General features: G+C 46.2%; 3 protein-coding genes and 1 non-coding gene across 10 annotated transcripts in view; 1 reads left to right on the top strand and 3 right to left on the bottom strand.

The window, feature by feature from the left end:
• Window positions 1-2,912: 2,912 nt before the first annotated feature.
• Window positions 2,913-28,438, bottom strand: SPOCK2 (SPARC (osteonectin), cwcv and kazal like domains proteoglycan 2). The gene is made up of 11 exons (XM_043476651.1): window positions 27,783-28,438; window positions 14,826-14,834; window positions 14,413-14,458; window positions 14,041-14,155; window positions 12,852-12,966; window positions 11,113-11,227; window positions 10,570-10,689; window positions 9,846-10,064; window positions 8,361-8,423; window positions 6,743-6,880; window positions 2,913-6,646 (listed from the first exon to the last, which is right to left on the bottom strand). Exons 1-11 carry the CDS (start codon window positions 27,969-27,971, stop codon window positions 6,501-6,503), a joined length of 1,275 nt encoding a protein of 424 aa, XP_043332586.1. The 5' UTR covers window positions 27,972-28,438; the 3' UTR covers window positions 2,913-6,500.
• Window positions 28,439-35,253: 6,815 nt separating this feature from the next.
• The window catches only part of ASCC1 (activating signal cointegrator 1 complex subunit 1), a 102,487-nt gene continuing 76,792 nt past the window's right edge, over window positions 35,254-60,948 (bottom strand). For 2 of the 7 annotated variants that reach the window (XM_043476643.1, XM_043476644.1), the window contains exons 10-11: window positions 37,062-37,220; window positions 35,254-36,026 (exon numbers count right to left, since the gene is read on the bottom strand). In XM_043476643.1, coding sequence (XP_043332578.1) covers window positions 37,104-37,220 — 117 coding nt within the window. In that variant the 3' untranslated portion in view covers window positions 35,254-36,026; window positions 37,062-37,103. Of the gene's footprint in view, window positions 37,221-56,251; window positions 56,317-60,948 lie in introns of all 7 variants that reach the window. The other 5 variants (XR_006270869.1, XR_006270870.1, XM_043476647.1 and 2 more) reach the window with 5 other exon arrangements.
• Window positions 52,369-52,441, bottom strand: TRNAG-UCC. Its single transcript has one exon. It is a non-coding gene; the product is annotated as a tRNA-Gly (tRNA).
• Window positions 53,874-55,234, top strand: LOC122446427 (protein FAM89A-like). Its single transcript, XM_043476649.1, has one exon. The coding sequence runs from the start codon at window positions 53,911-53,913 to the stop codon at window positions 54,445-54,447; it is 537 nt and encodes a 178-aa protein (XP_043332584.1). The 5' UTR covers window positions 53,874-53,910; the 3' UTR covers window positions 54,448-55,234.

Raw genomic sequence — 60,948 nt, 5'->3', positions numbered from 1 at the left:
TCACTTCCATGCTCTTCCCCGGCACTCACGCTCCTGTCCGCGTTTGCCGTGACTTGTTTATGACGACGTGGGTTCTCTGCGGTAAATACTGCGGCATCACCCGGCAGTGGAGTCGGCCAGGCCAGGTTTACATCATGGATACAGGAGTGAACCAAGGTCACCCCCTGGAGGCCAAGTTGTTTCCTGCATGAACAGGAGTGGGTGGGTAATAATACCTCTCTCAGGGTTATTGGGAAGATTAAGCAATATAATGCAATAAGCACGTGGGATGCTGATGGGACGAGAGAAACACTTGTGTTTTCCTCCTTTCCCTCACCTGTGCTGCTCAAAACTAAATTTTTAAAAAATTATTTTTTAAGTTAGGGGGTGTTTTGTTGCTGTTGTTTTCTGTTTGGTGTCTTATCTGTGCTTGCTCAAATCTACCCCCTCTCCAAGCTCACTCTACCCAAAAAGTATGAGACCAGCCAAAGGCATGGGGCCCCCAGGGCAGGTGGGGGGACGCTGGTTCTCTATGGGTTTACATGTGACTTTTTTTTCTTTTAGATTTGTTCTTAGGTCTGGCTACTCACCTGAAAGCAGTAAATACACAGTCCTTGTCTCCAGGAGGCTAAACCTGTGGAAAAGCAAGGTACCAGACCAGGGTGGCACCCACAGTGCAGGGAGCGGGTGGGACGACCAGGGCTGAGGGACCATGTCCAGGAGGAGCAGTGGCAGCGGGCATCCCAGTCACTTGCTTACTGCCGTCAGCTCTTGGGCCTGCCCTGGGCGATGCTCTCTGTCCACTGCCCTGGGAACCCAGGATGCCAGGCTATGATGACAAGGGATGAATTCTTCCAGAAGCCTGGGCCCTGCCTAGCCTCTGCCTCCCCATTGCCTGAGCAAATGCTGATCATGAAGTGCAAACACCAACATTTCCCTGCAGCCTGAGGATACTCACGCTTCCTAAGGGGTGGACACAGGCACATATGGCAGACTACAGGCTCCCCGATGATCCAGTACCCAGGCCCGGCTTGGTGACTGACATTAGATGAAACAATAAAATGGAAGACCTACTGCCAGGGGACCGCTGGACCTCCTGGCTCCTGCCCGTGAACTGGCCTGCAGACCTCACACTGCCCCCACCCAGAGACAGGGGCCCAGTCCTGGCTCCTCACTGGCTTCTTCCTGCCCTGGCCTCTTGCACTTCCTGCCCTCACCTAAGGGACATGCCCTGCTCCCACCTGCTTAGTCTGGATGCCACATCTGGCTGCACATCAGCATTATCTAGTGATGGCCCCAACGCAGAACAATGAAATCAGAACCTCTGTGGGTGGGGCTTGGGGCCTGGGCTCCCTCAGGTGATTCTGATACGAGACCAAGGTTGAGCCACTAGGTAGCTCCTCCCCATGTAGGGGGCCTAGCTGAAGTCCCATTCCTCCAGGAAGCCTTCCTGGCTTACCCCTGTGCAGGTGACCATCCTCCTCTGGGAGCCTGGGGGCCATACAAAGAGCAGTTACTGGACACTGATGACAGCCTGCTTTGTGTGAGGTAGTAATTAGGAAGCAGAATCAAGGGTTTGCCTCACACTAGGTGCATATCCTTGGTCAGGTTACCAAACTTCTCTGAGACTGTTTCCTCACTGGCAAAATGGGCATTAATAATAGTACCTACTTCATGAGCTGGTATAAGATGTTTCCACTGACCAATTCAACCTCAAGGACCCCACACCTCCCCATGGCACCCCTACTTCCAAAACTATAGGTCCCCACAAACCCAGAGAATGAACCAGTTTCCAAGGATCTCCATCTCCATCTCCAGCCTACTTTCTCCTGCATCCTGCATGCTGGGAGCAGCTTCTAGGCAAGTCACATCTATCTTTACACTTCCTTCAAGGAAGACTTCTGAGCCTCCAAGTCTGACCTTGCCGGTGACTGAGAAGTATCAGAGAACAGAAAACCAGCACACACAGCCTCCCCCACAGGAGATAGCTCCTCTTCCTTAGGATCTATTCCAGCCAGATGGGCAAAGTCTGCTCTAAGGGCTGGCACAGGGGGCATAGCTAGACATTTATGCAGGGTCTTCACTGCTGAGAAAGCACTTCTTTTTTTTTTTCTTTTTAGTATATGTGCTGCCAAAGCAGGCACGAGAAAGCACTTCTATGTGATTTTTGTGAGATGACTTCTCCACCTCTGCAGATGACTTGACCAAGGTCATGGTTAGCAAGTTCTAGGGCTAGAGTTAAGAGTATTAAGAAATTAGGAACAATAGAAATATTAAAAAATAGAGAAATGATTAAATTCATTAGAGCACATCCATAGTGTGGAATACTATGCAAGTACTAAAGTCATGTTGGGGTGGGGGAGAGGGATAAATTAGGAGTTTGAGATTAAAATATATATACTACCATAAATAAAATAGATAATTAACAAGGATCCATGTATAGCACAGGGAACTACATTCAATATCTTATAATAACCTATAATGGAAAAGAATCTAAAAAAGAATATATGTATTCTTTACTGAATCACTTTGCTGTATATCTGAAAATAACCAACATTGTAAATCAACTATATTTCAATAAAATTTTTTAAAAAATCATGTCTTCAAATAATTTTTTAGGAAAAGGTTCATAATGGGTTGAATTTTAAAAAGCAGAATATAGAGTTTGATCTCTGCTTTGTGATATAGATATACTTATCGGCCTATCTACAAATATATATAGCACATATATTTATAATAATACCAAAAATGTTTCTAAGTTGCTTCTGGTCCTCCCTCAGTAAATCGGGCCCCTCCTCACAGCCCCATCCTCATGGAGGTCTAACATATGAAATTGAATAAGAGAAGCCTGCTGACCACAAGCCTGAACTCTGGGACCTTGTTTTATGAAAAATGACACCGAGGGAGAGAATAATCAGAGTACTGCCAGTAGGTGGTGTTTATAAAGTTTTTATTTTCAGTTTTCTTAAAAATAACATTTGATTTCCTTTATGCATGTGTGAAGTGTACTTGCTTTCTTAGGCTGAGTTAATAGGCAGATAAAGACAACACGAGGCAGGGTCCCCAAGTTGAGGTGGGGGGGAGGGGGTGTGTGAAAGGGAGGGGGGGCACTGGGGAGAGGGAGAGGGTGGGTGACCTACGGGACGCTTGAGTGCCCATCAATGCACAGACACGGTCTAACACTTTGTTTTTCGATTTTTTTTTTAAGACATCTAAAATTACTGAGAGATACAGTTTCAGCACTTAAATATACAGACGGAAATCCAAGCACTTGAACACAATTCTTAACTCTAAGCTCAGTTATTGCACATAACACAGTTTAAGTAGGCTTCAGGCTATAAAGCAATTTGCTCTGCTTGGGACTTCCTTGGATGTCTCCAGTCTCCTTTTGCACCCCCAGTGTCTCTTCCCTTTGACCCCTGCCAGTCCACAGCCTCATGATGACGCCGGGGGACAGTGGATTAGCCATTCATTCTCCCCAAGGGCTGAGGGTGAGGCTTTGGTGAAATGGAGGGTCCCCAGGTTGATCCCCATGGACCCCCACCCACTCTGGTGAAGCTGAAAGCACATGGAGCTCATGAGAGGTGAGTGGTGGCCTGCCCAGGTGGGGTGGCATGAGGATGGAAGTGTGACCACTGGCCACATGTGGTCACAGCCCCAGGGGGATAATGGGGTGCAGTCACGCCCCCTCACCCTCTCATTGGCTGTGCTTCCCTCCTCCTCCTTCCTGAGCTCCCACACCTCCTTCCCCATCGCCCTGAACCCTCTCTGAGTGGTCTCTCAAGGCACATTTGTTTGTTCTGACTCCAACCTGTCCCATTTAGACGTGACTGTCTCTCCCAGTGCCCAGGGGAAAGGAGACTGGGGTGGCCAAGGGCAGCTCCAGAGTCAGGCCAGAAATTTCTTTGAAAATCTGGTCGAGCTCTTTTCAACACAGCTCAAATTCCACTGCCTGCCTAAGCCAGGGGAGGGGGGACAGGACAGAGAGAGGACACGGAGAGAGGGATGCAGAAGAGGCTGGGTGGCAGACAGCTTGGTCAAGGGCACACATCCAAGGAGTGAGGAAGGACACCCCTGCAACCTTGCTCACAAGGAAACCTGCACCTCGTCCGACAGGAAGTTACTTGAGGCCTTCAGCCCACTGGGCTCAAGCTGCTTGGTCTAACTTTGGGGGGGGCCTCGGTCCCAGAAAGTGGGGTAAAGCAGCGTAGGGGCTTCAGACAGGGCAAGGCTGGACCTCTGAGTCCCACCAGGGTCTAGTTCAGCGTCTTTTGCTTTCTTTCTACAACATATTTACAAGGTCATAAAAACGTGCACAGCCGGACGACCCAGAGACACAGAGAGGATGCGTGCCCCCAGGAGGGGAGGGCCACTGTGAGAGGAGAGGGGCGCCCCTCACCCACCCCAGGCTGCCCCAGCATCCTCAACAGCTGCGCCCAGGAGATGGTTCCAGAAGTCTGAGCCAGGGCAGAGGGAGGAAAGAGACAGACTCCAATCCTAGTGAGAGCACGAAGTTTCAAGTAGCTCTGAGAGGGGCTGCGCTGACGTATTTCCCTGAACCGAGCAGGGGACCAGAGGGTGGGCTGGGAGGCTGGGAAGAGGGGAGCGGGAGATGGGCAAGGGGGATCTGGAGCAGCGCGGGACACCTTAACAACCAGAACTGTGCTGGAGAATGAGAAGCGGTTCATGGGGCTAACTGGAGTTTCGTTATTTCCCCTCAAGGGAGGACCTGGAAGATGTGAATCCCAGGGTGGAACTAAAGAAGCCAGGGAGCCAGGCTGGGAGGCTTGCCCAGGGAACCTCACCACATGGACCCCACACCTGCCACCACCCAGCACACAGGGTGCTCCTCCTCACACGCCAGGCCCCCAGGGATGGTCCCTTGGCTCACGCACACACTCACACACACTCCATACACACACACACACTCACACACACACACTCACACACACACAGCACTCGCCATACACCAAAGGGCATCAGAGGCCCAAACCCAGGAAAGAAATTCTTTACCAAAGTGTTAGGAAATTTGCATCAACAGGGAGAACTGGACAGAGTAGGAAAAAAAAAAAACAAACCATGGGGTACCTGCTCATCCACCCTGGCTCCCACCTGGTAAGAAGATTTGGGGAAGCACTGAGACAGGGCCTCAGATCTGGCTACCCCAGACCCGTCCCCTCTGACTTTTCACAACCCTAAACACCTCAGAGCTTGAGAGGCCCTCCACTACAGCAGCCCTAGGATCCCTCAGAGGGGATGGGGGAAAAGCGGAGGAGCTGAGAGGACTGGGGCTGGAAATGGCCCAGGGGTGCCTCTCTCGGAGGAGAGACGGGGAAATGTTGTGGTCTCTGAGGGCAGAAGGCTGCAGCTGTCCCCTCCGTCACAGGATGTCAGGGACAATGCCTTTTGTCGGTCTGGATGGGAGGGAAGCATTTATGGGTCAGGGAGGAGGTGGCACACCCATTGGCAAGACCCAGGCCCTTTATCTGCTGCCTGATCTTCAGGCTCCTGGAGTGGGGACCCCAACCAGGGAGATGGGGAGGGTTTGCCCCCCCTACAGGGACAGGGGGAGCCCAGCTGCATAACTACCACCCACTGCCTCCACAGAACAGCACAGACCAGGCCCCCATGTGAGAGCTGCAGGAAAGGGCATTCCAGGCGGCCCTGTCTCTACTCCTAAGGGCTCTGCCTGGATCTGCAAAGGCAGCTAGCTCCCCCTGGCCCCTCCCCTCCCGCACATGGGCCCCCCTCACCATCCCAGCAGTCTGGCAAGGCCTTCTCCTCCCCCACCTCTCAGCTTCTGCCCCCAGGTTCTTCTCAGCCTGTCCTGGGTTAGGAGGAGAGTCCAGCAGAGGGAAAGGGCTCCCTAAGGTGGGTGCCCGACTCACCTCATCTGAGTCTGAGGAGGGGGAATGTCAGAGCCAAACTGGCCAGCAGACAGCTCCCTGCCTTCCCTCCCCTCTGCAGCGAGGACTCATCCCACCAGGCCAGGGCCTGACTCCAGAAGGGAGGGGGGACGGGCACGGGCAGCAGATGCAGGGCTGATTGAGGCAAGGACAGAAAGCCAGGACCAGAAACCCCAGGGTGACAGGGCAGCTTGGATGGGGCTGGGGGGCTGGCAAAGGGCACAGAATCCATTTTGAATCAATTTTCACCTTGCAGGGTGTGTGTATGTGTGAATGTGCATATTTCAAAACTAACAAATGGAAGAAAACAACTACAGGGGCCTTAGGGGCCTTTGGGTGACCCTCTGCCAGTAGCAGTGTGGACCAAGGACACATTTGTCAGTGCATCACACACACACACACACACACACACATGCATACACAGTCATACATCCTGGCCATACACCCACACAAGTGCCATGCACATTCACACGTCCGGTCCTCCCCATTGGAGTCAGGGTCCTTTAGACTGTATTTCTGGATCCATTTGTAATCTGCCTGCTTCTGTCCAGGTCTCTGCTGCCGTGTCCCGCCGGCCGTCAGCACCCTGGCCTGCCCCGGCTCCCCGTGGGCCGTCTACCAGATGTAGCCGCCATCGTCCGCCTCGCCCGCCTCGCCCTCCTCCTCCTCTGTCTCCTCTCCTGCTTCCTCTGTCTCCTTCTCCTCCTCATCCTCCCAGCCGACACCGCTCCCGAAGTCCCCTGAGAAGCCCACGATGTCGTCTGTGAGGGGAACCAGCCAAGGGGCAGGTTAGGACCCTGCCGGCAGGGAAGCCCACCCCAAAAAGCGGGGCCCCTGGCTGCCAACCCCCGGCTCACCGCAGTCGGGGCTCCCGTGTGTGCGGGTGCCAGTCAGCTCCAGGCCCAGCTGGTCCACACACCAGCAGTCTCCGCCGCTCTGGTCACACTGCATCTTCCGGTAGTAACCATCCTCGTCACAGCTTGGGATGAAGATCCCTGCGTGGGGCAGGCCCCGTAGGGTCAGAGCAGGGGCCTCAGGGTGTGGGCTCCGGAACCTCAGACTCACAGATGCCCGGGCCCCACCAGAGCCCAGCCAGACCAGGTACCAACCACTTAACAAGCTCGGACATCCAGGGCTGGATGCCAGGTTTTCTTCCAGTTCAACTGACCAGAAATAAACCAACCAAAAGAGCCTCCCTTTCTAAGCCACCTGCTCAGCCCCTGCTATGGGTCCCATCTGCCTCCACGGTTTCCCAGTCCTGTAGGATGGCCAATCTGACCTCACTGTGCCGGACGTTCTGGATCCCAGGCTGCACCTAGGCCTGCGAAAGTCCAGCTTTTTCCTCCCAGCCCTCTGATTCTGACCTGCCCTCAGTGCTACCCACTTTCCTTCAGATTGCTCCTCAGTTCACTCAATGGACTGCTGAGATCCCCACTCTGGGGCCCCAGGGCTAGACAGACTGCCCACGTTGTGGGGGTGACGTAGGTAAAAGGACAGGCGCCCAGTGCACATGTTCCAGGAACACAGGCCAGAGAGGAAGGCTCTCAGGAGGCAGAGCCTGGCTTCCTGACAGAAGAGGCACCAGCACCCACGCCCAAAGGCCACTGGGCTCTCGGTCAGTATGGCCTCGTGGGGAGGTTCTGGTGTGTGGTTTCATGGACACTGGTGTCACTGCTCAGGTAAATGCCAAGCTGCACTCAGGAGCTGTGAGCCCCCATGGGCCCTGCCTCTTGGACATTTGTCCGCTCAACCACCATGCTCAGCCAAGAGCATGAGCTTCCTGTTTCCCAAGAACGTTTCCCTGCCCTCGGCCTGGCTGGCTCACTCTCATCCCCTCAGGTCTCCTCTTGAACACCAGCACCCCAGGGAGGCCTTTGCTGACCCCCGGCTGACTTCCGTCCACTGTGCTCTCCCTCAGCACCATATGAACAGGAGCTGTAAATGGGCGCTCTTTCTGATGTGTCAATTTGCGGGGTGTGTTTCCCCAAGTAGCCTGTGTGCTTTATGAGTCCAGGGACCACGTCCGTCTTGCCCAGCAGTTCTGATCTGTGCTGGGTTCGCTGCTGTCTCTCCAGAGTTGGCACTCAAGTATTTGCTGAGAACATGAGCATCTGCTGTGGGGGAGGGTCCTCCCTCGAGCTTTGCACACACCCTGCAGTCCACGGGGTTGCAAAGAGTTGGACATGACTGAGCGACTGAACTGAACTGACTGACTGAACTGAATTGAAAGGAGGGTTCGAGGAACTTTCTGTATTTCTACCTACAGCCCCGGCAGGAATGGGCACAAAATTAGTGCTTAAAACACCCTGAGGGGCTGGTTGGGAGACCTTGCCTCACCATGAGGATAAACAGGAGGGGAATTTCCCTCTCCCGTCTTCCTAAGCCAGGACCTCCTCCGAACTCAGCACCTTCCATGACACCCACAGGCTAGAGCTTCTGGGCCTCAGAGGTACCCTGGGGCACCTGCCTCCTCACCTGGCTTCTTCTTGGCAGCCTCCTGGATCTGGATGCGCTCCAGCTCTGCCAGGCAGGGAGGCTCTGTGGAGAGAGAAGCCGCCTCTGATGGGGGCCGTCCTGTGGTGCCGACGGCACTCACTGAGCCCCTACCCAAGGCTTAGAGACCAGGCAGGGGGCTCTGCAAGATGAAAATACAGCGCTGCCGCTGTGGGATGCACTGATCCCTCTAGGGTCCCCTGAAATGACAGAGAGGCTCTGCCAGGGGAGAACACCCAGGTTCCAGCTGAGAGAGGCTATTCTATGGCTGTGGGGTGGGTTGAGGCTCCCCAGGTCCCCCCGAGGGTATTGGGGACTCATGGGATAAATAAACAGGATTCAGAAGAGGAGGTGGGGTGAATGCACAGATTCCCCAGGGTGAGAGGCCTCCAGGGCAACATAAGGCTGGAGGGAACATTCAATGGAGGCCTGAAAATAACTAGCAGCCAAATCTAACTTGTCTGTGACCTTGAGAAGTCCCCTAGCCCTTCCCAGCATGAGGCCTGACTGGCTTAAAATGAGATCAGCTCCCAGCTAGACGGCTGCTAGAACAGAGCATGAGCTCCAAAGGCCTGGGAAGTAATGAGTGCTGCTGGAGCCATGTGGAGAGAGTGGAAGGCTGGACAGTTAGGGGCAATGAGACTGATCAAAACAGGAGACACTGGCAGGGGGATCTGTGATTTACATGGTGCTCTGCACCCAGATTTTTCTCACTTCATCTTCACAGCAGTCTCTGAGGTATTGTTATCTCCCCATTCAGTTGCCCAGGGTCCCAAACCAGCTAACGGTGGAGCCATAGCGGAAGCCCCAGCCTCAGGCCACAGATGCAGTAACACTCCCACCACAAAACCACAGAGGGGACCAGGCCAAACACCAGAGGTAGAGCAGGGGCTGCCCCACCTCCAGCTGGTCAGCTGACCCCTTGGAACCTCAATTTCCCCATTGATGATGGTTACCCCTTGGCCTAGGTGGTCCCTTGGTGCATGTCCCACTTTGGTTCAGGATATAAAAAGCTGGCAAATGACACCACATCTCTAAGGCTAATGATCACATGCACACCCATATTTGGGGCGTATACTATGAGATGGGTTCAAAAGTGGAATCATTAAGAAGCCAATGAAGCTTCAGCTTTAGGACCCCTTAGCCTCTCCCAAGCCCTCTGAGGGGCCCTAGAAATTTTGCACTTGTAGTTTTTAATACTCTTCCTCAAAGTAGGCCTCCGAAAGTGCATAAGCTTCAGGACCCATAAGATCCACCTGGGGCCTGCTGAGGAAGGGGGTCCACGTGCTGGTTTCCCTGGGCTCCAAGAGATGAGCTGCTGAAGAGTGCAGGAAGCTGGGGAGCTGGCAAGGTTCTAGGTGGTGGGAGGTGGCCAAGAGGGAGCCACCCTGACTCCCAGAGAGGGCCTGGAGTGAGGGGCAGAGTCCGCATGGTAGGCAGGGGGTCTGGGGAGGGGGCCCCACTCACTCTCCCTCCAGAAGCAGAAGCACCACTCCGCGGTGGAAACCCGGCCATCCTTGTAGGTGTCGCAGGAGTTGAAGAAAGGGCGGATGCAGACTTCGTACTTGTCCAGATTGATGGCAGCCAGCTCGGTCTGGTCCAGGAAGAGGTCGGCACTGGTGTCCAGCTTGGAGAACATCCAGCCGATGGAGTCCTTGCAGCTGGCCCCCAGACTCTTGTCCAGCCCTGGGGAGAAGGCCACAGTTCAGACCTGCTCGAGGTAAATCACTCCATCCATCTGTCTTTCCATCCCTCCAACTCTCGGTCAGCCCCAGCCCTCTATTCAGGGTCAGGACAGCTCAGAATCAATCCGACCACAGGGGTGAGAAACTCAAGAACGGCTGAAGGCCCACCCCTCGGCCTCTTTACATGACCCCCCACACCAGTCAAAATCCTGTTTGGAAAGTCCTGCAGGGAAAGTAATTCCTTCCCTTCCCTTGGCTGCTCATTTCAGGGTTTAGTTTCTCTCCACCCATTTTAAGGAGTCCTTCCTATTAGCTAACTCAAATCCCTCCAGTCCAGTCGAAGCCTACCTCCCCTTGTTCTGAAGTTTAGGCTCTTTTAGGCGCTCGGTGTCTGGCAGGAGGGGGCAAAATGTGGGTGCTTCCCCAGTGGAGCCAGGTGGCCCCAGGGCACACCCGTCTCCCCATCTTCCCTCCCTCCTCCCCGGCACAGCAAGCAGCTGCCATACCACTGGCCGGGCTGGCTCCACTGCTGGCTGAGCCGTTCTGCTTGGAGTTCTCATGAAGGAGCTGGAACCAGTCCCGCAGCCGATCCCCCAGGTCAGCCAGGTCCTGACCGGTGCACGCCTCTGCAGTTGGCAGGACAGGGAGAAAGGAGTAGAGGGTGAGGGTGGGGTGAAGCAGCAAGCCTGGTCTCGGCTGGGGGGGGTGGCATCTTACAGGCCTGGAGGCCGGGCAGTTGTTAGGAGCGCTGAGGGGAAGGAGAGCTAGAAATCAGAGGCTCTCTCTCCCCATCTCCCATCTTCCCCTCCCTCTCACTCCCTAGGACCAAAAGCACACAGCACAGGCTCCCTGTGATGAGGCCAAGCCCTCCTGCTCCATGCAAACCAGACCCTCCAGCTCCACAGGTCCCTCAGGCCTGTTCCTGGTTTTGGCTACTTCTTCCCTCCTGCTGCAAATCTCCCTTGCCCTCCCAGAGCCCTGAAGGAGGACCCCAGGGTCCCTGGCAGTGAGCCACCCCTCACCTCAAGCCGTGGCCCAGCACTTGTTACCTGGTTTGCTGTCAGAGGCAGAGGTGGCGGCCTGTTCTGTGGGGCAGGGGCAGGGGCCCTCGCATCTCACCATCAGCTGCTTGCTGCTCAGGCACGCCTGCTGCTCCAGCTTACACTGCAGGACAAGAAAGTGGGCTGGGTGACGGGGGCACTGCTGGGCGCACCCTCTAGCCTACCATGGCAGCCACATTTGCCTCCCTCTTGGAGATGAGAGGGACAGACCCGTGAATAGCCCAGAAAGGCCCTCCCACTCCCTCTGCAGGCCACGGGTGCACACTGGTCAGAGGAAGCAGGCCCAGGAAATCAGGAAATGAAATGCTCCCGGGATCCGCACTCTGCACCAGCCTGCCCTCTGCACATTTGTCCTTCCCAGGGTACCCGCATGCCCTCACTCTCATGCACCCACCCCTCCTTGCCTTCTTGGCCTCTCCTCCCCCTCCCCACAGTCCCTTGGTAACCGGCTATGGGCCCCTCCCTCACAGCCTTCCCACAGTCTCCTCTATGGGCTCTCTTGATAACAAACAGCTACTACCTACTGAACATCTGCTAATTCCCTGGCCTTTAGAGCTTCCAAGAGGTTCATCTATTCCTTGCTTTTAAAGCATTTTTCTCTGGTCGTGTCTGGTTTCTCCCCATGGGATGACCGCTCATGAAAATTAGGTCCTGGTAGCATCTTATAACATGATCTCACCTGGTCCCCCCCTCAGCTCCATGAGGGAGAAATTGTGTTTCCTGTGCTCAGCAGAGAACACAGATGCTTAGAGAGGCCCAGTGACTCAGCCAAGGCCACAGGGCTGAGCTGGAATCCAGACCTCCTGATGACTTCCACCCCCTGTCCTGGGCAGAGCAGGGACCCTCACGCCATGGCCTCCTGCCCACACCTCGCTTTGCCCTCAGGTGGTGTGACTCAGTGCACTCCTCCCCACCCCCACTGGCTCTGCCTGCCTCCTCTGTAACCCTCTGCCTCCTCCAGGCAGCTTCTGCCCTCTGGCTTATTCTCTCTCTCCTTCCTCTTCTCCCTGGTGACCTCATCCCCTCCCTAACTTCAATCATCACCCACAGCAGATGACTCTTAAAAGTGCATCACACCCCAAATGGGATCCTAAGCCTAGAACCCAACTCCAGCTAACAGTCCATGCCCTCCAAACACCAAAAAAGTCCTCACTGCTAGTAGAAGCATTCACAATTAGCACCTGCATTTCTATGGTACTTCAAAGGTTATGCTTTCACAAATATGGTCTCATTTAACCCTCACAAAAATCCTACAAAGTTGGCCTTCATCCCCCCAACCACCATTCCCTCCCACACCATCATCTCATGAAGGATTCCTTCCTCTTGTATCAGAATGCCTGGCGCTTGCTTGTGAACCATCCTGTCCATGTGGATACCCAACCATGGAAAGATGTCAACCCCCAACACCTGGATGACAGAACTTCTTTCTTCCATTGTCCTCCATGTTTTCATGAAGCTCTTCCCTCACCTACTCTGACTTGTAGTTACCGGCCTCCCCCAGGCCCCACCCCTCACCTGCACCTGCCCAAGGTCAGGCGCAGGATCTATCTCAGGCCCCTGGGCTTGGGGCCAGTACTGTGGCCGGCCACACTGATGTGCTGACAAGCGCATCTGGCCCCACATCATTACTGGGAGCCACACAGAAAGCCTGGCTGAGTTGTTCTCTCTGCTCCCTGTGGCCCCAAGTGCACCCTACCTCCACCCCACCTGAGACCACGGCTCCTCACCACTGAGCTGTAAGTGTGGCCATCAGAGCCGCAGACAGAGGCAAGGTGGGCCATGTGACAGGGCTTACAAACGGTGTCTTTGTTTCCATGGAGTTTCACGGCAGGCTGCTTGATCCTACAGGAGGAGTGGGATAGGAGGGTACAGGAATGAAAGCAAAAATGAGAGACAGACAGGGGAAGGGAGGGTTCAGGAGACCAGTTCCGACAAGAAGCTGCTCTTGGTGATCTACAGCATTTGGAGCTGTTTCCCTGCCCCTGCCCTCCCTCCTATCACCCCCAGTCAGACCCTCCTCTCGCTCATAAAAGTGGAACCAATCAGGCAGAGTATAGACACTCCCAGCTTCCCCTTTCCAGCAGGGCCCTCAGGTTCAACTCCAGGTTCAACTGTAAGATGTAAATGGGAGTTGTACTCACATAAGGAGTCAGGTCAAATAAGAAGTTGCAAACTGATGGCCCGAGGGCCACTTGTGGTCTGTAGACCCGAATTTTATTGCACACCAAGGATTTTTGTTTTCAGTTGGGTTATTTACCAACATTTGCAAAATGGAAGAGTTCAAATAAAAAATCCAGAATTTCTGGCCTAGGTAAAATGGAAGACATGAGAGTCCTGGTCCCACATTCCCATAAGGCCTGGCCTCACCAGACTGGTCTGTCACCAATGCAAGCTCTCTCTTCATCCATTTACATTACCTGCCAGGCCCCTAAAGGCATCTAAGATTGCAACCCCATGTCCCTGGTTTCTGATTATATGATTAAGGAGAAAGGGGAGGGGAATGAGACCTTCTCCAAGGGTCTTAGAGTTAGGCAGGGTCTTGTCCTTGGACTGGAGGTAAAGCCTCAAATGCTCCTCACTCCTTCCCTCCTCTGTGAGGTCCACTTGACAAGGGCCAACAGCCAAGTGAGTGAGCTTGGAAGTGGATCCTCCAGCCTGAGTCCAGCCTTCAGAGGAGGGAGCCTCAGCGCACATCTTGACTGGAACCTCCTGACAGTCCTGAGCCAGAACCACCCAACAGAACCACGTCTGGCTCCAGACCCTCAAAAACTGTGTGCGGTAACACACATTTGTCCCCTAAGCTTTGGGGTAGTTTGAGCTGCAGCAAAAGATAATTGTTACCTAGGAGAGGATCAGTTAAGCCCTTGCTCTTTATGCAAACCCCCTCCAGGCCTTCCGCCTCCCCAAGGTCCTCACCTATGCTCCAGCTTCTTGCGGCTGATGCACATGGCCCGCTGATAGCCCTGGGCAATGCACACTTTATGACGGCTGCACTTCACCTTCTGGCAGGGGTCCTTGGTGGTATCCAGGGCTGCAAGGACAAAGAGTTAGGACACAGGTCACCTAGGATTCAATGTGAGAGAGTCCGGGAGCCTACAACCCCACTTCTGAGCTGGGAAGCCCCCCTCTCCAGCAGCCCTTGATAACCACAGCTCCTCAACTTGGAAGTTTCATCTCGATCTGGGCCTGGCTCCCCAAGGAACCTCCAAGGCCACAATCAGGACTTGCCCTCTGGTCACAAATCCTCATGGGTGTCAGTCACCTTCCCCCACATGAGGGGCATGTTACCTTCATCTCCTTGCTGATTGTCCTCCCAGCTCTTGATGTAGTCATCCTAGGGAAGGACAGAGTGGGTGAGGGGGAAGGAAAGGGCTAAGATTTACATCTTAGAGCCAAAGTTCAACTCCAGGGCCAACAGAGCAAGGGCCTGGGCCACTGCTTCCCTATCCCAACTGCCACCATTCTGGTGGCTTCCCAGGTGACCCTGTCTACCCAAGCCCTGCCAGCTGCCTCCCCCAGACCTTTACCCCCTAAACCCATGTCCAGAATCCCTTCTGCCCTCATCCCTAAGTTCCTTATTTCTGACCCCCCATTTCACACTGAATGCTGCAGGGAAGGGGAAATTGGGGTGAGGGTGCAAGGGAGAACAGTGGGGTGTAGAGCTACAGGTACATATGCAGGGGGCCCCAGGCAGAACTCACCTCCACCTCCTAGGGATCGGGCAGCAGCAGCAGGCCACAGGAAATGGACCAGGAGGAGAGAGGGAGAGATGGTGATTTTAGTGTGCGGTCTATCCTCAGACCACAAGGTGTCAGGGCTCCCCAGGCCTTCATCACATGACTGTGGATGCTGGGCAATGGTCTTTGACTGCTACAGTCCTCTGATCTCTATGACCTCCAATTGGGAGATGGTATTCCTATGTCTTTACAATAGAGAGCTTAAGCCCTGGGCACACTCAGGGCTGGCCTTAGGAGCAATAGATGTGAGGCTCAGGGCTTTGAGAACGAGGTCCCATCCTTCCATTCCAGGCCCTAAAGATGGTCCCAAAGGCCCAGCCCTGGCCCCACCACCAGGACGATGTCTGAGGGGCCTGTACTGCCTGGGAAGGGATTCTCATGCCACTGCCCTGGCTGTTTCAGAAACACCTTCTCTCCTTCTGCCAGGGTCCTTTCCTGGGTAGTTGCCTCAACTGACACCGGCCCACCATGCAAGTGAGGCAGAAAGAGCCTCTCCTCTGGACCACATGGGGACTGTTTTTCAATCAACGTCTAACTTTCCTGCAGAACTCAAATGGTACACTGAGAGAAAAGGGGGTTGTGGCCCCTCCTGATGGCTTTCTCAGTTCCACCATCCAGCTGCAAATCCTGACCCAGAAAATCCTGAAAAGCCCCTCTGAGGTCATCCGTCCCAGCCCCCGCTGTGTGCAGGAGAAGCCAGGAAGCCCAGAGACAAGAGAGGACCTGATCTGGGTACCACCATCTCAAAGCCCAGGTCTCCCAGTTCCCAGTGTAGAACTCTCTGCTGGATACAACACACCATTAGGGACCCAAGGCAACTGTGTGCTGGGTGTTCATAGGTAAAAACGACGCTTCAATAATGTTCACCCAATGCTAGATGATCTTTTATCTGAAAATGAAGTAATAACCCACATATGTGTCCAAGCAGCCAAGTGTTCCAGCCCTGGATTCAGGAGCAGCAGGAGGAAGGCCACAGGAGGGGCTTCCAGGGAACCTGGCCTGGGCGGCTCCCTGGGCACTGGACGGACCAGCCCAGGCTCCTGGCTCAGGCAGCCACCTGATTCCTCAGGGCTGGAGTCCTCTTGTGCCCCACCCCTGGGCAAGCTTCTACAGCGACTGCAGGGCAGCCGTTAGGGAACTACAGCATAATTCCCTGTTTGCCAGGACCAAAGGAAGCCAGCCAGACCCAGCCCTTCTTCTCCAGGAACTCATCAGGGTGAGGGGTCCCTCCCCCGGTGTCTACTCCACCATGGATGGGAAATGAGGCTGAGCGTGACCAAGTGGTTGAGGCTAGAGTTATATAGACTCCACTGAACTGGGGTCTTCTCATCGACCCGGCATTCTTTGGGAGGGGAGTGGGCATGAGTTTATAAAGAGGACAGGGGAAGTAGCTGGTATGAGTCACCTGCTCTCAACCAATGAGAGCAGAGAGTGCCACAGAACCCACCCACACCTGAACTGGACCAGGGAGGGGTGTCAGCCAAGGGCCTCGATGCCCGCTCACTCCTCTCTCACTCTGGCCCTACCCTGCTGCTTTAACCTCTAACCAGGCTGTGAGCAGAAGCCTTTGGGACTCAGAACCAAGTAGGTTCTCAAAGGTCAATACCAAGAATTTCTGATTAGAAATCCAGGGGGAAGTGGATTTCCAATCCAAGTGGAAGTGGATCCAGGCTGGCGGAAGACAGAGTTCTAAGAAAGGGACTTTCCCTGTCCAGTTGCTGCGTGAGAGCCCTGGTGGGGAGCCATCCCCACCCACCCCAACCCGAGCAAAGGTAGGGCTCCTTCCTCTCATTCAGGATACAAGGTTTGAGCCCCTTTTGTATATAAGTGTTGTCCTGGGTTCTAGCTGCGCTCCTTGCCTCCACTGCTGTGGATGAGGTAGGGGGAGGCCTACGTGGTTCTGGATCCCAGGGCCCTTACTCCCAGGAAAACGGAAGCAGATAGCCAGAAAGAATGATGAGGAGAGAGGGCCCTGGAGTCACATGTTTCCCCACCAGCACACCCTGGGCAAGCACCTTGGCCTGTTGGAGCTTAGCACCTATCTCCTGGGACCACTCAGAGATAAAAGGAGATAGGGTCTGAAAAGTGCCTGGTGTTCACAGAAGACTCAACAAATAAAAGCTGTTATAGCAGAAGAGACCAGAGAATTCAGATGGAAAAAATGGTGGAGGGGCAGGAAATGAGCAGGGAGAGGCTACACGAGGGGCCCCGGCAAGTGGAGAAGAGAGCGGCCACCACTGGGAGAGCAGAGACCACAGGGGTGTGAGCAGGGTCACCCCCAAGGGGCCTCAGTGAGAGGGGCGATGAGGAAGTCCAGTGGGTGACATGGGAATGGCTGCTCCGGAGGCAGAGGCCAGGGGCACACTTAGGAGCTCCTAAGGTCAGGTGTGGGCTGGTCCACCTATAAGGTACAAAGGAGGCATCTGTTGGCAAGTGTGAATAATGCCTTTCAAAGCAGTGGTGTCTATTTATGGCACCCAGTGGGCTCACTAGCAATTATGAGACATGGTCTGATAAGGGCACCGGAGACTTCTCAGGAAACAGGCCTGTTTCCATCCCGGCTCTGCTGCCGACCAACTCTGTCCTCTCCTGAGAAATGGAGATTTGGAAGCGCCCACCTCCAGTACTCTGGGGCCAGGGCCAGGCTGGAGGGCAGATGGGTCATAGGCTGAGACCCAAAGCTCTGGGCAAAAGGGAAGCCCATCTATTTCATCTGGTAGTAGAATCAGCCATGACCACCCCTGCACCCAATGGTGCTCAGCACAGGGCAGGCACATGGGGAAAGGTTGGGATATATAAGCAGCTTCTATGTCATGGTGCTTTTAAATTAAGTCCTCTCTATGTATTTTTATGTCTGTCTTCCTTTTATTCTCAAATTCCTGTGAATAGAGCAGGATGGATAGGATCAGCTACACACACACACACACACACACACACACACACACACAAAACGAGAAAATGGAGGCTCGGAGAAGCAGGGCAACAGGTCAAGGGTCCCAAGACAGATGAAGAGCTGAGCCGGGACTTCCCATCTGGGCTCAACCCTATGACCCTAACCCTATACAGGAAAGCTTTGCTCTTAGGGAGACAAGGGGAATGGGTGGCAAGGACTTTGGATCCTGGGTTTGCTCTAAACTTGGTTCGCTGTGCATCCTCGGCAAGTCACTTGCCCTCTTGGGGTGTCTCTCAGCAACAGCTGAACATCGGAACCACCTGAGGAACTTTTTCAGTCCTCCATTGCTGGCGCCACCCAAGCCCACAGGGCAGGCAGCCCTGGGCTCCCCTGGGCTCAGCCGGCAGCTGAGTGAGCCCATGGAAACAGCCCTCAGGTGTCAGGTCCTTCCAGCTCTGCCTCTTGTGTCCAATGCTCTTATCTGCTCTCACAGGGGGCCTCAGGGGGGAAAAAGAGCAGTCATTCACTTCCTTCTGAGGACACTTCACACAACACAGATCCTCAGGCCAACTCACCAACCCGGGTCTCCTGACCTCCAGCCTGAAGCCTTTTCCTTTGGAAAGTGAAGAAAGTGTTAGTTGCTCAATCCTGTCTGACTCTTTGCAGTCCCATGGACTGCAGCCTGTCAGGCTCTTCTGTCCATGGGATTTTCCAGGCAAGAATACTGGAGTGGGTTGCCATTTCCTTCTCCGGGGGACCTTCTGACCTGGGAATTGAACCTGGGTTCAATCTGCATTACAGGCAGACTCTTTACTGTCTGAGCAACCAGGGAAGCCCAAAGAGGATACTGTAACTGAAGTGCACATTAATTTATTCTCTCAAATCTCAGGACACCAAGCCTACTCCACCCGCTGCTCTCTCTCCAGCCTGCCCTCCCCTCCCCACCCCCACTGATCCCACCATAGCAACCCTGGCCTCAATTACTACAGGGTCTCCTCTGGGCTCTCCTCGGCCCCACCCAACTCCCACACCCCTTCAGGCACAGGGATCCTTCTAGAACACAATTCTGATCATATTTCTCCTATCCTAAAACCCTTTATTGAGTATGCAACTTTCTCTCATTTTGAAAAAAACTATTTAAAGGTGATTAGGTTAAAAGGATTAAAATCAAAATATTAACAGTGACTTCCTGTGGGGAGAGGAATAGAGAATTTCTGCCTTTTCATAAGTTTCCAAAATTTCTACAATGAACATGTATTAGTTTTGTAATGAAGGTGAAAAAAAAACACATGACAAATATCATGTTTAAAGACCCTCACAGGTTCTCGGTCACCAACAGGAGAAAGCCCATCTTCTCTGTCTGTTCCTGTCCCCATGTCCTTTCACCAGATGTTCCAGTCTGGCCAGGCCTCGGCAGAGCCTTCTTCCCGCCCTGGAATGTGTTTGCATCCAGCCCGCAGAACTTCCATTCGTATTTCAAAACTCAGCTTTCAAACTTTATCTTCCCTAACCTTGCCCCATATCTAGTTTTCCTTCAGGCTGACTTTATCTAGTAGTTTATTATTACTCTGGCTACGTGAAGCAATGCCGTAGCTTCTGACCTCTTTAGATGGCCAGTTTCTTGAGGGCAGAGACCATATGAAGTTCACCTTTCTATGCCCAACACCTAACAAACAATAAAAATGCCCTAAGAATAGCTAATAGTTTTTCACAAATTACCATGTGGAAGGCATTGTGCTAAACATTTTATACTCATTGGCTCATTTTACTCTTCATAAAAATTTAAGAGAAAATTACTATTATTATCCTATTTCTCAGGTGGTAAGATTGAGGCTTGGAGAGCTTAAGTGACTTATGCAGGATCACACATCAAATAGCACAGCAGAAAAGTATTGGAACTCTGAGAACTGGGATTCCAGACTCTGTGCCCCTAATCAGGACTCTCGTTGTTCCTTAAATGTTAGGGAAAAAAAAGTCTCAGAACCGAACCCAGGAGGCCTAACCCCAGCCCATGAGTGACTTCTCCCTCCACACCAGTTCTGTTCCAACCCCCAGGCTGGGAGTCTTGTAGCAGAATGAAGGGATTGAGAGTGTTGGAGGAAGACACCTGCGGGCCCCCCTTCTTCAGGCATATTCCAGAACCCCTTCACACACCCCTGGTTGGGCTTGGTTTGGAGCTAACCCATCTCCTGCTTTGATCTCGGCAGCTCAGCCCGGTTGCCATGGAGACGGGGCCCACTGTGCCAAACTGGGGGAGAAACAGTGGTGAGTGCGCAGGCCTAGCTGGGCTTAGGGGGGCACATGCTGGGTGTTTCCAAGTGCTGTTTACTTCCTGTCATTTTAATTAGCACCCGAATCACCCGCTCACTTCACAGCTTGAATTAACCCAATCTCTCCCAACCTCTCCATCTGGTGGGGAGGATGAGACGTGGCAGTGAATCAAGCAGAAGAAGAGCAGCGCCCCAGGGCTGAAAACCACCTGGGCGAATCTCCACCTGCCTCTTTGCAGCACAGCGTGTTGGGGAGACCGACACCCCTTACCCCCACCCTGGCATGGAATCTGGGTACCCACTTGGCCTGGCCTCTGACTGCCAACAAGATGTGGGCTGGAGAGCCTTGCTGGAGAGCCTTTGGTCTACAAAGTGAGGATGACTCTTGCCTTCCTCCCTGAGCTGCGGAGGGACCCAGTGTGGCTGTGAGAGCACTTAGCAAACTGTAAAGCCCTACACTTTCAAACCCCACAAAACAGGAGCACTTAAGCTGGGTTCTTCGGCACATACGGGGAGTCTGGGGGACAAGGTGGATGAGAGGTACTTCCCGGTCTCATAGTCACAAGGAGCCTCAAGTGCAGACTTCTGACGTTGTCTCCAGATGAGGCTCTAAGATGTGCTGACAGGACGGAAAGAGGTGCATCACGAGACTTTAAAGAAACCACAACTTCTGTAACCCTATTATGGCATTTCTTCATTTTTTAATAGATTGAGAACCTCTAAAAATGGAAGTGGGCCAGGCCTCTCTCAACCTCTGAAAAGCCTTGTAGCTGGCACTATTTCTGCCTCATTCCTCAGGTGAGGGAACCTCTGATGGAACCCAGCCCCCTGAGAAGGCCCAGGAGTGGGGAACTTGTGGCTGGGGGCTCCTGCTGTGCCTCCCTGCAAACCACTGGGGAGCACAGAGGGAGAGGCCCAGAAAGGAACGAGCAGGGGTGAAGTGGGGGCTGCCTGGCTCCTTCTCAGCTGAGGCCGATACCCCCATCGCATGCCCAGGCAGAAGGCATCTTGAGGAGGCAGCGCCCTCTGTACGGAGACTGGGAAGAGGGGGGGGGCAGTCATTAAATATTTGCCCCTCTCTCAGAGGGAGCAGTGGAGGCTGTGTGAGGCCTGGACAAACAGACGGAGGCAGGCATCTGGCAGACTCCCTGCCTCCCACCTCTCCCCTCGGAGGAATTTCCTTGGAGGACAAAAATGTGCTTATCGCTCCCTGCATGCCTGGATCTCTACCTGGCCTCAGGTATGCCTGCACCAGCCGCCACCCCACCCCCAGACTCCACGGGGCCTGAGCTTTCCACTGCTCCAGGGGCATCTCAGACTCCAGTCCTTGGGTTTCCTGTTCAGGCAGTGGTCCCAGGGGTCCACAGAAGACAGAGAACAGGAGAGAGAGACAGGGGAGAGCAGGCCTGGAGTTCTGTTCTGAGCTGCCTCAGGACCTCTGTTTCCTTTCTAGAACATGAGTGGGGGCCAGGATTGCCATCCAAGATTCTCTGAGGAGGCCCAGACATTGGAGCTGAGGAAGCACAGGCATGGGGTCATGAAAGAGCACGTGGCATTGTGTCTGGTCCTTCTCTTTACCTGCAAGTGCTCAGTGCTTAATCCTACCAAGGCTCCGTGGTTCTACTTCCCCACTCTCCTAAACTGAGAACTTTGAGAAGAGCAGAAAAGAAGCCTGAAAAAGTTTAGACTCTTCCATGTCCTCTAACCTGTGCAAAGGAGCCAAGGATCAGGGAAGGAGCCAGCAGCTTGCATCCAAGCAGGGGTAAGACACAAGCTGGGCCTGGCTTGTCCTTCCTGCTGTGTGCAGCTTTGACCTGTTCTCAGATGTCGGGGAAGAGACTCGGAGGGGCAGGATGCCCTGTCTCGGGGAACCTGGTCTCCATCTGAGGTAGCCCTGTGCTCACCCACACACAGATCTGACGGTGGGTGACCTGCTCTCTGGGCCCACTGAGGTGAGGGGAAATTCTGAGTCCCCATGCACCCTCTCACTGAGGAAAAAGGAGGCTGGCTGCACCCAGGTCCAGGCCGATAAACATGGGGAAGACAGGGAGGCCTGGGGGCAATCTTCCTTCCTGGCATCTTTCATTCCCTTATCATACAAATGAATCACTGGAGTCAGTGCTGGGCTTCTAGCTTTGACTATCCCAACCATTCAGGGCCCAGAAAGCAGAAGAGAGCACCCCAAACAGTCAGCATGGCTCAGCCCAAAGCCCCACCTGAACCCATGATGCTGCTACCTGGAGGGAAGAGGGAGGGGCTCAGAGGACAGATTAGTTGAGATCCTCCCTGGCCCTCACATTCCATGGTGCATACATTTATACTGAGCACCTACTATGTGCACGACCACTCCATGCAATGCCCTGAGGATGGGGTGCAAGGTCACAAAGCAGTCTCTCTCCAAATCCTGTCCTCAGGGACTTGCTTTGGGAGGAACGTGATACACACCAGCAGGAGGACTCTTAAGATGTAAGCCCACAGTGTAAGGGATGCAGTGAGGCAGTACCGACATGTGCCAAGTGAGTTTATGGCCAATAAACATGGCAGGAACCCCAAGGAAGGTGCTATATCGACAACTGAACAGTGGCTGAGACCTCAGGGGTTCAGAGGCTGGGACATTTCAAGAATCACATCACCCTAGCTTGAAGCTGGGCCTGGGTCTGCCCACCAAGAGCAGACACATTTTCCCTGTCTACAGCCCTATAAAGACCCACGTGATACCTGCAAGGGAACCTTACACAGTGGCGATATGGCCATTCCCAGACTGATGTTTGCCCTGGGATGCCATTAGGCTTCATTTCTCAGGTTCCTTTGTCTCTGGTTTGTACACACTCAATGCTGATCTGGTCATAAATGCTACCTAAAGAGCAAAAAGAAAATCCTTTCCCTAAACCCAAAGTCTTGCTGCTCAGCTTGTGGCAAGGGTGGGGGTGGGGGGGTGAGAGATGCATGCCGGTGGAGGGGCTGTAGATGGGCTCTAGTGCCATCTTCCGGAGTCACAGGATGACAAGGGCTGCCCATTAAACCCAGAGGAAAATCAAGGGCTGGAAAAGGGAAGTGGCTCTGCCAGGGAGGAAGACAAGCCAGGGCCCCTGGGGCTCAGGGTAGGCTAGAGTTCTCCCACTCCCCCACCCTTTGACCTTCTGGAGAATGGAGGGCTGGTGTGGGCTGGCCATCCTCTTCAGACTGCCTGGAAGTCAAGAGGAGACTAAGATGGCCTCTCCAGGCAGAGTGCTCTTCTCGGCCTCTCCTCTCCCTCTCTGCTCAGGGCCTGGAGCCCCGCTGGGTGTTCGAGAGTCCCTCAGCATGCTACACTGCTCTGGGTGATGCCAGCCCCTCCACGGTGGGAGAGGAGTCGAAACTCGGGTGGAGGAGGAGGAGGCCAGAGCGGGGCCCAGCCTCCTATTCTGAAACCCCAAGGATGGAATCCATTCTGACCCAGTTTGGGGTTCTTCTCACACACCCACACTTATCCACAAACACCTGTGCAGCTCAATCCCACACTTGCTCTGGTTCAGCTGTGTGGGGTGGAGAAAGGGGAGCTTCTTTGTGGCTGAAACTTGCTACTGGCCTACTTGGTGTTCATATAAACATATGAGAATATATGAGAATTCTCATATATGAGAATCACTAAGTAGCTAGCAGGTGGTATTTCTCTGGGCCAGACCCTAGGTTGATGGTGAAGTCCTGGGCTCCAGGGAGGTGCTAAGATCTGCAGGGAGTAAGTGAATTAGCGCACATACATCAGTGTTGTTCTCATGGAGATGGAGGTTGGTGTGAACTAGCCCCAGAAACACTGATCCATCTGGTGGTTTTTCTATGGGGCTGAAGTTTCTTTCTCTATTGCCTGAAATGGATGCCCTCTGGCCCTCAGACAAGATGTCTTCATGCTCACAGTCTCCCAGACTGAAAGTGAAGTTCAGAGAGGTTATGTGATGTACCTGGCATCGTGTGGCCAGGCAGTGGAAGAGTCAGAACCTGACCCCAGGCCTCACGCCTCTCCTGGGTGGCCTCTGGAGGGTCGCTAGGCCAGGCTGGTGGCAGGCTGCTGAAGACACTGAGTGCCGTAGCCCTCCTTCTGAGGAGGCACTGCTCCTGCCCAGGCATCCTTGAGCCCACAGGACATGAGCCAGGGTAGGCTCTTCTCTTCCATCTCCACTAAAGTTTAGGCCGAGAGTTCTTGAAAAGCAAAGGTGAGTTAGAGGACCTGGGTTCAAATCCCAGCTCTGCCGTTTGCTAGCTATTTGATAGTGGTTACGTTACTCAGCTTCTCTGTGCCTCCTTTTCTTCAACCGTAAAATGGGTAGACTACAAAGTAATGGTAACTATCTCACAGGTTTTTGCGGGTGGGGGAGGCACAAGAGAGAACAGGGATAAAGTGCTGACTGCAGGGACTGGCAGATGTAAACACCCCCTACAACCAGTGATGTGTGCCTCCTGGGTGCCCAACACTGTGCTGGACACTCATAAATATCATTAAAATGTAACCAAAGTGGAGTGCAAAGCCGAGAAGAGCCAAGAAGATAAAGAGGAGTCAGCACTGTCCAGCCAGCTCTTGGAGCCTGCCTGGAAGAATGCTGTGTAATGGCCTGTCTCCTCTCAACTGTCCATCTCCATGAGGTCCTGGATGCTTTGTTCCAAAGACTGCAGTAAAGTCCACCCACTTCTGCAGGGAGTTAAATCGAGAGATGGGAGCACTGGGGAGCAGGGCTCCTAAAAGCCCAGGCCTGCACAGAGTGGGGCACAGCCAGATCCCAGCTCCTCTGACTTGAAATTCCCTCCTCCCTGGAAGCAGGACACGAGGCATTAGAAGCGATCTATCTAGACACATGTGAGAGCCCCAAGCCCACTGGAGAGGAGGATTACTCTGTCGGTAAACCCTTCACAACACCCCCTACCCGCCCCCCCACCTCAATAATCCTACTGCTCAGAGGAAGAATGCTAAGCTGAATTTCCGGCTGACCAGCTCAGACCAATTCCACACTGGAGCATTTGCCATGCTTTCCTTCTCTTCTTGGTTCTCCTGACCTCTTCAATGTGATTCCCTCAATCTCCCCACCCTCAGTTCAGTCCAACCATTCAGTGAGACACTGCCCCCACCCACACTGACTCCTTGATCCTCTTCCCCAAGAATATTCCACTCCCCCTGCTTGCGTGCCTCCCTTGCACCAAGGCAGAGTGGGGGCCCTGCACCATTTTGTGACTGATAATCAACAAGATTCTGGCTCAACCTGGCAACGCCTTAGAGGTTCAAGAGAAACTCCTACCTCTCTTTTGAGGAGCCAAGGAGCATAGTTTCAAGAAAGCCTGCCTGATGAAAGGTACATAAAGCCCAATGCTACTGTGTCCAACTAGAAGGCCTTCAGTCCTTAGGGTGGGAAGTGGGGCCTCTACTAACAGAGGAGGGATGACAATGGTCTGCAGTCCTGGCATGGCCCCTGTGTATGGTCTGTGCACTGCACAACTCCAGGGGCATCATTCACATGATGGCACCCCTAGAGTTATGCAGTGCAGCGGCTCTGAGCTAGTAGCCTCCCGCATTTCTGCAGAGGCGGCCAAAGAATCCCTTCAGCCAGGCCCTCCTGCCCAGCCTTCCTTGTCCTCCTTCTCTCCCTGACCCTGTTCTCCTATAACCAGGGCTACCTTAAATGGGGTGTTAGAGGAAATCTACCCTATAAAGTGCCTGAGACCACCTAAACCATTACATGCCTTGAAGTTTTCCATGAATCCTATGGAGGCAGATCCTGCAGAATTTCATTCTGGCGCCTCTCTTCAGATGAGTATGGGAGGAAGGGGGAAGTGACTGGCACCAGTACAGGGAGACAGGTGGGCAGCCCTGTGCCAGAGGGTCACGGAGTCAGTCACTTATCCTCACCCACAGAGTTGGCTATTGGAAGTCAGTGGAAGAAGGAAGGTGGGGAGGAATCTTTTATTTTTAAACTTGTACTGCTCTGATTAAGCATTTCTTTCCCCTCTGACCTTCACCAGTTCCATTTTGGAAAATCAAACTGCCAGAGAGTCAGAGGGAGGTCTGGACCAGTGACACATGGATTCAGGACGGGCCAGCCTGCTGCCACCCTCTCACTGCTGTGACCGGGCTGCTTCCTAGGCAGCGGCAGGAGACTGCAGTTAATCTTCGATGGGCCTGCAGGGGACTCGGAAAAGGCCTTGCAGGACTGCCAGGCTCCTGTCGCTGGACCAGCCATGGGTGGGGCAAACTGCAGACTGGGGCCGAGGCCACTCAGCCCTGAGGACCAGGCAGCCAGTGAGTCCTTCTGATGAATTACAACCCACCAGTTTGACTTTGGAGATAAACAGTCATTTGTTTAAGGGTAACAAAAAGATGCGTATCTGCCTGTTCCCATCATTTGGCTGGTTATCACATGAAGCATGTTTGTTCTAAACGCATTGCTAAGGAACTTTTGGATACATACAATATGAGAAAGGTCACGGTGTTATACTAGGTGGGTCTGATGTGGGAATCTGGGGAACTGAGCTGGAGAAGCAAGAACTGGGGTCGTAGAAGAGGCTTTCTGGAGTTAGGGCGCTGGAGAGCACCGGGTGGCAGATACCAGCGTTCCTCTTCTCTGGAGCATCCGGGCCCATCCTCCACCTCACATCCCGCCCCCACCCTTCCCTGGGTCCCAGCCACGCCCTCTACGCGCCCCTCCTCACTCCTACTTCCCCTTCTGGGAACAAGGCAGCCTTCAGTTTCCCCTCTGATCTACAGGTGCTTGTAAACAAAGTGCTGCAGCGTTGCCCGCTCCTCCGCAGCCACCTCCACACCCGCTACACGGCAAAGTTCCGCGCAAGGTTAAGCTGGGTTCCAGCGGGGATATGCAAAGGGTCCCCCGACCCAGCTACTGGGCTCGCTGCTCTTTTGAAGTCCAGTGGGCTAGGGAGTCTTCCCTCCAGGTTGGAGGTTCAACTTCTGGGTCGTTCTCCCCCCTGAAAGATTGGTCCTGGAAAATTATCCTCCATTAGTGCTCGCGTCCCTCAATGGGAACCCCAGACCTGGCTCTGGCGGCCACCCAGAGGTGGCCTATGGTATTTTCACTGCCGTCACCCGCCCCTCATTACGGACGGACGGACACGCCTTTCACCATCTCGCCTTTAGGAGGATTGCCCAGAGCGCCCCCCTGACCCCAACTCAAAGCGCCAACCGTGGGCCGGTCCTTTCTGTAGCCCCCACCCCAAAGCCCAAGATGGAAATAGAGGACAAGCACAGGAAGATGCTGCCTTCCCCGCCAGCCCCACCCAGACTTGCCCCTTCCGCAGTGGCCCGTATGTGGAAGCTGCAGCCCCCACCCACCTTGGGGACACCTGGGGGTGGCTCATCAAAAAAAAAAAAAGAGGAGTAGGTCAGGGACCCGGCCAAAGCCAGGGCCCCCATGCCTCCCTCCCTGCCTCCTCCCCCTAACCTCCGCATCCCGCACCCCTCTCCGCATCCAGCCTGCAGAGGAGAGCTTATCGCTAACGCACGCCCCCAGAGCAACTCCTCGCTTGGGGCGTGTATGTATGGGACTGAGGGTCCCAAGCCCGCCAGCTCCGGGGCTGAGGGGGCTATGAGGAAGGGGTTCAGGAGCCCGGTGGGTGCGCGCTGTTTACTCTCTGCAATTATCCGGTTGGGATAATTGCGGGAGCCTGTGGCTGCCATGGGCAGCCTTCACTCCTGGCCCCAGCGTCTCTGCTCCGAAGCTCCCTCCCTAAATCCCCGCGCAGACCCGCGGACCCTCGGCCCTCTCGGCCCTGCAGACTCACATCTCGGAAGCGGTTCCAGTGCTTGATCTTGCCGCTGTACTGCGAGATGGACGACAGCCATTGCTCGTCCTCCATGAAATTGCCGGGGGTCTCGCCCTCCTTGAGCCCTTTGGCGTCGCCTTCGGCCAGGGCAGCTGCCGAGAGCAGCAGCAGCGGCAGCGCCAGCCGCCCGCAGCCCCGAGCGCACATCGTGGTCTGAATTCAACCTGGAGGGTGGGGGAGTCTTGACTTCTGCAGTATTTTAATGTCCTTCTACCCACCCCGCAGCTGGCGAGGCAAATGTCCTCGTCTTCCTCAGCCTTCCTCCTGCGGTCTGACTCCGATGACAGACGGATAGTGGGTCGCTGCTGAAATGTGACCTGGTTAGGAGATGCACTTGTCTGAAAAAAAAAAAAACCCAGCGCTGGACGTGGAGAGGAAGAGAGAATCAGAGAGGCTGCGCCAGCAGGGGCCGTGTCTGTAACTGTAGCATCAGCATCACGTTTGACATCATCATACCTGGTTTAAAAAAAAAAAAAAAAAAGAGGGCGTAGATTTCAAAGGGAAGCGCTTAATCGGAGCGCCAGATGCCAGTCAGCCGCCGCAGAGCCCAGCCCAGCCCAGCCCAGCCCAGCACTTAGGCAGTTGCAAACCAAGGAATCCAAATCTCAAGATGTCCCTGCTGTCTCTCCAAGGGTAGAGAGCAAAACGGGTGCCAGACCTCCTCAGGGAAGATGGGAGTGAGGAAAAGACAAAACTCTCTGGTTACAAAGCCAACCAGGCTCAGGTGTCTAAAAGGGAATTTGGCCAGAGACACTCTTCTCTCCCCTTGCCTCCCACCCAGAGGGGCCTGCGCCATAGCCCTGACAGCTGGCTTCCTGCGAGTTATGGCTCTACAATAATGGGTGGCTTCGTTAAGACAAAAGCCATATAACAACTGGCTGCCTCAGAACTATTGCTGCCAAGCCCCACATGCTCTTTTCAAGGCAAGGCCTGAGCACTGAATAGCTGGTAAAACAGAGGCAGATGTCCTCCTCCCCAGGCAGCTGTTTAAAGGCTGTCACCCTTTTTGTTAGCTCTTCTGAGGGCAACCCTAAAAGGCAAATGTCTGGCCATTTCATCTGCCTTGAGGCTTCAAATCTGAACTAGGCACATTTGCTACGGTTTTGACTTTAGTAAGTCACTGGGGAAGGGGGTGTATGGAGGCTGGTTTTTTTGAGGTGTTTTTGTTAAAATCGTGATCTTTATCACTGCCTTTAGAAATGTGTTGACATACACATTTCTGGGCACGGTCCCAGGATCAGAGCAGAAATGGGGCGAGGTTTGTATCACAAATAAATTGAAGAGGAAACAGATAATCTGACAGGACAAAACATATTAAACTTTTGGGATCCAAGCCCTGGATTGTTTTTATTTGAAAAACAAACTAACTTTAAAAAAAAAAGAAGAAATCAAAGGCAATGAAACAACATGATCTTAACCCATAGGGAGAAAAAACACAGGTTACAAGGTTCATAGGCACCCTGAGTCTGGCTTGCCTGGGAATTCTGAATGCATCAATGGCTTGGGCTGGGGTCCCTCGGGAAAACAGAAAACAATAGCTCCCTTTGCATGTTTTCTTTTTCCTTTGCAGCTGGACTTAGAGGTGTTGCTGCAATGAGGCCCTGGCCGTTGATGCTTTCATCTCACAGTAAATACAGCAGCCTTGCCTTGCCCGGTTGTACACAGACCCAAGGTATAATTTGTTGTCATATAGACTGGGGGCGGACCCCCTCTTATTAGCTGGGTTCTTGGGCAAAAATACCTAATCTATTTTCTATCTATAAATTAATGATGATGCCACTCACCTCAGAAGACTGCTGAGGAATCCATGCAAAATTAAATACTAAGTGCCTGGGCATAGTGAACATTTCTAAAATGCTATTTCTTCTTCCCTCAGGTTGAGAAGAGGTAGCTATGATGTCCCATAGTTCTGAATACACACTAACATTTGCCATCTTTTTCCATTTCAATCCTAGTCTTTTAGCAAAGCTAGTTATGTGTCTCCCAGTCATTTAGAAGGCAGAACCTAGATATCATACACCTCCCATCTCAATACTATCTTATGAAGTCCCTGGTCTTCTGAAATCACTATGGTTGCCCAATAAAGTTTGAAAGGCTTTAACAAGATGCCCATCAATAAGACAATAGCTGTTTCCAGACCCCTGAAGGTCAAAATGTTTCCCATATTCCTGGGTAATGCCTCCAATGGGACTTGCCTTCTGTAGCACCTTCAAGATGGGTCAATATTAGCCACGGGCAAATCAACAAAAATCCAGAACTGTTAATTCTACTGTAAAGCTACTTAGAGAAAATTCAAATTGCCAGATAAGAAAAAAGTTGTAGAAAGTGGACAATAACTATAGTTTATAAAGAAGAAAAGGTTCTCCTAAATTTTGAGAGACTTACTGGCAGGTCAGCCTTTTCAAACCAAAAGGGCCTCAAAGTTGCTGGGTATATTTGATAAATGGTACATATGTTTCTTTTTCTTTCTTTTTTTAATATTTAGCAATACAAATGGAAGAAGGGTCTTAGCATCCAAATAAGAAACTTAAATTTAACCACATCTTTAAAACCATTTAACCTCATTTCTAGATGACCTCACAGACATAAAAATACAAAGATGTTCAATCCAGAATTATTTAAAATAGCCAAACCTGGAAACCAAATCAATGTCCATTAGTTAGGGATCAACTAGTTAAATTATAATAACATACAAAAGGCTATTCTGCAGACACTAAAAATAATGTAACTCTGTATCTATTGGCAACTAATGTGATCCACTGCGTACTACCGGGTAACGAAAGCTCATTATAGAAGACCATATATTACAAGTTGGGCTTCCCTTTATGGCTCAGCAATAAAGAATCTGCCTGCAATGCAGGAGACTGAGGTTTGATCCCTGGGTTGGGACAATCACCTGAAGGAGGAAATGCAGCCCACTCCAGTATTCTTGTCTGAAAAATCCCATGGACAGAGGAGCCTGGTGGGCTATAGCTCAAAGGGTCACCAAGAGTTGGACACCACTGAATGACTGAGCATGCACACACATAGTATATTGCAACAGTTCTCAGATTTCTGGTCTCAGGAATCCTGTACACTGAAAGATTACAGAGGATTCCAAAGAACTTCTGTTTTTGTTTGTATGAGATATACAGTATAGACACTGATACACTGTACTTGAAAAAAAAACCCGGCCTCTCAATTTTTCTGTGACCCTTAAACTGCACTAAAAGATCTTTCAAGGAAAAATTAATATTCAGTTCGGTTCAGTTGCTCAGTCGTGTCCGACTCTTTGTGACCCCATGAACCGCAGCACGCCAGGCCTCCCTGTCCATCATCAACTCCTGGAGTCTACCCAAACCCATGTCCATTGAGTCGGCGATGCCATCCAACCATCTCATCCTCCATCGTCCCCTTCTCCTCCTGCCCTCAATCTTTCCCAGCATCAGGGTCTTTTCAAATGAGTCAGCTCTTCGCATCAGGTGGTCAAACTATTGGAGTTTCAGCTTCAACATCAGTCCCTCCAATGAACACCCAGGACTGATCTCCTTTAGGATGGACTGGTTGGATCTCTTTGCAGTGCAAGGGACTCTCAAGACTCTCCTCCAACACCACAGTTCAAAAGCATCAATTCTTAGGCGCTCAGCTTTCTTTATAGTTCAACTCTCACATCCAAAAAGTTTATTTAAAAATAACAACACTGACTCCTATTAACAAAATAATGTACTTTACGGAAAAAAACTATATTCCCCACCCTACTCCCCACAAAATGTAGTACTGTTTTATACTTTGGCAAATCTCTTTAATGTCTGGCCCAAAGGAAGAAAGGTAGATTAGCTTCTGCATTATAGCAAGTGTTGTTAGTTAGGGCTGCCATAACAAAATACCACAGACTGGGTGGCTTAAACAGCATTTATTTTTTCAATAAATTCTGGAGGCTAGAAGTTCACAATTAAGGTGTTGGCAGACTTGGGAATTCCCTAGTATTTCAGTGGTTAAGACTCTGCTTTCACTGCTGGGCCTGGGTTCAATCACTGGGCACAACCAAAAAAAAGAAAAAGGTGCTGGGAGACTTGGCTTCTCTTATCTCCTCTTGGCTTGCAGATGTCTGCCTTCTTGTCGTCACACATGATCTTTGCTCTGTGCATGCACATAGCTGATGCTTCTTTCTTTTCTGGTTGTCAAACGATCCTTTATTGAAGTATTTTCCTTTGTTGTCCTTAACTAGCAGGGCATTCCACTGGACCGCTGTTGATGTCATCCATGATGTCATTGAGGGCAGCAGCCATCAACATTGCAGTCCACAGACTGGGCAGTTCCTGGGATCTCTTTAATGATTCCAGACAGTTCTTGAACTAAAAATAAGTGCCACATCGGCTGGGCAACGCTGACAATCTCATCAAAAATTGTATTTCTACTGTGCTCAATGTTCTGCTTCTTCCTGTCTCTTGGACATTCCTTGAGGGTTTTGATGATCAGGGCAGAGGCAAAGGGAACTCCCTCAGTCTGGCCCTATCTGTTCTGTATTGGTCAGTTTCACTGTCATTCTCAGACCCTTCTAATCACCAGTTATTAGGTAATATTATCAACCAAACATTTTTGAAGACAGACCCAGGGACCGATATTGGTAGTCGGGGGTCCAATGTTTCTTCATGTGTCCAAATTTCCTCTCCTTATAAGGACATCAGTCAGACTGGCTTAGGGCCCACCATAACAGCCTCAGCCTCATTTTAAATTGACTACCTCTTTAAAGGCCCTATCTCAAAATAGTCACATTCTGAGGTCCTAGGGGGTGAGAGCTTTAACATATGAATTCTCAGGGGACACAATTCAGCCCATGACAGCAGGTGTAACAGGAAGTAGCTAGTAATAGCACAGCAGAAGTACTGAGAGCAAACTATCTCTAAAAAACACGTATCTAAAACCTAAAACTACCAACTTATAAAATTCTAGAAAACATAAGAATATACACACATACTATTCTATTAACCATCAGTGTGGTGATGTTACCATATCACATAGCCTCTGGAGACTCCAATGTACAGTCAGGAGAGAATTAGAGTGAAAAAGGCAAATTATATCTTAGTATTTTCATGAGAATAGTAGGATTTTCTCACCCCTCTAAAGGAATCAGGGACTCTGAGGGGTCCAAAAATTACATTTTGAGAACCACAGATACAAGCTTTATAAGACCTCGGGCAAATTTCTTAACCTTATTAAATCTCAATTTCTAAAATGAGGTATAACACCAACTTACTGACTTATCAGGGCTTCCCTGATAGCTCAGCTGGTAAAGAATCCATCTGCAATGCGGGAGACCTGCATTCGATCCCTGAGTTGGGAAGATCCCCTGGAGAAAACAAAGGCGACCCACTCCAGTATTCTGGCCTAGAGAATCCCATGAACTGTACAGTCCATGGGGTCACAAGAGTTGGACACAACTGAGCAACTTTCACTTCACTTCACTTTAACACTAACTTAAGTGGGCTTGTGAAGATTTAATGAATAAATACACGTTATTTACAAATAAATGACAAATGTGAATATTCTATTAATATTAGCTGTTATCATTTGTGAAAAATAACTGAGCAATATGACATATGTGCTTAAATGAATAAGAAGTAGTAGCCTGTGGATGAGGAAATTTATGTTTTAAATGAATACTTAAATTGAAGCACAACACACACACTGGAAAAAGTTTAAGACATTAAAGTATATAGCTTGATGATTTTTCACACAGTAAGCTTATTTTACCTTTAAGAAATCATTTTATTAACAACAAAGTTATTGATAAACAACCACAACAGCTGCCCCTTTTCTTACCTATAGCATCCTTGGGCTTTGCTATCCATCTTGATACAGGCATAAAGACAGAATCTGAGAGGTGTTCCTTAACTCATACCCCTCTGGTTCCCTTTAGCACCAGGAAAATGGCAGAGTGCAAGGGCAAACCTGAACTAAGCTTTGTGCCATTATGAAGCTGGATTCTCATCAGCGTCCAGTTTAATAAACTCTGAAGTTCACTTAAAAAATAACCATTATAAGTAAGATTTATCATGTCTCTACCAAGGGTATGGAGTTTATTTGGGGGTAACTCATTATGCCCCATCCAAAAAACCCACAAAATTATTCTCCATAACAAAATTCTTTTTATAACAACACAGATCTCGTGTAACAATCATGGTAAGAGATTCTTTTCCCCCTCCTCTTCTTAAAAGAGTTAAGGGTGAAGCCAGTGGTGCCTTAAAAGTCAACCGGAGCGATGTTAGCTGCAACTTAACTCTATTTCAGTGCAGAATGAACTGCAAATTGGTAACACTAAGGGATACTGGATTATAAGTAGAGATCAAATCCTCCAACCTTGACCTCATTACAGTTTGGTGAAAGGGGACCTGGAGTCTTAAACAATTCTGTTAGCTCCATCAAAAATTATTTGCTTACACTGTTGCTCTTCATAAAATTTCTGTTATACATCAAAACTACCTGCTACTCCCTCTCCACAATAGTTGTTAAAAGTGTACTTTCTTTAGAGCTATGGTGTCTCAAAAATTTGTCTATTGGCATCCAGAAAAAAAAAAAAAAAACTTAAAACATAAACACATTTCCCCCCCAATTCTACCGATAACTACTAACCTACAAAATTCTACAAAACACAAAAATACACAGGCACACACACTATTAACCATTAGAGTGATGATGCCACCTTATCATGTAGCTGCTGGAAAACTCCACTTAACAGTAATGCTAAGTCCTTATATGCTTGGTTACCTCTAAATACTAAATAACAGAATTTCTGTTAAGAATTTATGACTCGGGGTAAAGAATCTGCCTGCCAATGTAGGAGACATGGGTGCAATCCCTCGATTGGGAAGATCCCCTGGAGAAGGAACTGGCAATCCACTCCAGTATTCTTGCCTGGGAAATCCCATGGACAGAGAAGCCTGGCAGGCTACAGTCCATGGGGTCGTAAAAGAGTCGGACATAACTTAGCAACTAAACAACAAGAACATATAAAGTTACATTTTCCAAAAACAAAAATTTTATTTCTAAAAACAGAAATCATACCTCTCATACTCAAAAGAAGACATCTTTATTTCCTGGGATGGTAGCTGTCAGAAAAAAGCCAGTTAGACAGAAGCAGTACCAAGATGAGATGAGGGCACTCAACTCCACAGTCGATTCTGCTATTCAGTACTACCCCTGGGAGCACTTATTCCCATACACCATCGAACAATCAGAGGTGAGCGAAGTAAAAGCTCCACTTAAATAAAAACTGAATATTACCTGTAGAAAGCTTTTTTGGGGAAAAACCAACCCTGCAAGCACCAATATTAAGTCCTGGAAGAATAAAATAGCTATGCCAGTGAATAAGTGATGGCAGCATTGTATCCCGATGTACACCAAGGGGGTCAAACTAAAACTAAACAGGAATACCAAAAGAAAAACACAGTCACTTTAGAAATCCATTTATTCACAAATGATCTGTGCTGTCACAATGATAACAAATCTGAGTGTTACATACAGTCTCACCAGTTAGTGGTCTTATTAACACATGGGGTTCAGAATCAGACTTCTCAAACAGAAAGTAAGAAATCAGGATGAGACTAAGGAGTGAAGGAAAGACAGAGGCCATGGAGGGAGGAAAGCTGTGAGGGGGCAGGGATGAGAGGTGACAGTGAGGCTGGAGCTCCCTAGCAGAGAACATGGCAGGGCTGATGGGTGGGGCTAAGCAGAGGAGCCCCCGCCCTCTGCCGGTCTGCAGTAGAGGAGTGCCTTCTGTGGCTGACATTGTCCTGGGAAACTCTGCACAGTCCTGCTGATATCATCATTGTTCCAATTGCTGCTGCCCTGGGAAGTAAACAGAAAAGAGCCACAATACTGCAGCTCCATCAGTGGTATGGGAAGGCAAGGGTTAGGGTAGGGTGAAGGAACAGGAATTGAATAAGCATAAAAGGGACCAACCTCAGAAGAAAAAGGACAGATCAAAGTAAGAAGTTAAAACCTTTACCAGTTATCTTGCTTAAGTTAAAATTCTAAGTAGTAAAGGAACTGAAAGCAGGGTCTCAGATATTAATTTGTACACCCATGTCCACAGGGCATTCTTCACAACAGCCAAAAGGTGGAAGGAAACCAAGTGTCCACTGACGAAGAACTGGATAAACAAAATGCAGTACAATCGGCCCTCAACACATCCATGGATCCCACATCCGTGGAGTCAGTCAACTGTGGACCAAAAATATTCAGAAAGTTACGGAAAGGAAAACTTGAATTTACTGTGTGTCGGCAACTATTTACATGGCATTTACATTGTATTTGGTATTATAAGTAATTTAGAAATGATTTAAAGTATCCAGGATGGTATGTATAAGTTATATGCAAATACTATACCGTTTTATATAAGGGACTTGAGAATCCACAGATACAGAGGGAGGTCCTGGAACCAAGGGAAATTGAGGGATGACTGTATACACATCCAAAGGAATACTATTCATTCTTAAAAAGGAAGGAAGTCCCAACACATGCTACACATAGATAAAACTTGAGGGCATTATGTTAAGGAGAATAAGCCAGTCACAAAAATACGAATATTGTATGATTCCACTTATACGAGGTAGTCAAATCCATAGACATAGAAAGTAAAATGGTGGTTGCCGGGGGAGCAAGGGGAAAAGAAGAGTTTTTTAATGGGTACAGAGTTTCAGATTTGCAAGACAAAAAGGTTCTGGAGATATTTCACAAGATGAATATAATTAAAATTACTGAACTGTACACTTTTAAGTGGTTTAAGACTGTAAAGTTTATGCTCTGTTTTTTTTACCACAATGAAAAAGAAATTCTGGGTACTGATTAAAAGTTAGAGCATAAGAGGAAAGGAAAAATACAAACCTTCTAGAATTTGTTGATATTTGATCTAGGTGGAGAGATTAATAAGATCACATATCTATAATTCTCTTAAAGTATTAATACAAAAGAGTTTAAAGGCTGGGGCAAAATCAGTAGGTATATAAGAAATACTGCAAGGCTGAGCTCCAGTGGGCTTCAGAGGTACACTTCCAGAGAAGAGCTTTGGAAAGAGAGATAGATACTGTGAAAGATGAACAGGCATATGCTACAGGTACATGTTCTCCCCATGCCCAAAACTATCCTGGCTGACAGTGTGGTGATTGTGGACAACCATTAGACACCATGGCATCCTTGGGGAGCCACCCAGGGAAGTTATCACCCAATGTTCCACAGATGACACTTCTCCCTCAGCACCTTGTGAGGATGTTTAACTTCCAGTGCTTCCCAAGATCCACCTCAGGAGAAGTCAATTTGTCCACAGGAGGCATAGTTTCCAAAGCTGTCTACTGTGAACCTCTGAGAGATGTGAATTGAATTGAGCTTTAGGGTACCAAAGTAGAAGTTCTCAAATAGCTGAAAAGGAAAAATAAAAACCCAGAATGAGTATCCAAAGAAAATCACAGACAAAAATACTAAACATCAGATTCTCTTGTAAAAATCTCTTGCTATGTGTGTCCACAACAATCCCAACAAACCGCTTATGCTTTGTTTCTCAGTATTCTCATCTGAAAAATGATCCTAGAGAGCATGGATGGGAATGGGAGTGAGGTAAAAACAGCAACTCTTTGTCGACTGATTGAAAAGACTCCTCTGACAAAATGCACTAGAGAAAGAGGTCTGAGAAGCCAACTCCAAAGTGTGTCTATTGAGGAGACATGAGGAAGAACTTGTAACAAACATCCTGGGGCCATACCCTGATTCACACGGCCTAACAAAGCTGCTTCTATGGACTTTCAGTTACTGACCATGAGGAATGTTAAGTTTTGTTACAACCAGGATAAAATTTGATATAATACATTCCTCTACCTTATCAACAACGTTTATTAGAAACAGTGACTAAAATAAACATAAGATAAGGTTCCTGCCCTACAAATGATTTTGATAACCTAGTGAGGAGTTCAGAACACTCTCACACACAAAACAGCCAGGGAAACACTTCTATTGAATGATATAACAAGTACAAATGATAATGTTTATCAAAAACCTTTCATTAGACTTTGGATTCAAGCCAGCATCTTAAAGTAAATGCTCTTTACTACAATTCTTTATTTTAAAAGCTTTCAGCTTTGTCAGAGGAAGGGATGAGCCACACTCTGAGAAAGACCTACTCCTGTGATGAGCACATTTACAAGGCAGAATGCAAAATGACATCAGAATTCATCCCAAGAAAATTAAGCTACAATGCTTAGATAAGGAGTGTCAAAGAGCAAAGGGCTGCTCTTTTTCTGTTAGGATGCAAGAGTTGCTCTTTCTTAAATGTCAGCATGATCCCAAGAAAGCCTTTCAGTATGTGAACCAACAATGCTTGAGTAGAACCTAACGCTGAGACCTTTGCACACTAGCAAGTGACTGTCGTGTCTCTTCACTTATTTTTATACTCTCTCTACAGCCATGGACTTTAGCCATTGTCACCTTTTCTCTTCCTGCAATTAATGGCCTAGCAAAATGCCTGGGGTTCATTAAAGGCTAACTTTATAAAGCCCAGTAAATATTGATTCTTCAACATGACATCAACTTGACCCCAAAGATCTATTTAGAGGTTGTGTGCTGCATTGTCTTGTCTTTCAGAAAGGTGATCAGCTCTTGCCTGAATTGATTTACACAATTAACTTCTCTTCCTGGCTTTGGCAGCCTGTTCAAACCATATCTATCCTTTCATGTAAGAAAATACTGCCTGAAATGTTTATTTGCTAATCCCCTTTGCTGAACATTAATTTGAAGTGAAAACCACGTCAACAAGACTGACAGATTTGTAGCTTTACAAACTGAAGCCTTCTAGGTACAAAAAAGACATAACCAAATGGGCAATGAAAAACAAGACAAAAACAAAACTAAAAGGGAACTCATAATACTTCCAATGAGTTACTTTTTAGGGATTAGCAGCCCATGGTTCTCCTCTTTGTGCCTATGTTTCCATGTGATGGAGACACCACAGCTAGGAGCTGGAAGGTACTTATCTCTGACTTCACTTTGGCATGATTTGACAGGGAGATTTCTCATGCTTTAGGTTTGAAGCGAAGAGTAAATACAACTATAATGAAGTTAGCTGGGATGTGATTTCAATGAAGTCATTACAAAACTGAAACAGCAGACTGAACACAAATTCTCTTGCTTCTCTAAGGCAAGAGCAGTGGGTGGGAAGAGTGAAGTCAGTCTAAACTTTCAACAGGCCATGTGAGAGCTGTGGACAGACACCACCACCCACAATACAAGACCATAAAGGGCAAGGACTCAAAAAGATGAGCAAGTCAAAGTACCTTCCTTATAAACTGCAAAGCACTACTGAAAAGTAAATATTGCCTATGATGTTTATAACATCTCTCTGCTCTTTCTGAAGTGATGAAGTGAAGTGAAAGTCGCTCAGTCGTGTCCGACTCTTTGACCCCATGGACTATACAGTTCATGGAATTCTCCAGGCCAGAATACTGGAGTAGGTAGCCTTTCTCTCCTCCAGGGGATCTTCCCAACCCAGGGATTGAACCCAGGTCTCCCCCACTGCAGGCACTTTTTAAAACCTGTCCTTATTCTACCTTCATAGGTCGCCATCTTCTTCTACACCTGTGGTAACATCTTAATCAAATGAATTTCTTATCCAAAGTCCCTACTGCAGTGTAAAGCTTCATTTTGGCCTTTTCTGTCCCCATGTCCTTGTTCTCTCTGTGTATTTATGATGATTTAGTAACAACCTTTCATAGTTATTTTATTTTTAGCCATTGTTATATCTTCAGTCTTAAGCTTTTGTTTTAGTTCTGCCAATTATTTCTAGTGATTCATTGAAATATAAGCACTCTGAAAGAAGGGTATTTTATGTTCTTCAAAGCTGAATTCCACTATAGGCTCTAACTGTAGCCAGGAGACTGCATATGATCAATAAATATTTGTTGGATAAAATGACAACAAAAACAAATGTTTAAAATGTCTGTGTACTTTGTGTTGGAAAAGAGAAAACATGGCCTTGTTTAGACGGATATAAAGATTTTATTTATAGATCACCGCCTAGGAATCCTTGAGGACTTACTCAATGGTATTACTTCTAATTGTACCTCAACTGTAATTACTTGTGAAGAAAAAATTTATTAGTAACAGAAATTTCATATATTCTTTTAAATTTCTATGTTTCTTATTTTTCAAAGCCTGGTCTTGAATCAGAGTTTTGATCTGGAATGTCACTGAGCACCTGATGATGTGCATTTTCTTGCAAAGAGGCATATGACGTGGTGCTGTATCCCAGGCCATCTGGTTAGGGAGACGGGGTATGTGTCAGCAGAGAGGCATGTTGATGACATGGGTGTGTTCACCTTGTGACAAGTTATTGTGTTATGTATTCAATTAAAAAGTTTACCTAAAACAATATAGACAGTAAAGGTTAAGTGTGGGAGGAGAGGTACAGGCAATCAATAAATGCAACAGGAGGTAAGAAAACGATGGAGAGGGCTCGGTCTCTAGACAAGCCCTTTAGAAGAGACAGAAACTGAATTGGGCCTGGTAGCAGTCTAAGACTTAGAGAAGAGGAGGAGGGAGGGCAGCGTGAAGGCAGAAATGGGTCTGGAGGGTCAAGGAGATCAGATTAGATGTATCGAGGGTTCCTAAAAAGAGGCAGTGAGAAGCACTAAGGCTAGAGACATAAGGAAGGTGAATCACATTAAGGGTGGATCCTGAGGGTGAGATTCAGAAGTGAGACTTCATTCTAGATGGTGGGAACCACTGAAGGCTTCTGAGGAAGCTAGGGGCCCAGGATGAAAACCAAAGGAAATTAATCTGGGTGTGATATATATTGTGCTAACTGGGGAAAGGAACAAGAGAATAAAGAAAAGGAGACCAGAGTAGTATTTAAATTGTGACATACTGAGTGTCTCTTGACTAAAAAGTAGTAGTAGTGGGCCTAGAAAGATTGGAGCAGATGTGAAATACTATGAATGAAACACAGAACAGACTTTGTGATTTCTGGATATGAAGGAGGATACAGGAGACGAGAAAAGTCATGGATGACAGGGTAAAAGGTATGTGAGCGTACCAGTGATAGTAGCAGAACATTTCTGAGTGGGAGCGATTTTATAGGGAAAACAAAAACAATGCAGGTCTGTATCTTTAGCTGTGTGTCTCAAGCCCTTCTCCAGCCAAGGGTTTGCCTGGTATGCTCTGAGAATATAAATGAAAGGCACGAAATCTATAGCACAGTTAAGTGGAAGCACATTCCATAAAAAAACTTTACAACTGTTCATTTTTAAAAATTGAGTAGTAGTTCTCTATTAGGGAAATGAACTACTTGCATGATGTATTGCAAATATATTTTCCCCCAGTTTGTCATTTGTCTTTTGACTTTACTTATGGTGATTTTTACCATGTCAATTTAAACTTTTATAAATTCAAATATATCATAACAGGAGATTTTTAAAACAAAGTTACCTAATGCAAATATCATTATATATTAAAAGATCAAGGTGAACAACAAACATATAAGTGTTGACAATAACACTAATGAAATAAAGATCATAACAGCCAGAGTTTACTGAGTAACCATGCATGTCAGGCATTACACTTTGGGCTGTATGTGATTATCTGATGGCCTCCTTATTTTGGAGTTGAACGTGAAGTTTAAAAGGCTAAAGTAACTTGCCCAAGAATACAAAGCAAATAAACACTAGAAAACTGACATTCATAAAGTCTGAAAAAGGGAAAAAAAAGGAAACTAAGATTAAAACTCAGAACTTACATACAAACCAGAAACAGACCCATAGACATAGAAAACAAATGTCTGGTTACCAAAGAGGAAAGTGGGGGAGAGATAAGTTAGGAATTTGGGATTAACCTATACACACTGCTGCTGCTGCTGCTGCTAAGTCGCTTCAGTTGTGTCTGACTCTGTGCGACCCCATAGATGGCAGCCCACCAGGCTCCCTCGTCCCTGGGATTCTCCAGGCAAGAACACTGGAGTGGGTTGCCATTTCCTTCTCCAATGCATGAAAGTGAAAAGTGAAAGTGAAGTTGCTCAGTGGTGTCCGACTCTTAGCGACCCCATGGACTGCAGCCTACCAGGCTCCTCCATCCATGGGATTTTCCATGCAAGAGTACTGGAGTGGGTTGCCATTGCCTTCTCTGAACCTATACACACTATTATATATAAAATAGATAACCAACAAGGACCTACTGTCTAACACTGGGAACTATACTCAATAATCTGAAAAAATATATATATATATACATGTATGCACAAGTGAATCACTTTGCTGTATACCTGAAACAAACACAACATTGTAAATCAATCATACTTCAATTCCAGTGGTCATGTACGAATGTCAGAGTTGGACCATATAGAAGGCTGAGCGTAGAAGAATTGATGCTTTCAAACTGTGGTGCTAGAGAAGACTCTCAAGAGTCCCTTGGACAGCAAGGAGATCAAACCAATCAGTCCTAAAGGAAATCAACTCTGAATCAACTGGAAGGACTGATGCTGAAGCTGAAGCTCCAATACTTTGGCCACCTGATGCAAAGAACCAACTCACTGGAAAAGACCCTGATGCTGGGAAAGACTGAAGGCAGGAGGAGAAGGGGGTGATAGAGGAGGAGGTGGTTGGATGGCATCACCAATTCAATGGACATGAGTTTGAGCAAACTCCAGGAGATAGTGAGGGAAAGGGAAGCCTAAAGTACTGCAATTCATCAGGTTGCAAAGAGTTGGGCATGACTGAGGGACTGAACAATACTTTGATTAAAAAAAAAAAAGACTCCATGTTCATGGATTGGAACAATCAATATAGTGAAAATGAATATACTACCCAAAGCAATCTATAGATTCAATGCAATCCCTATCAAGCTACCAATGGTATTTTTCACAGAACTAGAACAAATAATTTCACAATTTGTATGGAAATAGAAAAAACCGTCAATAACCTTGAGAAAGAAGAATGGAACCAGAGGAATCAATCTGCCTGACTTCAGACTATATTACAAAGCTACAGTCATCAAGACAGTATGGTACTGGCACAAAGACAGAAATACAGATCAATGGAACAAAACATAAAACCCAGAGATAAATCCATGCTCCTGTGGACGCCTTATCTTTGACAAAGGAGGCAAGAATATACAATGGAGAAAAGACAATCTCTTTAAAAAAAGTGGTGCTGGCGAAACTGGTCAACTACCTGTAAAAGAATGAAACTAGAACACTTTCTAACACCATACACAAAAACAAACTCAAAATGGATTAAAGATCTAAACGTAAGACCAGAAACTATAAAACTCCTAGAGGAAAACAAAGGCAAAACATTCTCTGATATAAATCACAGCAGGATACTCTATGACCCACCTCCCAGAGTAACAGAAATAAAAGCAAAAATAAACAAATGGGACCTAATTAAACTTAAAAGCTTTTGCACAACAAAGGAAACTATAAGCAAGGTGAAAAGACAGCCTTCAGAATGGGAGAAAATAACAGCAAATGAAGCAACTGACAAAGAATTAATCTAAAAAAGATATAAGCAGCTCATGCAGCTTAATACCAGAAAAATAAATGACCCAATCAAAAGATAGGCCAAAGAACTAAACAGACATTTCTCCAAAGAAGACACACAGATGGCTAACAAACACATGAAAAGATGCTTAACATCACTCATTATCAGAGAAATGCAAATCAAAACCACAATGAGGTAACATCTCACAATGGTCAGAATGGCTGCTATCAGAAAGTCTACAAACAATAAATGCTGGAGAGGGTGTGGAGAAAAGGGAACTCTTACACTGTTGGTGGGAATGCAAACTAGTACAGTCACTATGGAGAACAGTGTGGAGATTCCTTAAAAAACTGGAAATAGCACTGCCATATGACCCACAACCCAGCAATCCCCCTGTGGGGCATACACACCCAAGAAACCAGAACTGAAAGAGACACGTGTACCCCAATGTTCATTGAAGCACTGCTTACAATAGCTAGGACATGGAAGCAACCTAGATGTCCATCAGCAGACAAATGGATAAGAAAGCTGTGGTACATATACACAATGGAATATTACTCAGCTATTAAAAAGAATGCATTTAAATCAGTTCTAATGAGGTGGATGAAACTGGAGCCTATTATACAGAGAGAAGTAAGTCACAAAGAAAAACACCAATACAGTATATTAACGCATATATATGGAATTTAGAAAGATGGTAACAATGACCCTATATGCAAGACAGCAAAAGAGACACAAATATAAAGAACAGACTTTTGGACTCTGTGGGAGAAGGTGAGGGTGGGATGATTTGAGAGAATAGCATTGAAACATGCATGTTACCATATGTGAAACAGATCACCAGTCCAAGTTCAATGCATGAAACACGGCACTCAAAGCCAGTGCACTGGGACAACCCTGAAGGATGGGATAGGGAGGGAGGTGGGAGGGGAGTTTAGGATGGGGGACACAAACTCCCATGGCTGATTCATGTCAATGTATGGCAAAAACCAGTACAATGTTATAAAGTAATTAGCCTCCAATTAAAAAAAAAAAAAAAAGACCCAAACTCAGGCAGCCTAACTCTAGAGTCTAAGCTCTTTAACCTGTACACTCTTTCCTAGTAGGTGAGATCCCTTAAAACCTGGCCCTGTTAAACTACAGACAGGAAGCTTGACTCACAAAACTCCCAAAGGCTGAGATGAACATATTCTTTCCTTGTTACTTCTACTTTCACTGTCATCTTTTATCTTGGACCTGGTTTAAGAATCAGTGGCTCTAGTTCAGCTGGAAGAATTTTAATTGAATTTTGGTTGAAAATAAGCCCAAATCAACTAAATGGCTCCATTTAATTAGGTACCTGAATGGAGAAGAAGAAAAAGCTTAAACTGCAAGTTTAGAAAAGAAAAGAGAAACTTGGTTGCTCCTTTTAGGCTAAGTAGTCCAAGAAGAGCAAAGTGATCTATTGTTTAGAAAATAAAAGACAGAACAGGAAAATTTTAAATTCAAAAAGAATTACAGCAAGGTATTTAAATCATGTTGAATTTTTTCTCTTCACTGTTGTTTTATAACAATTCCTTGGGGATTTTGAAACCTAAACCTTTTTCTTTCTGAAAACATTTCTCTCTGATGTGCACACACATAGAGCCCTGTTGTGCTCGAAGCCAGTATTTTTTAAAGTCTGCCATAAAGGAACAAAACTGAACAGCTGCACAAAACTACAAATATTTGGTGAGAAAATAAAAACGGAGTTTAAGACCGCCAATATTTGCAACATCACTTGTAAGTAATATGTACTAATTTGGACAATTTAAGAAGAAAATTTTAAACCTAAGTATGACATTTGAAAAATGTCAGCCATACAGTTGCTATCCTTTATTGACTACACTACTCACAGTTATCTTCAGAAAATTAAACAAAGTTTTCCTATTACCAAGTAAAGAGAGAAATGTGAACCACCAAGATGAAAACGTTTTTGGTCAAAACCAAAGCTTCCCTGATAGAATCTCAAGACCAAGGTCTAACCATCTTGCTGCCCCCTGCTCACATGATCTGTGAAGCCTACCATTTTTTAGTTTGTACATGGTTGTTTCCTAGGGAAAACACAGAAGGAATTATTATTTCTGGTAGTATAGTGGTACACACTGAAAGAAAGCAAATAGCAAGACTTCAGGGCTAATTGTGGTCATTTTTCCTTACACTCATTTCAGACCTTCTGCTCTTTCCTCTCAGGCTCCATGACACAACCATAAAATACCAGAAATAATTCCACATGTGATGAGGCTGAAAAGATGAGTCTGAAAATCTCAGTGAGAGGTGGGGAGGAGAGTAAAAAGGAACCTTCTCATATCTACAATCTGAAGCTACAGAACTGAATGAATGGCCAATCCTCAACAGCATGACAGACATGTTGGAGATCCCTGTTTATTGGACTTCCCAAATAAGACCCGCCCTCTTTCTTCAATCTTAGACAAAGTCGTGGCCACTCTCTTCAAAGATTTCTCCTTTAAGAAAATCTATTTCTTGTGCTAGGTAGACTCAGCGAGCTATCTGCTGTCTAATATGACTTCAAAAAGAAGAAACTCAGTTTTGAAGTCTAAAATGAAGATTCAAAATATGTAATTCCTGGTAAAAGAAATAAAAGCCAAAATGAAAAAATGGCATCTAATTAAACTTAAAAGCTTTGCATAACAAAGGAAATCAATGACAAAATGAAAAGAAAACCTAATGAATGGGACAAAGTATTTGCAAATGATATGGCTGATAAGGGGTTAATATCCAAAATAAATAAACAGCTCAGACACCTCAGTAACAACCAAAAACAAAAAAATTAAAGAATGGGCAGAAGACCTGAATAGACACTTTCCCAAAAAAGACATACAGATGACTAAAAAGCACATGAAAAGATGTTCAACATCATTCATTATTAGACAAATGAAATGCAGATGGAAACAACAATGAGATAACACCTCACACTTGTTAGAATGGCTATCATCAAAGAGTCAATAACAAATGCTGATGAGGATGTAGAGAAAAGGGAATCCTCCTACACTGCTGGTGGAAATGTAAACTGGTACAGTCACTATGTAAACTGGTACATCAGGCATGGAGGTTCTTTATAAAACTAAAACAGAATATGACCCCATCATTCCACTTCTGGGTATATATTTAAAAAAAATTTTTTAAACACCAATTCAAAAAAATACACGCACATTAATATTCATAGCAGCACTGTTACATAACAGCCAAGAAATGAAAGCAAAGTATCCATCAGTAGATGAATAAATAAAGAAGATGTGGTGTATCTAATATATATATATATACACATATACACACACATTCATACATATACACATATAAATATTTTTGTGTGTGTATATACAGGAATATTACTCTGCTATAAAAAAAGAATAAATTATGTCATTTGCAACAACGTGGATAAACCTAGAGAGCACTATGCTTAGCTTAAATATGTCAGGCAGAAAAAGACAAATATTATATGTTATCACTTATATATAAAATCTAAAAAATAAAACGAATATACACAGCAAAATAGAAACAGACTCACAGATATAGAAAACAGATCAGTGGATACCAGTGTGGAGAGGAAGAGGGAAGGGGCAAGATAGGGATATGAGATTAAGAGACACAAAATACTATGCAGAAAATAGATAAGCAACAAAGATATATCATACACTATAGGGAATCATAGCCATTACTTTGAAATAACTTTAAATGGAGTATAATCGATAAAAATATTGAATCACTCTGCTGCACACCTGAAACTAACATAATATTGTAAATCAACTATATATTTTTTTAAATGTAAGTCCTATGAAATTTATAGTCATTCTCGATATATGCGAGTTAAACTAACTCTTAGAACATAACCTGGTGCAACTGAAAATAATACTAGTATTCAATTAATGCAAGTATTTAGAAGGACAGAGTGGGTCCTGTTTCTCCCCCAACAAAGGATGATCTTCATTGTTTCCATGTATGGAAATTAGACTTTTGAAGCCTAAAACTCACAGGGATAGCAAATGCACACTACTTCGAAGTTTTCCCAGTGTTTTTCTTCTATAATCTGTTTTGCCAACTTCTATTTCTCACAATTACCTCCTGTTTACAGATAAAAGTAACGGTAATAATACCATTTTGTACTTAATAGTAATGCTCACCCACTTCCCTCCTTACCAGGGATGGTATGAGGATAAATGGAAGACAGTCTGACAAACACTTTGAGCTCTTTGGAAGGCACTCCTGCAGGAAGCCTTGCTGAGGCTAAATAACACCTTTCATCTAAGGATCTATAAGTATCTCACAAAGCCCAGATCATTAACCCTTCCAAAAATCACTGTGACATGAAGCAGAGCTCAGCATTACTATCCTCATTTAAAAGATAAGAAACAGAGACAGGCTAGGACCATTACCACTGTGCTATAAATTTAATAGTTTCTGGGACCAGGCCTAGAACACAGGCCAGTAGCAGGCCATGTCTACATGGCAGCATGCATTTGTCTGACAATCTGAATAACAAATCTGTACGAAAGAATGCTAAGTGGGGAAGAAGAACCATTTGTGGGCTATGGGTATGCAATCTGACAGAAAAGGAAGTGGTCACTTGGTTTTGTGGCCATGAAAGAGAAATAAGTAATGTGAAAAAACTTTAATCATAGCCCTTGGAGGATCCTAATTGAAAACAACAAAATAAATAATGGTATACTTCAGAAGTATTCTTCACCCAATTGGCCTCCAGGTACAATAATAAAAAGACTTTAGGCAGTAAACAGAAAGATGTGGACATCAGACTAAAAATATAAAAATTTGAAAAATACCACACAGCTTTTCATATGCTATATTGCTAATCTCATTTAAGAGTTAGGATCACAAATAAGTTTCTTTTCCCACAAGTTAAGTTTTGTTTCAAAGTCTTATTTGTTAAAATCCCCCAATTCTTAAAAAATGATTCTGAGTTTCTGTCAAGGAACCCAGCAATTCCAACTTGCAAACCTTCTTGTACCTTTCATTTTCCTTCTGGCTATGTGTGAGATTACTTCTGAAGAGAGCAAATATGAGAGATGCAAAGAGACAAGAAGGAGAATGATGATCCAACACCTCAGGTTCAAAACACCTTTCATCTACATAAAAAATATTCATACAGGCTGCATTCACATGGATTCTTTCTAAATCTTCATGGAAGAATACAATGGAGTCTATTCACACTGAGGTAAGCCATGTCCCTCCAAACACACACAAACATACACAACTTCACCTGAAAATCAAAGATAGAAACTTATTTTTTATTGAAGAGAGAAATCAAAACAGTTCTTAGGGCAAATGAGACATAAGTGCTTTCCTGTCAATAACCACACAGCTACTAGTCTCTCCCTCAATTTTTCCATCTTTACACAGGGACAACACCTTACAAGGATATTCTGCAGTTACAGGAAGATAAACTATCAGACGGTATTTTGAGCTCTATTATTGTCACTCACCAACTAAAACCTCCAATGCATCATCACAGGACAAAAAGCAGCTTCCTTAAAAAAATAAGAAAAGTCAAGTAGGAACTGATAGCTTACAGTCTCTGCAGTCATCAACTGGCCTCATGGGGCTGTAATATTTTTAAAGAATGGAGGAGAAACATCTACTTCAGAATAAAAGCCAACGTGGCTGTTAGGTGGCTATTCTCCCAGTCTTCTCCAAATATAGCCCCAACTCCACCTCAGATACCACATCTAATCTGAAATCTGAGACTGCAGTAATCAGTGGTGAGACAGCCAATAATAACAGCTAATAACAGCCAATAAAAATGGGACATAATGTATTTCCAGAAGGCCAGGGGCACCTCACAGCCAAGGAACAAGTCAAGGCCAGTCTGCGTGAGAAGTAATCCTTATCATCAACTACCTCGGTAATCAGAGGACTCAGCCACGATTTTCCAACCTATCAGCACATCACTCCTGCTTTGGGCACCTCCATTACATCAGTACCAAAAAGCTTGCATGTCACCAGAGCCGAAGTCTCATCTCCACTGACTTCAATGGCATGGGAATGTCATCAGGCTGTGCACACAGAATAGGAACATGAACTTCCCTCATTGATTCTGCTCTCCCAAACCATGTGCCTGTCTTGGCTGCAGTGAGCATGAGGAATGTTATGAGGAGCCTGACCTGAGGAGCCGCCAGGCAGAAGCCAGACAAACAGCCAAGGAATGAAGGCTTTAAAACCTCCTTCAAATAATTTCGCAGGGTTGCACTTCTGGATGTGTGGCCTGGGCCTCACTGCTGACGTGAGGATTATCAAGTTTAAGACTCAGCTGGTAAGGTCAAATGACCTATTAAGAGAGTGAATTAAAACCATTCTAGACAAACAGAATGCCAGGCAGTTCTGCTGAGCACCTCAATACTCAAAATGCCAAGGGACTTCCCCTCCCCTCCCTTCCCTTTTCGGTTTTTGAAAGTAGCAAGAAAAAAAATGTGGGGTGGAGGTAGGAGGCAGGAAGAGAGAAGAGGCTGTGCTGACACGGCTGAAGAACCCGAACTCATCTCAGCACACACCAGCACGCTCTGCCAGTTTCCACAGCAGCATGCAGAATTAGCATCAGAGAGAGGCTGCTGGGAGTCAGTTTGCTGCAAAATTACTTCCGGAGAAAGCCTTGCCTTCAGGCATGGATATTATTGCTTCTTCAGAGCAAAACTGCCCCAGGTGGCTGCTGGCGAGCAGGAACTCTTCAATGCCCTACGCTGGTGCCCACCAACCCTAAGGGCAGATGCCCTTTCAGAATCTAGCTTGTTTCCACAGATAAATTCCTTCCCTCAGAAGGTGGCCGCCTAATGCTCATTCAAATGTGTTACCACTCTTACTTTCAGCTTGGTCATCTTCCCTCAGGGACTACTCATAACTGTCCCTCAAACAACAGCAACAGGAGGTAAGTGTTTGATCTTTGTATCATACATATCATACAGGAGAAAGGAAGTGCCAGTCAGCAGAAAGGGGCAGAGATGATTTCTGCTCAGCCTGGGGGTTCTCTGGGCAAGTGGCTTCAGGCTAGCAGGGCACAAAGATGCTGACTATTGTGTCAAGTGACAAACTCGGAAAAAGAACAATGAGATGGGAGAAAAGGTCATCAGGTGCAGCCACCTCCACTCCAACTTTTCCAATGACAGGACAGCAATCAGAAGAGTTTAAAGAGCAAATCAGAGGCCCCTTGGCAACATCAGGCACTGGCAAGAGTATATATACATATAAATAAGAGCTGTCCAAAAAATAGCTGGGTTTGAAATGCTTCCTTGGAAGATGGGAGAGAGGTTGCCACATGTTATCTTAGATTTTCAACTAAATCATCTTATCTTATTAGACAACAAAACATGAAATATTCTGTCCTCTGTCAGGACCATAGGAAACCTGCTTTCAGTAGCACCGATGCAACATTATCTACTATGACACACTCTTATCTGTAATCCAGTCCAGATGGCCTCCTTCCCTTCTGCAAAGGTGTGGGCTAAACGCCAAATAAGCAAAAGGCCTTGGGAAAGGCCTTCCCACCCTGCCGACACACTTCAGGAGTTGCAAGATCTCTACAATTTAAGGAACTGGTATCAAAAATTTTTTTTTTTTTTGGTATCAATGTTTTAACTTACAACTGAGAGAACAAACTTTGAACTAGAGTTCTGAATGATTTATATTTTGTTTTTCTACTTTTATTTTGTAATAGTAATGTTCACCTATGAGCATTAATTCTAAAATTGCTTCATCACTGAGATATGGGAAAGAGGACATTATTTCTTAAGAAACCATCACAGTTTCATGGCAGCATGAACTTCACTCTCGTTTCTTTATCTCTTTCCATGATGTCCTCCAACATTCGGAGTAACACTTAGACATTTGCTGGCACCAAGCCACCTAATCTAACATGGTTTCATTTGGCTTGGTCTCTAAACAATAGGCTGGCTCAAAAAAGACAGGGCCCTGTCACTGTCTCTAGGTACAGATTTATCCTGGTTTCTTGTGGTTCAGTTGCCAAGTTGTGTCCGACTCTTTGAGACCCCATGAACTATAGCACACCAGGCTCCTCTGTCCTCCACTATCTCCCAGAGTTTGCACAAATTTATATCCATTGAGTTGGTGATGCTATTAATAACTAACCATCTTATCCTCTGCTGCCCTCTTCTCCTTTTGCCTTTAATCTTTCCCAGCATCAGATTCTTTGCAGTGTGTTTATACTGTAGCTAAAAAACCACAGTGGAATATATAATACATGCCCATATAATGCACAAAATGGAATATTATATAGGCATGTAAACATATAGTGGAATATTCAGTTCAGTTCAGTGGAATATTAGTCAGTCTTAAAAAGAAACTAGATCTTGATACATGCTACAATGTGGATGAAACTTGGAAATATTATAGGATTGAAACAAACCAGAAACAAGGAAAACATTGTATAATTCCACTCATATGCAGTACATATAGGAGCCAAATTCACAGAGACAGAAAGCAGAATAATGAGTGCTAAGGGCAGAGGGGAGAATAAAGTTACTGTTTAATGGGTATAGAGTTTCAACTTGGGATGATCCAGTTCTGAAGCTAGGTGGTAGTGATGGTTATACGACAATGTGATGGGGTTATTAATGCCACTGAATTATATACCTAAAGTGGTTAACATGGTGAATCTTATTTATATTTTACCACAACTAAAAAAACCCACAAAACTCAATGGATCCAAGTGAATCATAACCTAACTCCCTTCATTTGTGAAGTACACCCAAAATTTTATACTAGACCCCTAGAAATGAATATATAAAAGAGATGAATATTTCCCACAATAATAACAAGTACACTGTTCAAAGAGTTCACAGCAATGGGATCAGAGAGACCAACTGAATATCTGTCCCCATCTCCCAGAAATACAGCAAACAGTAGCTTAGCGTTTTGCTAAGGAGGAGGGGTTCAATCCATGAGGAGGGATTCAATAAAGTATTTTTCATTCTTTTTTTTTTTTTTAAATATATATTTATTTATTTATTTGACTGCATGAGGTCTTAGTTACAGCACATGGGATCTTGTTCCCTGACCAGGGTTTGAACCCGGGCCCCCTGCATTGGAAGCACAGAGTCTTAGCCACTGAACCACCAGGGAAGTCCCAGTATTTTTCATTCTGATAAAAAACTGAAATTATTTTAAGAAAAGTAATTTTAACCACATAATTACTTTCTACTGTCATTGTCTTTTCCTATTTCTTCCAGGTTAGGCCTTCCAAACCTATCATTCCCTGCCTGAGCCAAGGCAAGGCATGAAGTATCCCAGAACCACTGCAAAGATGAACAGCCAATAAACAGAAATTCAAAAGAGAGTGAAGGGAGGAAAAAGCATCTTGTATAAACAGACAGCAACAGACCAGAGAGGGTGCGTCTTTCTAGAATGGATGTTGGCTCTGTCAAAAACCAGCTAACAGCTTGTTTTCCAGTTTCATTTTAACAATGGTTTTGCCTCACTGACAGTCATATTTTTGGATGCCCTCATTAGTGTTTTAAGACTTCACTTTCCAGGCAAAGTGACACATGAAACAAACTCAGAAGATACGTTTTGGTGAAATCCTACTTGGATTTGAATTGTCCCCCTGCCCCCAACCCAATAATCTAAAACAAGAAATGTACCAAACCAAATTGAAGTGCTTCAAATTGTACTTTTCCTTATATATCTGATGCTCCAAGCAGAAGTCTTTTAGATTTTTAACATAAAATACATTATTTCTATTACTAGCAAAATATGAAAAGCCCCTAATGATTTCTTATATCTCCCATTTGCTTAAGTTTCATTCTGTAATCATCAAGAATGAAGGCTGAGCCACACTTTATCACTAACACAGCAAAGCAAGAGCGGCCATATTTTGGCAAGGTGTCTTATCACAGGTTCCTTCCTATATGTCACATTTTCCTGATAGTCATGCTAGTAATGTATTTGGGACTGATTTACTTAAAAGTTCACTGGCATTTATTTTTCATTCAATACTTTTTATTAATACACTCTGCAATAAGGCATAAAAGAAAACTGCGAAAGAAATCATGTTCATGTTTCAAGTCAATCAGTGTAGGGTTAGGGTTAGGGTTAGGGTACACCATGGGCTTCCCTGGTGGCTGGGGCACTAGACAACCTGCCTGCAATGAGGGAGGCCCGGGCTCCACCCCTGGGCCAGAAAAAACCCCTGCAGAAGGGAATGGCTACCCACTCCAGTGTTCCTGCCTGGAAAATTCCATGGACAGAGGAGCCTGGTGGGCTACAGTACATGGGGTCGCAAAGAGTTGGACACGACTGAGTGACTAATACTTTCACTTTTTCACTTTCTCAAAGAAACACAAGACTAATTTTGGATGTATTTTAAAATAAAAGAAATTTAAGTGTAAATTCAAAATCAATATTATTAATATCAGCTGAACTCTGCTGATGTGAATAAAATTACAATCAAATTTAATTGAAAAATAAACTTATCAACAGAGGATTGTGAGGTACTCTGGGCTCTCTTTTCTGGAATTTAGTAAACTAATTTTTAAAAATATTTGCTAGAGCGGCGGCTGCGGACCGGAGAGCGCGCGGTCTGGCCAGACGGGATGAGCGGAGCCGGGGCGGCCGGCTCCGTGCGCGGGCTGCGGGTGGACGGGCTGCCTCCGCTGCCCAAGAGCCTGAGCGGGCTGCTGCACTCGGCGTCGGGCGGCGGCGCGTCGGGGGGTTGGCGGCACCTGGAGAGGTTGTACGCGCAGAAGTCGCGCATCCAGGACGAGCTGAGCCGCGGGAGCGCGGGAGGCGGCGGGGCGCGGGCGGCGGTGCTGCCCGCCAAGCCCCCCAATCTGGACGCCGCGCTGGCCCTGTTGCGCAAGGAGATGGTTGGCCTCCGACAGCTGGACATGTCCTTGCTCTGCCAGTTGTATAGCCTCTATGAGTCCATCCAGGAGTACAAGGGAGCCTGCCAGGCAGCGGCCAGCCCAGACGGCACTTACGCTCTGGAGAACGGCTTCTTCGACGAAGAGGACGAATATTTCCAGGAGCAGAACTCCCTCCAGGATGGGAGGGAGCGAGGCCCCCCGAGGGACCTGACGCTGCCTGTCTCCCCACTCCCCGGTGGTGACTGGATCCTGGAGTCCCTCTAATGGATGACATCCACTGTCAGCACGGGCTTCTCCTCTGTGGACGGTCCTCAGGCCTGTGGGACCGGTGCTGCCAGCTTAATTTGCAGGCGGGGAGATGTGCCTGGGCGTGGGGGCTGTGGTCTGTTTGGAGGGCCACTTTCTGCTGAGTGATCTGGAGGTGCTCAGCCGTCTCCTCACGCCCTGGTCCTGAGACCCTGTGGCCAAGGGTTTATACTGAGAGAGTAACGAGAGGATCGGTGGAGAAGACCTCCCGTATTCTGGGCAAGATGAAACAACTTGTATGTAGCTAGTTACTTTTCTATTGGTGGGGTTTGCCTCCAGTTTGCAGTGTGTGAGCTCATATTTCACTGCTGCCCTTCCTCAGGACCTTCTGCGGCCTTTCTTGCTGTTTCATGAGCTTCGAAGCCACTTGGTTGAGCTTTATTTATTTGTGAGCTGCATTACTAATTGTCCAGGGGACTCAGTAAAAAGACTGTACTGAGAAAGTAAACCTTTCAGGCCACACCAATCAAGAGACTTGCATTCTCTGAACCTGTCCAAATAGTTTGTGTCATTCTCTGTGCATCAGAGATGAATGGAAGACAGTACAGAGATACCTCGAGCTGGGGAACAAAACTGGGGCAAGCGATGTGTTGTATCTGTCACTGTAAGGTGGTGAACGTTTTTGGTTTTAAAGATTCTGGGTGTATGTTAGCTATATAGTATGTTAGAAAGCAAACTCTTCCACTCAGAACAGTGACCACCTGAAGCCTTACTATATTTATTAAAATCTTTTATGAACAACTTTACACTTTGTAGGTTAAAAGTAAAGATAAAAGGCTAAAAAAAAAAAAAATTTGCTAGAAAACAGTTAACAAAAATGCAATAGGATTGACTGCTGTTAACTAAATACTTATGACATAAATAATGTATCTTGAGGGTCTATTAAATATGAGCATCATATCTAATCATAAAGCAGAAAGGACATTGGGTAAATTAAAAAAAAAAAAACATGTAAACTAAATACTAACCTTTAAGACAGGGGTCAGCAAACTTTTTCCATAAAGGATCAAGTTGCTGTTGTTGTTCACTCGCTAAGTCATGTCTGGCTCTTTTGCAACCCCATGGACTGTATGTAGCCCCCCCAGACTCCTCTGTCCATGGGATTTCCCAGGCAAGAATACTAGAGTGGGTTGCTACTTCCTTCTCAAAGGGATCTTCCAGATCCAGGGATCAAATCCAAGTCTCTGCATTACAGGCAGATTCTTTAGCACCTGGGAAGTCCCATACATGTATAAACATATATACAAAGGATTAAATAGCCATACTCCATCGTCACAACTACTTAACTATGGCACTGTGGCACAAACGCAGTCAGTGGATAGATAAGGGAAGATTGCTGTGCTCCAATAAAATTTTACTTAGAGTCCCTGATATTAGAATTTCATATAATTTTTACATGTCATGAAATATTATTCTTTTAATTTTTTTCAACCATTAAGAAAATAGAAACACTATTCATAGTTTGAGGGCCACATAACAAAACAGGTAACAGGCCAAATTTGGTCCTTAGACCATAGCTTGCTGACTCCTGAGAGTTTACAATTTCAAGTATGGGGCAAAAAACACTCTCTTCATCAAACAAAACCTTTTTCTTTTCTTTTTTGAAAAGAAAAATCAACAGAAATTTATAGGCTTCTGATCTCTCTAGAAAACAGTTTTAGCTTTCTGAATGCTTGCCAGCACAAGAGCCATGGCTAAGCACTGACCAGTCTCGGCACAAAGGAAGGGGTGGAGGGAAGGCACCGACCGCGATGGTCCTCACCACTGTACGGGAGGTGACATCTGGACGGGACTTTGAAGAATGAGTAGGATTTGGGTAGAACAAGACTGCAGTAAAAGAAAAAGAGATAAGGACAAAACTTCAGGAACTAGCCATATAAGCCAATGAATTTAAAAAAAAAAGCAGATCCAGAAAAAGGGAAAAAACCAGCAGAACCAATTGCCAGGGAAGCCAAGAGAAGAGAACATTTGAAAGAGAAAAGGGTTTAAAACTCTCAATGTGGTTACTGAGAAAAAATAAAAGTAGGTCAAGGCACGGGACAAATGGGGGCTGTTGGTGACTTTTTTATCCTGCTGTTGCAGTGTAATGATAGAGCTGACAGATAGGTTTCATGGAATTAAACAGGGAATAGCCTGAAAGGGATGCTGGTGGGAAGAATGGCTTTATAGAGATATACACTATTTTCTTAAATAAAACAAACAAAAAACATTTTAGTGAAAGTTGCATCTTTCACTTTCACTACCTTATTAGTAGCTTGCTCAATATGAAACATCCTAATCAGGAAGTTGTTTCCTACATTAAATTCTAATACCCTTTGAAATCAAACAGGCCAAATTTTATGGTAAGATCAAGAATTAATAAAAGTTGCATCTATCTTAAATGCTAGAACAAAACACAGGAAAGACTTCAACAAATTTTCTTTAAAAAAAAAAATAACATAACTATAACAAATGATAATGTCCCATTTCCCTTCTGTCTTTCCTTGCTTTCTTTTTTTAGTTTAAAAAATTTTGTATGTTGATGAAGTTTCAGTCTTGCAGAAAGCTACAAAAACTGTAAAAAGAATTCCTGGATACCTTTTATCCATTTTTTTTTTTTTTAAATAACTTAAAACATTCTTCTGTTGACTTCCTGGTTTTTGTCCTTTGTAATGTGGATACTGCCAACGAATTCTGGACATTCAATTTAAAAAGTGTTGGGGTCTAAATAGTTTAGTTAATGCTGTCCATGATTCAGTCACAAGTTGTAGGAAAGAAAAGTGCAATATAAGCTCACTCAACAAAACTGGAATTCACTTGGCTTCTTTAATTTGTAGGTTGATGTCTGTCATCAGCTTTGGCCCATTCTCTCTCTCCTCTCCTTCTGGGATTCAAATTAAATGTGTGTTAGATCTTCTCATTCTCTCTTATATGCCTCTTTTTCTCTTATCTGTAATTTTTACTTTTCCTCTCTGCAAATGTAACATGCTGGATCATATTTTCTGATATAATTTCTAGGTCACTATTTCGCTCTGCAGCCGTATCTAATTTGCTGCCAAATCCACCCACTGAACTCTTAAGTTCACTTACACAGTTTCATAGTTCTAGTATCATAGTTCTAGCATTTCACAGTTCTAGTATTTCCACTTGGTTCTTTTCCAAAACTGCTACATCACTTTTTCTTTGCAATAGTTTCCAGTTACCTGATTACAAAAAAGTTATTTTTAGCCAAAGTCTGATGATAATTCTATTATTTCATGTCTATGAGTTCTGGATGTCTGTTTGCTCATGGTGGGTAATTTCCTCATATGTCTAGTTATTTGTGTGTTGGCCATTTGGGGGGCAAAAATTCTTTGGAAGAATATTTTTAAGCAGAAAGTGATGGGACTTTCTTCCAGTGAGTTTTTTTTTTTCCTTTACTATTGCCAAGTCCCTGGAAACACTACCGGTCCTGAGGCTCTTTCACCCAACTTCAAGACTCCAAGGTCTATTCTCTCCCCTTAAGAATCCTAACAGTTAATTTTTGCACTGTTTGAGGATCCTCTTCGTTAGATTTTTTTCCCCTCATATTTTCTATCTCTCTCCATATTGTCAGAGATTTCCTTGACATTATTTTCTAAACCTTAATTGAATATATACATATGTGGGTATATATGTTACTTCTGTGAACTCTCTTCTGACAGAAACCTTTTCCACAGCATCTTGTTTTTATTTTCCAAGTGAAATTCTTCCGAAAGTTGTACACTTGTTCCTCTAACAAGTTGCCTATTTTACATGATTGTCAAGAACGATGTGATTGCTTTCAATGCTATGGATAAAAGCTATTAAAAATATGTCCAAGCACAGTGAATTTAGTAAGTGTCCACAGTGTATAAGCATGAACAGCTTAAAGAGAAAGTGGCATCTGCGTAGTGATTTTATTTAAATAAAATTAAAATTTCAAGTCACAGAAATATCAGGTAGCAAAAATGACACCATAGCTGTGGTGGTAATGAGAGATAGCAACTTCTTTCTAAATTCAATTTGCTGTTATTAATACTGATGTAATAGTGTAATGAAACATTTAGTGATAGATTTTCAAGGACAGGCTTTCTGAAAAAGGTAAGTTTGAGGGAAAACTTCTAAAGAAGAACCACAAGACTAAGAAGTAATTTTTAAGAACAGTATGTAATATGGCTTAGTATTGAATTGGATAATAAAAAACACAATATTTTTTTCTTCCTCAGAAATAATATACTTTCTAAATGCTTGTCTTCCTTTGTAGTCATTAATATATTCTTAAAAAAATCATGACCGAGTTCTCAATCTAATCTCTCTTCCCTTGAAAGAATAAAAATGAATTCCTCTTGTCAATATTCTTGTAATACTCCGAAACAAAGTAATCACTGAAAACAAACCTCTTCACTAACAGTGTTTAGGAACTTAATTGTGCCTTTGTTACCTTAGGACAAACAGACTACAGAGTTGGCCAGGGAGGGGCATGTGAGGCACATTCTGCTTTTTGACCTTGGTAGTAGTTACATTGTTCACTTTATGATTATTTGTTTAAAAGTACATATATGTTTATGCACTTTTACCAAGAGAATAAATAGCATGCGTTTTTAAACATCTTCCTTATAGAAACTTCCCTAAGTAAAAAAATTAAATAAAGCTCTCATTTAAATGCATTCATTCTACTGTCCTCTTAAATACTTTAAGAGCCAGAGATGGAAAAAGAGCAAAACTGAATGAAATACTTGAGTCACTCTTATTTACATCTTTCAAGAAAACTCTCAATGTAGCTAGCTAGATTTAAAACATATTCTCAGGTAAAGTACTATTAAATATTAATATAGTAAAATACTGCCAATTCCCTCTTTCTCTAAATTTAAATATTCTTATATATAAAATGGAAACATATGTGCTTTTTACTTGGTTTATATGCTCCAGGATTTTTAAGTATCTAAAGAAATGGCACTTTTGTCCTTTGCTTTTGGACCTACTTTCTGCTGCTGCTGCTGCTGCTAAGTCGCTTCAGTCGTGTCCAACTCTGTACGATCCCATGGACAGCAGCCCACCAGGCTCCTCTCCAGGCAAGAATACTGGAGTGGGTTGCCATTTCCTTCTCCAGCACTTTCTATTCCTTCCCAAATATATTACTGTGGCTTTATTTGTACCAAATCATCTGTGGAGAGTACAACCTAGGGCTCTAATGTCTCCTCTTCACCCTGTAGTTAGAAGCTATGCTTTTAAACAATTACTACTGCACCCCTATTCAATCTGCTGAGAGCATAGTCTTGGAATACTGATTCAACTGCATAAGGGCATTTCATAGGTCCCCCAAACAAGACTGCCATTAAGACCACTTCTCCCTCCAGAAGCTGGCAGTCAATGACCATCCTACTTCTAGCTAGTGAGGGAGCAGTTATTTCCTGGCAGAATGTTTTTAGGTCAGCATGATTTCTCCATTTACAAGCTTATCACTGCATTACAGATAAACAAACCGCATCTTTGCTTCTATCTCTTAGATGAGAAATGGAAACTCTGACAGGACACTATCCTATTAATGAGGCCGAGGTCGTCTTCACTCGCATGTACATCCTCCTTTCAGAGCTGTCAGTCTTTCATAAAAAACTACCATTACTAAATACATTCCTTTTCTGGTTTGAAAAACACAAGGGAATGATTCTCTAGTTGTCAGTTCTTCTTTCAAAGTCCTTCTTAGAATAATAAAATTCTTATTTTAACTAGGAATAATCAGATGCTAGTCTATAACAGCTGCAAAAATTCTCAAAAGAGCTATACAAAAGAAAAACATGGCTTCTACCTCCAAAAGTCATTGGAGATCTTTTTTTTTCTTATTAAGGCATCCAGAACACATAATATTACACTGAGTCAAAAGGACCAATTCTCTTCATGGAGTAGAATAGCAATTGCCTGTTACTCATTAAATTCTTACAGCAATGAGCAATGACTTGCATTCTCGTTTTGTTTCTCTTTGAATAGCAGATGAAGTTGATTTTTTTCCAAGGCTGCTTCCCATCACCAGCATTCCTGATCCTTGACCTGTGTAGCTGTTAATATGCTGCACACATATACTTGGGCTCCTTAACAACCAATGCAGTTAACCTTTCTGTTTACTCCAAGTCAGTTCCTATTTTGTTAGTGAAAGTAATTTTCTTTTCCTTTCTGAACATAATAATTATATCTGCTACAAAAACTACATATATAATCCACTGGTTTTTTTAATTTCTTGCTTGTTTTTTTTTGCCAAGGGATTCAGGGGCCATGTGTTTTCATATTCTAATTGAGAAAGACTTGTAATTCCAAAAAAGTGTGCTGCTATAGCTACTTTATAAATATAGCTATTACTCTTATATGTCTGAGGAATTAGTGTTGGATGCTACATTTTATCTTTTTTCTCAAAGAAAAGTTAATTCCTTTGATTAAATATAAGTGAAAGATTATATTTTCTGGAACTAATGATTAAAAAGTAATATA

Source organism: Cervus canadensis, chromosome 8, assembly GCF_019320065.1.
Source record: "Cervus canadensis isolate Bull #8, Minnesota chromosome 8, ASM1932006v1, whole genome shotgun sequence".
NCBI lineage: Eukaryota > Metazoa > Chordata > Mammalia > Artiodactyla > Cervidae > Cervus > Cervus canadensis.
This window is presented reverse-complemented; position numbering and strand designations above follow the sequence as displayed.

What these genes read in the sequence shown, in the direction of transcription:
- SPOCK2 (XM_043476651.1), bottom strand. Translation starts at nt 27,971, where the DNA reads ATGTGCGCTCGGGGCTGCGGGCGGCTGGCGCTGCCGCTGCTGCTGCTC. An exon ending in CAATCAGCAAGGAGATGAAG is followed by an intron (nt 14,156 to 14,412) that starts GTAACATGCCCC and finishes TTGTCCTTGCAG; the next exon opens with CCCTGGATACCACCAAGGAC. An exon ending in GGCTGCCAAGAAGAAGCCAG is followed by an intron (nt 6,881 to 8,360) that starts GTGAGGAGGCAG and finishes TGCCCCACGCAG; the next exon opens with GGATCTTCATCCCAAGCTGT.
- LOC122446427 (XM_043476649.1), top strand. Translation starts at nt 53,911, where the DNA reads ATGAGCGGAGCCGGGGCGGCCGGCTCCGTGCGCGGGCTGCGGGTGGAC.